Raw genomic sequence first — 71,761 nt, forward strand, 5'->3', positions numbered from 1 at the left:
GCTCACTATATTCTTTTAAACTGCAAAACAAGTTTTGTAGTTTATTTTATATCTGGGAGGCCAAGTCTCCACATGCCCACCTTGTTCTCTTTTCTTGGTTATTTTCTAAATATGAACTTTAAAATGAGCACGTCAAATTCTATTTTTAATTCCATTTGGCAGTTTCATTAAACTGCACTGAATTTACTAATTTTGGAAGATTAACAGCTTTCTAATATTGAGTCTTTTTATCCCCAAATATAGTATGTCTCCATTTAGGTCGGTCTTCCTATATTTATTTCAGCAGGATTTAAAGTTTTCATGAATAAAAAGTCTTGCACACCTCTTGTTGGATTTGCTCCCCACCTCCATCAAATTTTCTAAATGGTTCCTGCCAATGTATAGGGAAAGGACTAAATTGGAAAGAAAATTATTACCTTTTCTGATAAATGAGAGGAGCATATCAGTGAAAACAAAAATTAAGGATGCTGTCATTAACTAAATTATTTTGCAACTACCTCAAAAGAGAACTGGAAATGACCCAATTGGAAATGACCCAGTTCATCAATAAGAAACTGGCTAAAGAAAACATTATTTCCACAAAATGGAACCCTATGCAGCCTTTAATGAGAAAGCTCTCAATGTACTGAGAAGTGGAAAAGCTCCAAGATAGAGTTTAGGTGTACAAAAGATGGTGTATGTAACATGTTATCTTTTAAGAAAGGGAAGGCTAATAAAAATATCTGTATCTACGTTAAGAACCTCTGGGAGGATTCACAAACTAACTAGAGGTTACCTGCAGGGCTAGAGGAAGAAATGGAGTGATGGGATGGGGAGGGAGCCTTCAGTGTTCACTTTTTCATGCGGCTTTGATTTTTAAACTGTTAAGAATGCATTAACCATTAAAAAATAATCCTAGAGAAAACAAAAGAGAAACAAATACACTCACTCACTCTTCAAAGATATGCCCTCCCACTGAAGATTCTCAGCTGTGTGATTCTTAAGCTAGACTAATAACTGAGCCACCTGGGGGGTCCTGTAAGTGAATGTTCTTTGGGCTCCTGCTAGGAGTTTCCCACTCAGGAGGCCACTGTCTGGCAGCAGAGAGGAGAACAGCGCGGGGCCCCTCCACTGCCTGCTGGTCTGGAATGGGGCTCTGGCACATTACAATATTTAAAACTCTGCATGCAATTTTTGGATGATAAGGTATAAATCCTGGATTTTCACTAAAACAATGAACTTTTTCTAGGAACAGAATTTTGACACGATTCTGTTAACCCACAACAAAATACACAGTACAGCATCTTCAGACTGCTGCTGATGCTCATCCAGCATTTCCGAAAGCCCTCGGTCTGACTTCATCTCCCTTGTTCTGGACCCAGGTTCTGCTCCACTTTCTTCCACAGCAGGGACTGTTGCCAGGGATTCCCACAATGTGTACGTCATAATGCAATGCTCCAGAAGCCTGTGTGACTGTTACTTGTAGAATAAAAGGACACAGTCTTCATGGCTACCATAAAATTGATGGCCAATATTACAATAAAGACAAAATATAAATCATAAATCTCTTTTAAAAAGTTGTGCATTTTAAATGGTTGGGCTTCCTGCTCTGTAAGTGGGAGTGTAAATTGGTCAAGTTCTTCAGAGGGCAATGTACCTTTATTGGTATTTAAAGAGTATGCCTTTGATTTAGCAATTTCGCTCCTAAAAGTTTTCTGATACATCCGTATGTGCAGATACACTGAACAAAGGTGTTCACATGGTACAGGACACGGATCAGACTGTGTCACATCCACACTGCCTGCCTCTAGTCATAAGCTGGACCTTGACGGGGAAATGCAAAAAAAGGAAAGCGTGGAACAGTCTTAAAGCATGCTAAGAACACAAATGGGTCAGGTGTCGTGGTTCACGCCTATAATCCCAATACTTTGGGAGGCCGAGGTGGGAGGATTGCTAGAGCCCAGGAATTCAAGACTGGCCTGGGAAGCATAGTGAAATTCCACCTCTACAAAACAAAACATTAGCCAGACATGGCAGTGTGCAACTGTGGTCCCAGCTACTTGGGAGGCTTGAGGTAAGAGGACTGCTTGAGCCCCAGAGGTTGAGGCTGCAGTGAGCTGTGATCGCACTACTGCACTCCAGGCTGGGTGACAGACTGAGATCCTGTCTCAAAAATAAAAACAGAAACCCACAAATGGAAGGACACTCTGCCTCCAGTATTTTCATATGAAAAGGGGTGTTCAGAGAAGTGTGTCTGAGGTCCTCACGCAAGCAGTTCAAGGGGCTAAGGGGTTGGCTGTGGGAGGTGAGCCTGCATCATCTGCAGCTAGGAATTGTACTGTGCACACATGCTTTTGATTTTACTAATGCAAGATGGTCCAAACCAGTTAAGGATGATTATTTTGGTCGTGTGGGGGTGGCTCACGCCTGTAATCCCAGCACTTTGAGAGGCTGAGGTGGGTGGATCACTTGAGGTCAGGAGTTCAAGACCAGCCTGGCCAACATGGTGAAACCCTGTCTCTACTAAAAATACAAAAATTGGCCGGGTGTAGTGGCGGGCACCTGTACTCAGGAGGCTGAGGCAGGAAAATCACTTGAACCCGGGAGGCGGAGGTGGCAGTGAGCCAAGATCACACCACTGCACTCCAGCCTATGCAACAAGAGCAAAACTCCATCTCCAAAAAAAAAAAAAAAAAAAAGAAAGATGACTATTTTGTGAAAATTAACATCGCTATTAGTTAACGTTTTACTGTTCTTAACACTTAGGTATTGACTAATACCTATGACAGCTGCTGCATCCATTTCTGTTTCATTGTTTTAGAGCTTCAGGATTTCAGAAGAACTGGGGAGTTCCTCTGTGTCCAGGTTGCTGTCTGGTCTTTGACGAGAACCTGGGAAGTCTGGACCAAGCACATACATCCTGGCAACAGCCTCCTAGGACAGCCTCTCGTGCTGCCCCATGGACAATGCATGGCAACCCAGCCTGCCCCTGCGTTGCCCTCAGGCCTTGACCTGTGCTCACTTGTGGATACTTACACTCAGCCCCCGTTTGTCATCTGTGCTTTCTACAATGACCACATAGCTAAATGTTTCCTTGAAGCCCAGCTCAAGTATTCCTTTGCTGTGTAGTGTCACCCAGCCATGGAACAAACCAGAGTAAAGTATCATCCCCACAGAAGATCCCTGTGAACAAACACCAGACCCTGTGCCTAAACTTCAGGCCACTAGACGTTTCCTAAAATGTAACTACATATGGTAGAAGTCTGGAGCAACAGGCTAGCATTTAAAGCCAAAATTATTCCTGGAAATAAAAAGAGGAAAAGAGGATAGCCAGTAGTAGAATAATTGCATAGTTACAGATTAAAGAAAAATTCATGAGTGAATAATGAAATTTTTCTTCTACTCTTGCTCAAGGACTAAGTAGAGATGAGTAGCACAGGTGAGGGCTAGCGTGGGTCAATAGTTTATTGGCAGACAGCACAGGAATGCCGCCAGAATGAATACACTAAATGCTGCGGCTAGAAAGGCAGATCCAATCACAAAGTGTGGAGAACAGCCTCCCCACGAAGGCCTCACAGGCACCTTCTCACCTTAACGAGAGGAAGATCTAACCAACACGTCAGTACCAGACTGCCTTAACCGCTGAGAAGTAGACGGTGACAGGCATTCTGAAAGCCAATTGACATGCGTTTTCACTCATGTACTTCCAACCCGTAATACTTTTAATTTACTGAATTCAATTTGCTTGAGGCAGAGTCAAAAAAAGCAAGCTACCAAACTTGCAAGATTTAAAAAAAAAAAAACATGGTTTCACAATGATGATAGAAGCTTACCCCTCACTCCAGATAATTTAGTACTAGCTGGGTGCTGTGGAGCATGCCTGTAATTCCAGCACTTTGGGAGGCTGAGGCAGGAGGATCACTTGAGCCCAGGAGTTTGAGACAAGCCTGGGCAAAATAGTGAGAGCCCATCTCTAAAAAAAAATAATTAGCGGCCAGGTGTGGTGGCTCACGCCTGTAATCCCAGCACTTTGGGAGGCCGAGGCGGGCAGATCATGAGGTCAAGAGTTCGAGACCAGCCTGACCAATATGGTGAAACCCTATCTCTACTAAAAATACAAAAATTAGCCGGGCGTGGTGGCACGTGCCTGTAATCCCAGCTACTCAGGAGGCTAAGGCAGGAAAATCGCTTGGACCTGAGAGGCAGAGGTTGCAGTGAGCCGAGATCACGCCACTGCACTCCAGCCTGGGCTACAGAGTGAGACTCTGTCTCAAAATAAATAAATAAATAAATAAAAATAATTAACTGGGCATGGTGGTGTGCTCCTGTAGTCCCAGCTACTTGAGAGGCTGAGGTGGGAGGACAGCTTGAGGTCAGGAATTCGAGGTTGCAGTGAGCTATGATTGCACCACTGGGCTCCTGCCTGGGTGACACACTGAGATCCTGTCTCAAAAAAAATTTTTTTTAAATGGAAAATACTCCTATACCAATTAAAATCAGAACTGCTTGTAGTTCTTAAAACAAATTTTCATAATACAATGTTGGGGAAAAAAAGATTCCAGTCAACAGAAATCCCAGTTCCTCGTCCACTGTGCCGTGCAGAGGGACCTGCAACCAAGGCTGCTGCCTGCTCCCTGGGTTTGGCCTTGGGCCAGCCCCTTGCCTGGGCGGCTCAGGCCCCTCATTTGTAAGATGGGCCTAATATCTGCTATGACCACTGCAATGGGTTGTTCTGAAGGTTAAATTAAATTCTAAATGTGAGAATACTCTTTAGTTGTAAAATATGCTATGCCCCTTCAAGGTTTTACTATCAGACATTTCAATTGACAGTATTATAAATAGGTTCTTGTTAAAATAAATATTATCTAGCGTTTCTCCGGCACATTATGGTTTTTAAAGAAGAAAAGAAAGGTGGGCATTGAGTCCTATATTTTGACAAGGGACGGGAGATGCAGTGAACAGCAAAAGGAGCCCTCGGCAACCGCAGATCCTCACAGTGGGCTCTCTCCAAGTGCAGGAGTCAAGTTCTCATAGCTCAGATAGGGCTGAAGTTGGAAAATCAGATAGAAACACACATAAAGAACTTAAATAGAATTCAGAATTTAAGTGTCAGGTGAAAAGAGTGAGTCTTAAAATTAGGGTAGGAAAACTATTTGTCATTCCTCTATTCCTTTGAAAAGGCAGCAGAGTTACTAAGTTTCCAAGATCTAATTATAGTTCTGGCCTCTGCTTCAACATGGGGACTTGTCAACTGTAACTTAGAGTGTGTAATTAACAGAAGTGAGAGATTCAACACATTTCACCCCTAATCATTTATGAGGCATCATAAAATACTACAACAGCTGATCATGGCTAGGCCTTAGATCAGAGGTTTATGGACAATTATATCCTCAACTGCATCTGACAACCCTCGAGCTAAAGCTCCCCATTCTTACAATATCGAATTCTGCTAAGATGGAGAACACAGCAGGCATAACTGCTTGTTCACAGGCTGTGCTGTGAGATGTGCCAAGAGTCAAGTAGGAGTGCACAGACAGAATCCCCAACATGTTGTTGTTTACCTGACAACAAAACATGAGGCCTAAATATTGTAAGCTATCAATCCCGGAAGGTCATCAATATTCAAAACCAAAGTGACCTACTGCAGGAAGGAAGGGTTTTAACTGCCTGTTTGGAAATTTTGCAAAGTGGGATCTTGCAGTGGAAAGGCTGCACCAGTGATATGCAGATACCCTGGAAAGACTTAGGGACACAGTTGGCTCTGTGATCATTTTTTCCCACAAGCCCTGGGGTCCCTCCTATGTGCCAGGCATCAGGCACACCAAAGCAGCCCTGTCCCAGGGAGCTCTTAGCCCAGGAGAGAAGACAAACAAGGACAAGGTACAATCAATGAGATCAATAACAAAAAACGAGGTCCGGACAGAGAATCAGGCGAGCTGGGTGTGCTCTGCATATGCTGAGGTCATATGAGAGCATATGGAGCTCTGCATATGCTGAGGTCAGAGAAAGTGCCGCAGCAGAGAAGTTTTGCACACTGCACCCCAAAGAGCAGCAGGCCTTCTGCTCGACTGACTTAGAGGGCTGGCTGAGGAGCATTCCAGGTGAGGAACTCGAGTCCCCACAGAGACTGTGAGAAAGCCAGAGGCGTTCAGAGAGGTGCACGAGTGTCCTACAAAAGCAGCATTTTCTGCTGGAAGTGAGAATAGTACAAGGGCATGGTAGGTACCTTTATGGCCACGCAAACCAATATGATGACTTTTCTGTAAAAGCTAATAATGTGGTAGATTTGCCTAAAATCAATCATATTATAAAATTTCCTATTCAATTTAAAATTATTTGAGGGCTCACACCCAAACATACAGAAATTAGCATTTTTACCATCATGCATCATTACTCGGTCCTTCAATATTTAGTAAACATAATTATTTTCATGACATTTTAGAATGTAAAATACTCAGAAATTAAGCAAGTTTGTTTTCTTCACTCTAGTTTTCTTTAAAATGAAGTTTACACATTGCATCAAGAAGTTAGAGAGTTTTGAGAGCACAGGCTTATCCAGTTTCCATGGAGTTTTCCATAGAAGTTTCATGACAATGCCCTTCAGCATGAAGGAGCACACCGAGATTACCGCAAGTTTAAGAAATGGAGGGCCAGGTGTGGTAGCTCACGCCTATAATCCCAAGGCTTTGGGAGGCCAAGGTGAGAGGAATGCTTTAGGCCAGAAGTTTGAGACCAGCCTAGGAAACATAGAGGCAAAACATAAAAAAAAAAATTAGCCTGGTGCAGTGGTGCATGCCTGTAGTCCCAACTACTCAGGAGGCTGAGGCAGGAGAATTGCTTGAGCCTAGGAGGTTGAGGCTGTGGTGAGCTATGATTGTGCCACTGCACTCCAGCCTGGGTGACAGCAAGACTGTGTCTCTGAAAATTAAAAAAAACAAACAACAACAACAACAAACAAAAAAAGGAATGGCTCAACCCCCCTTCTATACAGTTACATATGGTCCAGACAAGCATGCATCAAAGTTAAATGTTGCCTTTACAGTAAAATACATTCTTCAAATAGAGTAGTTTGAAGATGCGATCTTCAAATTTGTAGAGATGATTTAAAGTAAATATGCCTCATGTTATTACATTGGCAGGAGTGTTTTAAAACCAGTACAACAAGGGGTACCAGCCCTCCAAAGCCATGCTGGCTACGTATAGCAGGCTGATGGTCCTGGTGTCCCTGCTAAAGGTACAACTGCCCCTGGGCCAGGGAACAGCACTTCTGTACAACTGGACACATGCTGGGAAGTCACTGCCTCCAATGCTTCACGAAAGACACATTTTGCTGTTTTAGCACATACCAGAAAACCAACTTTATATGATTGCAAGATATGAAAAACATAAATAGCCTTGGCTTTGTAAGTTCCCAATGGTATGGAAATTTCATAAAATTTTTAGAAAATGCTATCGTCAAAGATGCATACTGACCTACTTTTTTTTTTTTTTTTTTTTTTTTTGAGATGGAGTCTTTCTCTGTTGCCCAGGCTGGAGAACAGTGGCATGATCTCGGCTCACTACAACCTCTCCCTCCCGGGTTCAAGCAATTCTCCCACCTCAGCCTCCCGAGTAGCTGGGACTACAGGCGCCCACCACCACGCCTGGCTAATTTTTGTATTTTTAGTAGAGACGGGGTTATACCATGTTGGCCAGGCTGGTCTCCAACTCCTGACCTCGTGATCCACCCACCTCAGCCTCCCAAAGTGCTGGGATTACAGGCGTGAGCCACTGCGCCCGGCCCTGAGTATTTTTGGGTGAAATGACAGATGCCTTGGATGTTTTCAAGTACTATAGCATGAAAATGCTGGGTAAAGATAAAGAAAACAAGATTGCAAAATGTAGGCAATTGTTAAAGCTGGCTGATATAGTGGTTCATCAGGCTATTTTTCTCTATATTTGAAAATCTCTGTTATAAAAAATTTATAAGTATATAAAGGGAGAATCTGGGGGGGCCAGGCATGGTGGCTCATGCCTGTAATCCCAGCACTTTGGGAGGCTGAGGTGGGAAGATCCCTTGAGGCCTGGAGTTTGAGACCAGCCTGGGCAACACAGTGAGACCCTCCCTGTCTCTACAAAAAATAAAATTAAAAAAAAAGAAAGAAAAAGAAAAAAAATGAAGGGGATATATGAAGGAAAAAAGTACACAAATGCTCTTTTAAAAGAAAAAAACAGATTCCCTAACCACATTATTTTCTATCAGTAGGTAGTAGGTAGTGTTTTCTAACCTTTGAGGCTGGTGACCAACAACTTGGGTCACTTGTCCTACTGAAAGTGGTAAATCTTGTGTTCTCAGATAAATTCCTCTAAAATTCTAAAACAACTCTTTAAAGAAATAAATACAATAGGGAAGTAACCAAGTCAACAAGTGGGACAAACTCAGATTGTATGTACAGGAGGAGTTAGATGGATCAGGAAAGAGGTGCTTCACAAATGGCACCACAAAATATTAAAAATTCACAGGTTTTTTTTAAAGCACCTCTAATGTGCCTCTCCAAAAACATAAAAAGATGACAGAAAATAAGGAAACATCATCTGCTGTGTCACAGTACAAATTACAAATCATTTAGGTTTCTAATTTTAGCATCAGATTCTTTAAATACTATTATTGATCTGCTAGGAATCAATGTTCTTGAATTCAGCCACTCTTATACAAGCCACAAGTAATGTTTTCAACGAAACCATTACAGCTTCCCAAATTGTGATGTTCTCATTTTCACCTAAATGCTGGACTGTAAAAGAATAAATTACAATCTCCAGTTTAAATGGTCTTTATAATCTTTTTCTAGGAAGACTGAATAATTACTTTCCTAGAAATCTAAATTAAGAGCTTCCTGAAAACTTAATGAGTTGCGGGAAATAGAAACATGACATTTATTACTAGCCTGAACAATACCAATTTATCTCCCCTCCTCATTCTCCCTAAAGGCAAAGCCTGATTAAGAACCACCATGGTTTGGTTCTCCAGCAACTTTTATTGGTCAAAGGATGCAGAAGGATATATGGTGTCTGTGGTTTAATTAACAGGATCGTCTATAAAACAACTTTACATTTATCTTATTTTTAAAATTCTTGCTTTTGAATAAGCTGATGTGTTAGAATAGACATGCTCCTATCCCATGCAAAAAGCTGTTCAAAAATGAGCAGCTTGCAAATCTATCATAAATGAGACATTGAATAAAACATTCTTACAGTGAGGTCTAAGAAGTAGTTCAGTCTGAGAATTTGCTTCAGATACTTTTTGAAATAAAATATTCGAGGCATAAAAAAAGCAAAACTCAAAATATCTAAAACAGATACATACTGATATTTTTATCCTAGTCATTTCCCAGAGTTTTTATGTGTCTCTGTGCTCTGCTGATTAAAATAAACAACAAAAGCAGTAGGCATCTTCTAACTAAAAGTTAATTTACTAGTCTTCAACTAAAAAGTCACAGTGGAAGAACATATGTAAGATGAAGAAAGCTTTTTAACCTTTCAGATTTAAATAATACTGCATTTCAACTTTAAAGAAAGGTTCTACCATATATTTTTTGCACTGACATTTTAAAATACAAGAACAAGTCTTTGTAATACAATATATACTTCAATATACCCAATATACCTTATATGAATTAAAAACATGTCAACTTGATAACTGTAGTAAGGCATTTAAGTATTCAGCAGAAGCCATAAAGAAATTTCTTAATGAGTGGTGTCCTTTTAATATTAACTGGATTTAGTAGGTTTCCTTAAAATGAACAGGAAACAAAAGATGTGAAAAACAGGCAGTGATGCCATTATACTGAATTCCAGAAAAAGCACAGTACAAACAATGTGTTTTCTAGCAGGGAGAGCAGCAAACTGGAAATGGATGAGTGGCCCCAGCTTACATGGTCTATTGTATTTTATCAACTGCTGAGAGAAGTATTAGTAGCCCAGTAGGTTTGGGTAAAGGTACCAGAATCCTTAGTGCTAGTCTCACAGCCTAAAACAGAGCAGGTACTCCAGATATACTTCCTGAACTGACCTGGATGAAGAGGCTTTAAAATCAACAGAGCTGGACAGTATAAAGTTCACAGAAAAACTCCATTTTTCATTTTATTTTGGTATATTAGTGAATGTCTACTGATCTAGTATTTCAAGTGTGGATCACGTAAACACCATGTAGAACGTAGTAAACGGAATTAAATAAGAAAACACACTGGCTATCAATGCCAGAGTCTTTGAATATCAGGTCATAAATATAACCAATTGTGCAATATAACCAACATGATGAGAAAAGCACACCTCACAATTGACAATTTTAGTTCATATGATTAAAAAAAATAAAATCTGAAACTGCATTTAGTGCCACATTCTATCATATCATACATCAGATTCCATGCTGTGGAGACACACTGGGCTACAGGACATACAGTACATAGCATGTTTTAAACCGAAAGTGAAAGGGAAAATATGAAACAGAAAATTTTTACATACACATCTAACGGTGTTGTCCATTTAATTCGATTTATATGATTTGCTGTGCCACTTTGACTGGCTTGCAGAACACCCCAAATTCTCTTCTCCCCATAAAGATCTACTTCCATACAGAGTAGAAAAGGATGGTGGTAAAAAAAACTTCAGATTCTTCAGGTTCCAACGATTGTGTCCCAAATGCCACTGTATGAACACCTAAAAAATATTAAGAACAATTTCAAAATCTGCGTATAAATGCAAAAGTAAATACAGCTTAAAGCCTAAAAGAGAATTCGTGAATATCTTGTCTTTTAATACTTGTCTGTGCCTACTACATGATGTCGACTATAAATAAAACGTCCACTGTGGTAAATGGGAAAAAAGAAGAAGCTTTAAAAAGTTAAAGGGAGACATTTGTCAATTTTATAAATGGGCCTCCTGTTTTAGCAAAAGGCACATTCATTTAGACCTCAATCAATCCAGGAAGGGCTCCTCACTGACATAAGGAATCAGGATATCTCACCCTTCCCGTCAACCACCAACTGCCCTTCCTTTCTTTCTGAACAAGAGCATGAGAATTTCCTATAGAGTTTCAATTCTTTCAGTTAGAACATCCAACTTTAACTTATGGGTTCTTCTCCTTCTCTTTTTTTTTTTCTGAGACAGTTCTCACTTTATCGCCCAGGCTGGAGTGCAGTGGTATGATCTTGGCTTACTGCAACCTCCGCCTCCCAGGCTCAAGCAACTCTCCTAAGTTTCATGAGTAGCTGGGACTACAGGTGCATGCCACCACGCCTGGCTAATTTTTTGTATTTTGTAGAGATGGTGTTTCACCATGATGCCTAGGCTGGTCTCGAACTCCTGAACTAAAGCAACTGGCCCACCTCAGCCTCCCAAAGTGCTGGAATTAGAGCCACTGCACCCGGCTGGGATCCTCTCTTTTTCATACTGCAGCTTCCCAAAGCTTTAACAGGCCTCTGCACTTCAGCTTGCCAGGAACTCGGGGCGGGGAGGTGTCCAAACCTACCTGTGTGCTCTCCCTTGGCTCCTAACAACCACACTCCTGAGCGTTCGGGGCCTGTGCACGCCGCGGTGACCTCAGCTGTCTCAAGGCAGCATCTCCGTACTGAATACCTGAGCCCATTCTTTCTGGGTCCAGCTCACCTAAGGACCAAGCAAGTCTTCTTTTAAAAAAGGCTTTATGTTTCTTTGATTCCAAAAATAGATTAAAAAAAAAAAAAAACCAAAGTACAGAACACTGTGTATATATCCCACCATTCTGAATAAAGAGGAAAAAACTATATATATGTTTGCTTGCACTGGCACAAAACATCTCTAGCAGGATACATAAGGAATGGCTGGGGACAGGAGGGGGTGGTAACAGGGGGACTTTTCATTGCATACTCTTTTATACTTCTTGAATTTCAAATTATGTGAATATATTATTTATATAAAATAATTTAAAATTAAATTACAAAGATACAATTTTTCACTTATTAGATGGGCCAAAAGTCCAAGTATGATGATACTACACGCTGTGGACATGGCTTTAGTGAAATAAGCCCATCACTAGGAGAAAATGTGACAGCCTCTACACCAAGATCCCAAATGCTTATGTTCTCTGACCCAGCAATTCCACTTCTGGGCATTCGTCTGACACACAGACTCATGCACATGTAAAAAAAAAAAAAACATATATATATATATATATATAAAATTATTTACTGTAACATTACTTATAATAGCAAAATACTGACAACTACCCAAATGTCCAAAGTAGACTGGCTCATGAATTATGGTAACATATAGGTTGAGCTGTCCTTATCCAAATATAGGTTGAGCGGTCCTTATCCAAAATACTTGAAACCAGAAATATTTTGGATTTTTTCAGATTTTGAAATATTTCCATTATACTTACCAGTTCAGCATCCCTAATCTGAAAATCTGAAATTTGAAGCGCTCCAATGAGCATTTCCTTTGAGTGGCAATGTTGGCAATTAAAAAGTTTCAGATTTTGGAACATTTTGGATTAGGGATACTCAACCCATATTACACATTACACACACACACATTATGTATGACATTATGTGTTATATATATGTACGACATTAGGTGTTATATATATGTACCTTATGTATTTATGTATATACGGAAACTATATGCTGATTTGTAATGATTTGTAGGTTATACAATAGTAAGTAAAAAAGCAAGGCGTGGTAGTCTATCATATGATACATTTTATATAAAAAAAAGGGAAGAAAACAATGGTTTTTGAATGTATTACCCATTAAAAAAATAAAAAGTACTGCTGAAGAATCCTGATTTATACCCTTATATTTTTTTCACCTAGAGGTACTTATGATTTTGATGATCTCAGAAAAAAACACATCTTGGAAGACTGTATATGAGTTGTTCTATCTGATGCATTCAGGGATACAATATTAAAATAGCAAGGTCATGTAAATACAACCTCATGCTGAGCTTAATAATACTCAACAGCAAACCAACTGTAATGATTTAGTAACAGAGTCTTGGTTTTTGTACCAAGCTTAGTAATTTTTTTTTCTTTCTGATAAAAAAAAAAAAATACAAAAAGATGACATGTCCACTTCTGTTGAAACCCAGCCCTTCCACCTGGGCCCGACTCTCCTCCCTCCTACTCCACCTAGCACCCTCCTTCTTCCCTGCTCTCTCCTCACCCATTCTTCTTTCCTTCCCCCTCAGCATTTAAACTGGAATTTCTCCCATCACCCACAACCCTGGCTTTAAATTAACCCTTTGCACCCTACAGTGCCAGCCTGCGCTTCCTCAGGAGAGGAGTGGACACTCTGCTTGCTCACCTCCTACTTCTTCCTGACGGACGGCCATCTTCTACCTTCATAATTCTGCTGAAATTGTTCTTGATCAAAATGATCACTGACTTTCTATTCCCCATCCAAATGTGTGTTTTTCAGCTCAGTCTTAGCTTATGAGGCTTCCCTCTGTTACTATTACATTACATAATGAACACTCCTTTGATTTGCTTATAATTAGGGCTTAAGTGATACCCACATTCCCTTGATTTTCTTCACACATTTCCGACCATTTCCTTTTTCATCTTTTTTGTAGATTCCTCTTCCTCTGCTCATCCTCCAACTCCAGGGTTCTGTTGATCACTGCTCTCCTTCAACATTGTTCTCTGGACGATCACATTGCTTCCACAGTTTTAGCTGTTCCTATATATTGATGGTTCCCAAACTTATACTGCCAGCCAGGAACTCTTCCCCAAGCTTACTAGATAACTCCATGTGCATGTCTCAGTGTTACCGCAAAGGCCGCACATTCGCAACAGAGCCATCTTTATTCCCTCACATTCCCTGCTTCTCCTCTGGCTCCACCCTATCTCTGTCTAGAGACACCAGTGTGATAGCTGTGAGTCATCCTTGGTTCCTCCTCCCCTGCTGGCCCTTCCTCCTCACCTTGTCCCACCTAAGAATCAGCTGTCCTGTCCCACTATTGGGCATATGAGTCGTAAGATGCTACTGCCTAAATATATCTTAGATCCATCTCTCTCTCTCCATCTCTGCTTCCATATCTTTGTTAAAGCATTAATCAGTCATCTCTTACTAGGATTACTCAAAAATGCCTTATAATTGGTATCCTGGCCTCCAGGCCTGTCCTCCCTTCAGTTTGTTTTCAACATAACCCCCTACATACATGACTTATCTCAAGTCACAACCCATCACATCACCCACCTGCTGACAACCCACCACCTACAGCACTGGTTCTCAATCTTGGATGAACATTAGAACCGCATGAGTGAACATTTAAAAACACTGGTGCCTCGACCATACCTCAGCCCAATTAGTTCAGCGTCTCCAGAGGCAGAGCCTGGGATTAGAACTTTTAATGCATCTCAGTGACTCTAGTGCTCATCCAGGGTTGAGAATTGGTAATCCACAAGATAAAGTTCTAGATCCTTGATGAGGACTGGCTGGCTCCTGCCTTTCTTCAACCTTTTCTCCTGCTATTCCCTCTTCCTCATTCCCTTTGCTGGCTCACTCTTCCTTATATTCTGAAAGATTGAGATCATCTAACACCTTCTCCTGAAAGCCCTCCCTGACACCTCCTCCATCCTCTGGCTGGAGCAGGTGCCCTTCTTCATGTTACCCTGAGCCTGTGCATCTCTCAATTACTACATCAGCCTTGTGATATTATAATTATCCTCTGACTGTCTCCCATGAAAGACAGTTTCTTGGGGGCAAGGGGTGTGATTTATTCATTTTTGTATCCCAGCATCTGACAAATAGGCACTCAGATGTTTGAATGAATCAATTAAAAGGTGATGCCCATATATAGTTACTTTAGTAAATGACAACTGCACAGTATTTCGTCAGCTGCCTACATTAGGATTATTTTAAATTATTTTAATAAGCAACAAATACAAAAACGAGGCATTTTATAATTGAGGCATGCTCAGTAAGCTTCAGAAATAAAATTACTCTGGACTCCATAGCTCCACGATGCCCAATCTGCAACAATCGACACTACCATGTACCTATAACTCCCTTACACATGACCACTGGCCCAACAGAATTAGCGTGCCATTGACAGAGTGGACAAAGGCCTATTCTTCCTCCGTTTAGTGAAGGACCAAAGAAAGACTATGGTTCTAAATGCAAACACTTCCTGAAACCTTGACTACCCTTCCACAGCTGAGCTGGTGTGCCCATCCACTTTCATCACCATGGAAACCATCCTGATAAGAACAGGACCTTTGAACTCATATGTGATGATTTTAGGTTGGCAGGTACAGAGAGAATATTCTTTACTAAATCACTCCTGAAACTATTAATTAAAAGGTGATCTACTGAGCTACAGTGTAAAATATGCAGAAGAAAAGTTGATTAATGGAAAGGCTTTTACCTGATTCGATTTTGTTAAGTATTTTTCTTGCACACTGTACAAAAGCCTCTTCTACATTCTCCCCTGTTAGCGCACTTGTTTCCAAAAACATCAGCTCTAAAATGGACATCAAACAAAAGTCATATTTAGAAAATGATCATAATTTTCACTTACAAAAGCCTGTGTAGCATTCTCTTAGAAAAGCAGACAAAATATAATTTATGACCTAAAACCATATATTTCTGTAAATATAAAATCAATATATGTCATTATGTGTTTTTTAAATGTTAGAAGAATTTTAGCCTTTTCTGAAAAGTAACTGCTATCTTGTGCTAGCACTTAACCTTGTGAAGGGGCTGAGCAAGCAACCAGGCTTCCCCAGCCAAATGACAGCCCATCAGGAAGGAGCTGGCTTGCCAAAATGGCCCTGCCATTGATTTCAGGGAAAGTTGCAATGTCCTTCTTCAAACAATCTGAGTGTCACCACAAATATGACCTACCAGTGTTTACACTTTTTAGGGGACTATATTGCAATCTGTCATACAGCCCATGAAGAGACAGTATAGGATAATACTCTTTCTACCCACCAGAGTGGCTGTTCATCTCAGCGGAAGGGCCTGTTCTGCTTGCCCTCTCAGCAAACCATGGCCTCTCTAGCCTCTTGTATCCTCACTTGTAAAAACGGGTTTAGATGACATCTAAATTCCTTTTCATCTTTGTTAACATTCTAAACTTCTGATTTCTAAACAGCTTTTTAAAAACTGTCATGATGGCATATGGATTTCTCTCATGTTTATTTTCTTAGCAAGAAACTAGTCAAGTTACAATACAATTTGGAACCTTAGAGTCCAAATACTGATATTAGGATATTCTAGTCTTTGGTTCTAAAAATTAAAGTTATTTAAAATGTCTGAATTTTTAAAAAATCATTCTCTTATCCATTAATTAAGCAATCATTAATTTTACGTGGCATTTTCATGTATTCGATATGGAAATTCAAAAACGTTTCAAAGTCGCCTATAACCAAATGACTTAAATTTAGCAAATGAAGCCAATGAGCCAAGTATTTCTTCTTCCGCTTCCCTTTCTATTTGGGCTAATATTTCACCAAATTTCCTTCAAAATACATTAAAAAATAATGACATCATTTGGTTAGAGTCTTTAAATATTATTGTTATAAATTTCACTTTAGCCCAAGATCTCTAATATTCAAAGACCTTAGACTGAAAAGTCATTACATAATGTTACTACATTTGCTTTTATCATTATAGTAACTTCTGCAGGCAGAATGCAATATACTAAAAATATGCTAAATAGGTCTAATTTATAGAAAAAAGCAATTGGAAATTCCACATTTCCTAAATCTAATTTAATCTTGAAATTCCAATTTTTTAAATTCAAAGAAATGCTATTATCCTCAAATATGCCATTTGAAAAATAGTAAGAAATAAAAGGTCACTTGCCATTTTCTTGAGCAAATCTGGAGGCTTCTAAGAAGGTAACTTCACGATCTGCATCCAGGTCCTTCTTGTTTCCACAAAGGATGATCACAATGTTCTGACTCGCTAGCATTCGGGCATCTGTTAACCAATTAGTAAGCGCATTGTAGGTTTCTCGGCTGTGTAATATAAGATTGTGAAAATAATACATGTATTTTATAAAACTAGCAACTCTTTCCAGTCATTCTCACTACTCATACCGCTTTTCAACATTTTAGGGTAATGGCACCAACACCTTTAAGATAACTCAGACAACGTGAATGCACCAAGTATATACCATACCCACAGAGTTTGTTTCGTTTTGTTTCCGGTAAAATGAGACAGTAAGTCAGATATTTTGTTATTTTTCGTTTGTCCAGTCATAGGGCAAAAGGAAAGAGATGTTCCTTCATTCATCTGACAAATATCTATTGAGCTCTTAGCATGTGCAAGGCACTAGACTCTGGCAGGCAAGATTTCATAGCTAATTGCTGCCACTTAATGAATCCTTGCAATGTGCCAGCACTTTGTTTTACAGGACTTTATCACATTGATTGTTTATAAGGATTCCATGACACAGACTGCCATTATTCCCCTTTTCTCTGAGAAATCCAAGGCCCAGAGAGATTAATTACGTTGCCCTAGGTCACACAGCAGCCAGTGGCAAAGTCAGGACTTGACCAGCTCTGTCTGACTCCAGGACCAACTCTCAGACTTACTATTTTTGGCCCTCATGTGTCTAAGGATTGAGTTCTTCTCGTGGCCCTTTGCTAGCCTGATTGATGACTTCACACTTTAGCAGGCTGAGCCTTTCACTGCCTGGGCAAGTGCAGGAAGGGCTGGGCCAGAAACTGCCTGCCTCCTCTCAGAACGCCTGGCTCCCGAGACACAGATTGGAAGAGGGAAGCGGCTGAGTGACATCCTCTCACTGGACAGGTTCCTACCCAGAAAGGGCCCCCAGGTGTTGCATTTAGATGACACATTTCTAAGACAGTGCTACTGAGATCAGCGCTGCTGAATGTGATTTCCTCATGGATAGAAATGTTCTATAATCTGTTCTGATATGGTAGTCACCAGCCACATGTAGCTTCTGAGGACCTGAAATGTGGCCAGTGCAATCAAGGAACAGAATTTTTTATTTTATTTCAGCTAAATTGCCATATGTCACAAACAGCTTGTGAAGATCTAAGTGCTTCACATTAACTAATTTAAACCTCCCAATAACCTCCTGAGGATCATGTGATTATTACTACCTCCATCTTACAGACAAGGAAACTAAGGCCCAGGCAGCTGCAGCACCTGGCCTGAGAGGGTCAACCAGCTAGTGACTGCAACTGGGATTTGAACCCAGCAGTCTCAGCCCAGAGTCTGTGTCCTCACCCTCTCTCAACTCACTTCTAATAACTTTCCATACATAAAGCTTTGTGAACCTTAAGGAAAGTGTCCAAGCATCATGTCAAGAAATGTAATGTAATAGCATGGATTGCTTTATCCACCTAAAACCTTACAAACACATTTCTCTGCAGGGGAAAGCAGTGGGAGGGGCTCATTCAAAGACCTCTGAGACCCCAGATGGAAGGGCTAAGGGTCTTCCTGGATGCCAGCCACACCACCATCCCTGGACACACAAAGCACACACTGCACGGAGGGCACCTCGCCAAGACCAGCCTTTGGGCTGCAGGGCACTGAGCACCCTTCTTCACCACGAGGAGCTGGCATTACCTGGTGATATCATAGACAAGGAGAGCCCCGGCCGCGCCTCGGTAATAACTTCTCGTCACGGACCTGGAAGAATTATACTGGTTTTACTTTCAACCAATTGAGACCCTTTACTGTATCCCACCTTCCCAAGAAAAAACACCCATGCTTGCTTTGTAAACCACAACACAGGGACAGACACTGGTTTAAAAGAGAAATGATTCAAAGATATCTGAACATACATGTGAGGGGTTATTCTGCCTGAAATCACATCACTGTGGCAAGTAGGAGATTCCTTCACAGCGGATGCAGTTCTCTGATGGATGTCTCGAGAACTCCTAGCAGGGTGAGCTGTCTGCAGGCGGAAGCCAGCACCACCCCTTAGATGGACACTAAGGGGCTCAGCAATCCACTCACTTCTCTGTGGGCTCCTCATCTACCCCACTCCCCGGCACAACTTTCTCCATCTCTTCCAGTTCTCGCCACCTCTTGGGGCAGTGGAATCCATAGTCACCACAGGAATCCACAGTCACCACGGCCCTGCACCCACCTGCGTCCCTGTCCCATGACTACGGGAAAACTGAGTGTCCCACCACGTCATACCCACTCTCACATTCAAGAAGGCGTCTTTCAGTCATACATGTTTTCCCCTACATTGTCAATCTCTCCTTTTTTGTGAGATTTTTCCCATTAGTGGCCGGATACCTATAATCCCAGCACTTTAGGAGGCCCAGGAGGGAGGACTACTTGAGGCCAGGAGTTTGAGACCAGCCTGGGTAACAGAGAGAGACCCTGTCTCTATAAAAAATTAGCCAGGCATGGCAGTGCACACCTGTAGTCCCAGCTACTCAGGAGGCTGAGACAGAAGGACTGCTTGAGCCCAGGAGTTCGAGGTGACGGTGAGCTATGATCATGCCACTGCACTCCAGCCCGGGCAACAGAAAGAAAAAAAAAAAAAGAAGCCAGGAGTTCAGGATTTTTCCTATTAGCAAAATAAAAATAAATTGGCTCTGGTACCGCCCATCTTAAAACACAAAACAGAAATATGCTGCACAATCTTTTCAGCTACTGCCCCACTGTCTGCTCTTCTCCACATCCAACTTTCTTTTTTGAGACAGAGTTTCGCTCTTGTTACCCAGGCTAGAGTGCAATGGCGCGATCTTGGCTCTCTGCAACCTCCGCCTCCCAGGTTCAAGCAATTCTCCTGCCTCAGCCTCCTGAGTAGCTGCACCCGCCACCACGCCCGGCTAATTTTTGTATTTTTAGTACAGATGGGGTTTCGCCATGTTAGCCAGGCTGGTCTCGAACTCTTGACCTCAGATGATCCACCCGCCTTGGCCTCCCAAAGTGCTGGGATTATAGGCGTGAGCCACCATGCCTGGCCCCACATCCAACTTTCTGAAAGAGCTGTCTTTACCTGCAGCTTCCTCTTCTTTACCCCCAACCTGGTGTTCATCTCTGCTACTCCCCAAAAGCCTGTCAAGGTCCCCACCCTCTGTGCAACCGAAGCTGGCGCGGGCATTTCTGTCCTCACTCACTCGTGCAGCCTCTGCGCCCTGCACTCTGCTAGTCTTCCTCCCGCTCACCAGCCACTTCTCTGGCTCTGGTCATTCTTCTGAATCTGCCCTGCTGGGATTGCGATTCCTCAGAGCTGGGTCCTGGGCTCTCTTAACATTCTACTCGAATTTTGTCTCCAGCTCAGATCCAAGTGCTGCCTCTGTATCTCCATGAGACTGCCTGATAAACATGTCAAACTTAACATCTGCAGAGCAGAACTCTTTTTGGTCCCACGCTCCAGGCCCATCCTGGCCTAGGAAGAGGCAACACCACGCACACTCTGTTTCTAAAGCAAATCAGCTCCACATTCATTCTCAATTCCTGTGCACCTCCACATTCACTCCGCCAGCCTAGTCCAGTCTCCTACACTACACAAATCTTGTGTCTGCCCACGCTGCTGTCCCTGCTGCCATGTGTGGCCCACAGTCCATTCTTCAGAGCAGCCCAACTCATCAAGGCCCACGTCAGGACATCCCCGTCACTGTACCTGGCCCTTTGGCCCCATTCTCTTCCCTGCTGCCAGCCCCTGCCACTCCCGTCTGGGCTCATCACACCACTGGCTTTCCTTGTCCCTTGGGTCTCATTAACACTGTCTCCTCAGCAACGTTCCCCAAGCACTGCCATCCAGTGGACCCCCTCTGTCTATCTCAGCGCACTGTCTCCTCCACTTGGTGGCACCATCCCACTTGGTGGGATGCTCTTTCTGTCTCTGCCTCTGTGTTGGCTGCCTGCCTCCCCTCCACGGGGCAGGGCTCTGCTGTCTCACTCACCAGAGGATCCCAGTGCCTAGCACAGGGCCTGGACCACTGCTAGCTAGACATTCCCAGAACTTAACTGTGGCCTAATTAAATTTAAAAAAAACATATTTGGTCTTCGTCCCAGGTTCCTGGCACAGAGGCCCAAACCCTATGATGTCTTTAGTGATAAAGGTGTCTTTTGTAAGCCAAGGAGATAATCGTGGGAAGAGTAGCAGGCTAGAGAGCCTTGGGATCGGGACTATGGCCGTGGGAGCCCTTGCCGTGTGAGGAGAGTGCTGGAACTTATAGCCTCACCTCAGCCCTCTGGGGAGGAAAGAGGAGCTGGAGATTGTCAATCATCAATGGATAATGTTTTAATCAATCGTGCCTTTGTAATAAAACTTCCACAAAAAAACCAAAAGGATGGGGTTCAGAGAGCTCCTGGGCTGGTGGTGGCATGGAGGTGCTGGGAGGTGGCCCATCCCCATACCTCGTCCTCCTGAGCATCTCCTCCACTGGGCTGTGCCTGAATTGACACCTATCTAACAAACCAGTAAATGCCAGGAAAAATGTTTTTCCTGAGTTGTGTGAATCATTCTAACAAATTCTCCAACCTGACAGGGATGTGAGGGATGGAGGGCGTGGGAACTGCCAGATCTGTAGTTGGCCAAGAAGTGCAGGAAGCCTGGGCACTCCAGTTGTGACTGGTGTCTGAAGCGGGGGTGGCAGTCTAGGAGACTAAGCCCTTAGCCTGGAGGGTCTCCATTAACTCTGGGTAGTGTCAAAAGTGAATTGAAGTGTTGGACACCCAGCTGGTGTCAGAGAATCCGACTGGCTGGTGTGAAGAAAAACCCCATAGACTTGATGTCAGAAAAAAAAAGACACCACAGAAATGAACTATCCTTGGAGAACAAAGAAACCCGTGGAGCTTGCAACAAACAAACAAACAAAATTCCTAATTACTACTTTGCTACTTGGAAAAGAGGAGCTACTTTTAAATGTACTTTTTAGCTCTTAGTCAGGAAGCTTCAAGGTCTTCATGTAGCTTGAAGCTTTTCCTCTCTGCCTTGAGACTGTTACCAAGAGAGGTACACGCTTTAAGGACTGGCGGCAGGTAGAGGTGCAGAGTGGACTGTTTGCTCTTCACCCTCTGCCCTCCTAGGGCAGGGGGAAAGGCCTCGCTTGTTCACATCTATTAAGAGACAGCGCCTTTCTATTCTTGCTCAGCAGGCAACTAGCTTCTAGAGGAAGAGGGAACTACGAGTTCTCTTCAAGACAAGCTGTATCACATCTACTTCTTAAAATTTTACTTTCAAATTTATTTTACTACACTGTCTTTTGACAAATGGTTTCTTATACAAATTACTCAAGTATACAAATTTACACATTTAAGAGTACTACTTTGAGGTGTTAAATTTTCTTACAAAAGTAATTTAACCAATATAATACATGTGGATAGTTTTAAAGTGAAATGTTACGAAAAGTCTCTAAATTAAACACAGCCATCTCCTGCCTCACTCCTCTCTGGGAGCCCTACTCTTCGAAAGCGAGGTGAGTTCTCTCTTTCTGGTAACTGGGTTTCCTTTAATTAAGTCATTAAAAGAGCACATACTGCGCCCCTGTGTGCTAGACACTATTCTGGGCACAGGGGAAACAAACAGAAAACTCAAAAACCCTTACACTCATGGATATTACAGTTTCTTTCTTCTCATTTCTACAAAAGGTTTAGGAAACTGAATTTCAGAGCTGTTTCTTCCCCGCTCTGACAGAGCTGTGAGCTCACTTACAGAGCCCCTCACTTGTTCCCCTGGTCCTCCCGGAAGGGCAGTGCCATCACATACTGACTGCTGTCTTCGTCTTCCCTCACCGTCCCTCTAGACCTGTGCCATTCTGAGCTGGATCTTCCGGCTGGCTTCATTTTCCTCTTTCTGGGTTCATGCCCTTGTCCTGGTGAATTATATCCTCCTAAACTTTCTAAGAAAGTACATTTCTAAGAAGTCTCTAAGAAAGATAATCTTGGCTTCCTCCTCATTCTTGCACATCTGTTACTATTCAGCCTTTACTTGCACACTTAACAGTTTGGCTAAGTTTAGAATTTTAGGTTGGAGAATTATTTCACCCTGAGTTTTGAAGGCAATGCTTCCATTTCTTTTAGCTTCCAATGTTGCTGTGGAAGGGTCCAAAGCAATTCCGTTTTTCACACTTTATATGTGGCTGCTTTTTCCCTCTTGGAACCTTTCTGGTCGTCTTTACTTCATCTGTGGTGTTCTGAAATTTCACATGACACGCTCTGGTCTGGACTTTTTCCTTACTATGTTTGATTTTAGGTGGGCCAATTAATCTGGAATCTCATTCCTTCAGTGAAACATTTTCTTCTATTGTTCCCTCTGCTCTTCTCTCTTCTGGAACTCCTAATAGTCAGGCATTGCATCTTCTGGATTAATTCTGGAGGATTCTTTATGTCATCTCTCCCATTTTTCACCATAAGTTTATTTAACATATTATTCTGATTGCTCTTTTTAAGTATGACTTTGTTTCTATTACATACTTCAATGCAATCTCTGCTCTTCTTCCTAAGGATACTGTGGTTTTAGTGTGTTTTTCTTATTCCCTCAAAGTTCCAGCTTCTTTACTTTGAGCTCTCTCTTTTGCTATAGAAACTTTCTTCAAACTTCTGCCTGATCATTAAGAGCAAGTAATGAAAAAGTCTAAAAGAAGCTCTTTATATGTGGGTGGAGCAGGTGGGCTTGGAGGGTTTTACTTTCAGATGACTGGACAGAGACTGGGCTGTTTGACTGGGAAAGCAAAATGTCAGTCCCTTCAAGCCTTTCCTTTCTGACTATTCATTTTTCTGCAGAGAAGGCTCCTTTCTCCTATGTGGGACATACACACCTGGCTGCCAGCGACCAGGGAAGAGGTAGGGGAGGTGGGTTGGGGCCCAGAGGCTTTCATTTTCACTTAATTTCCCTCTTTTCAGGCCTGACCCCACGCCCTCAGGTGGGCCTTATGACCTTTAGTCTAGACCCCATTTCAATGTAAAAGACTGAGCCTCTTATTTCGGGTGTAAACATGAACCTCTGTAACCTCTACCTCCTGTAGAACCTGATGCTTCCAAATCCTGACCTTTTCTGGGACTCTGGAGGAAGAAATGGCTTCTATTACAGCACTTAAGGTGGAGCTCCTTCTGCTGTCAGAGCACCATCTACCTCCTATCTTTAAGATTTTTTTGGAAATCTCTCAATCATAATTGTGCACTCACTCAATCTTGGCCTTTTTGAGTTAATTCAATTTCAGTTACTTAATAGATATTTCAGTGGGGTTCTGAGAGGGAAGACATAAATGTCTAATTGAATCCACCATGTTTAATCAATGCTTCCAGAAAAATGATGGTGATTAAAGGTGGTTATGGTATTTTTGAAGCAATTATTGAACTTCAATTACTTAATTAATTTTTGAGATGAGTTTTGCTCTTGTTGCCCAGGCTGGAGTACAATGGCGTGATCTCAGCTCACTGCAACCTCCACCTCCCGGGTTCAAGTGATTTTCCTGTCTCAGCCTCCAGAGTAGCTGGGATTACAGGCACCTGCCACCACGCCTGGCTAATTTTTTTATTTTTAGTAGAGAAGGGGTTACATCATGTTGGCCAGGCTGGTCTTGAACTCCTGACCTCAGGTGAGGAGGTCTGCCTCAGCCTCCCAAAGTGCTGGGATTACAGGCATGAGCCACTGTGCCAAGCCAAACTTCAATTATTTAATATACGACATATACTCAACTTCAAGTGAAATGTTTACAAATGGGGTGGATTTTATTTCATTGAATTATAAAACTATGAATATCAGTTCTGACTTTGTGCATCTGTGCAAAAACCACAACTAAAATATTAATCTATTTTCTTGCTTTAGTAGTTACAGAATACTAAACATGTAACCCCATTGCAATGACTGAAGTCATTCTGAGCCTCAGTTATGACCCTATTGTAAAAAAAGTGTGGAGAGAATATTTTGTGGAGTGTGTATCAAACATCAGAACATGCTCTAGTTAATGTAAAACAAAACAAACCCTCACAAGAGGTTTTAAAAAGTTCTTCTTTAAAGGAACACAGAAAAACAAGCTTGTGCTTTGATTTGAATCTAGAAACATACTGTACAATACACAGTGCCACATCCTCCTGAGAATGGGTCAGCCTCCGAGTTATAATGCAGTTGCCCAGAGATCCTCCTGTATTCTTTAGTAATCCATGCTGCAGAGAGCTAATCTGAATTTTAGCTGTCTTGTCAATCAAAGTTTCCAAAAATGAAGTTTCTGAGATTAGGACAAGGAAGGGGTGTGTTGGGGAGGGAGTGAGACCTTATATATTGAGAGAATATCATCAATTATTTTAAATCAAATTTTCAAATATTTTTATTAAGTTAGAGAAAAGCTACCTGAATCGTTCTTGTCCTGCTGTATCCCATATTTGTAACTTTACATATTTACCACCAACATTTATTATCTTTGAACCAAATTCCACTCCTATTGTATGATTTGAGTCATCTTTGACTAAAAAAGAAAAACAAGAACAGCATATTTAATTGTAGAACATTAACAGGCTTATAGATTTAAACAAGTGACACTAAAACCAAGAGTTACATCAATGGGGAATGGACATTACTCTAGCCATTCAATTCTCCAACATTCCACTGAGAAGATGCATTTAGTTTTAAAGATAATACACACAGCCCCTATTCTCAAAGAGACATAAAGATTTTTCTCAAAACCCCCAAACAAATCATACATTTAAAAACCTATGCCTGAAGGTAGCCCTGCCATATCCGAACCACATCCAACTGTGCACTGTTAAGATGCTCACAGATGTTGACTGCTGACATACCAGGGTACCATTCTGAAGGGCATAACGCCCAGTGACAGGTATGGAACTCAGTAAGTAATGAGGTGGAGACAGTTTCAACTACTGTATTTGAATGGTTAAATAGTCTAAAGAAATAACAGTGAGTGGAAGGAAAAGCAGAGGAAAAGGGAAAAGGAGGAAAAAAATTGAACCAAAGAAAAAACACCCTCCAAAAACCCCAAAACAAAGCACCCTCCAAAAAACCCCAAAACACCCTCCAACAAACCCCAAAACAATACACCCTCCAACAAACCCCAAAACAATATAGCCTCCAACAAACCCCAAAACAATACACCCTCCAACAAACCCCAAAACAAAACCCTATGCAAGCTACAGGTGTTTGAGATTTCATTAATCGTAGTGTTCTATGGAAATGATTTGGGATGAATTTGTTGGAGAAATTAGTACTATTTGAATGGGCAGGAGACAGGCAAAATAAGTATTTTGCTAAACCCAGTGGGAATACACTGCTTATGAAAGAACATTTCTGTGATGATAAACAGATAAGCTAAAATTGAATATCATGGCTAGGCTATACAGTCCATTGGCTAGTTTATATTTTGTAACTGCAGAACAAAATTTAATTGTTTCAGAGATCAGGGATGCCACTGGCAACTGGATTTATTATTTACAGGGCAGAGGGTAGATAAATGGTTACAGTGACTATGCTAGTCTGTTTCATGCCCAGACAGTATAGAACTAGTATGGAAATTCCATTAGGAGTAAACTACCAGGAAAAATGCAGAGTAAAATCCTTCAAAAAACAGTAACTAAAGGCCAGGGGCATCCTGGTTACAAAGAGAGACCTTCCGTTCATCACTGTTGTGAGAAGTTGCGGAGAGGACCATGCAGGGGAGTTCTCTGAGGAGGACAGAATGATTATATAAGCTGGGTACTTGGCCCAGAACCCTCTGGGTATTCTTTTCTAAGACTGTACCACACAAAGTCTTGGCAACTTGTAAATAAACTATCCAGTGAATGAATACTTGTTAAATTCAGTAAGGACCGGTTCTGTGACTAAGCCACACTGGGTCCATGTCACTAAACAAACAGGCTCCAACAAGCTCTTGGGTGATGAAAATGGAAGTAGCAGAGTAAATTTCTAGGATTTTATTATTCTTCAAAGCTTTCTGCCAAAACACCCCAAACTGGCTCTTTCTCCTTTTTACCCACCACCTACCATGCCTCACGTATACTTTCTTAAGATAAACTTAATAAGACACTCTGTTTTTGAGCCTTCACCCACCTGCCACTAACTAGACAGGTCTTTCTCCACAATTCTTCCCATTATTATAAAAGCATTTTTTGTTTTAAGGGCCTTTCAAACCTACAGTCTTCTACAGCCTTCCAAGATCTCACATTATTTGAAATAAAAAATTCAACCTCCTTTACCAAAACAGTGAAGATCGATGGTAAAAGATGGGCTGTGTGGTCAAGAGGTCTGTTTCTGGCCTGTAAAACAGAATTGATGACAGCAACTGCCTTAACTACAATACAAGCCCACTATGAGGACCAAATGTTGTTATTTTATCCAAAATGCATGCCTAGAGCTTCTCTGGCTGCTCTGTCAGGAAATGGGATTCCTGCCAGAGAACCCCTCTGCTATCTTCAACATCACTATATGATCTCTCAGCATCTGGAAAATGTACAGTATAAGTAACTGTACATTGAACCACTGTTAAATAGAAATGCTAACTTAATAAAAAATCACATCACCCAAAGTTTAATAACATAACCCTTCAAAATAGTTTCAAACTATTACATTTTCCTCTGAAAAAAGTTTAAGTTTTACTGTAAACAAATCTGAGCGAGAGGGCTCTCAGGAGACATGCACGGAAGAATGACTATTTGATGACACTTACATTTTTTTTCAATAAACTGATGAAGTAAGCAAGATTTGCCAGTTCCTGCATTTCCAATAACCAAGAACTTAAACAAAAAATCTGAAAGATAAAAAGAGACTGTGAAAATAACTTCAAAATGGTGCTGTGAATTTCTTCTTAGATCATGATCATAAAATTTAGTATCTTAGTTGTTAATATAACAGGAAAAAGAGGTAACTGAGTATCTTGTGAAATGACAATATACATGTTGACTTACCTTTTCACATTTAAGGATTTTAGATATTTGGCTGACATGTTAATTCAGTGGTTTTCCAAACTGTGCTCTTTGAATAATTACTTTGCAAGCTGAAAGTCTGAAAACTACTCTTGGAATGAATAAAACTTGTCCCTTTGCTAGCCACTATTCAAAGAAATATGCATATTCAGTTGGCAGCAAACTTAGTTTAGAAATTTCAAGTGTTTTCTGTACAAAAGAATAAATCTGGTAGACTTTGAAGAGTCTACTTCTTTCTTCTTTTTAAAAAGCAGGGGAAAAGGGAAAAGGAAAAAAATAAGTTTTGTCTGCACTTGCAGATTTACGTGGTCTTGCTTCTTTTCCCTCATCTGTAATTTGTAACGGCATAAGCCAAGTTTAGGTCAGCACTTCAAGTGTGAAATTTGTCTGATTCAATGACAAACTGAATAATTTCTTCTTTACACATAGTAATATATTTAATTTGGGATATTATTTTTTACAAAATGGAAATAAAAAGGATTTCCAAATGGAAATTGTTAATTAGCATGATGTAGTATCAGTAACTTCATATTACCCATGTTAATTCACTTTGTTTTTTCTGTTACCAAAGAACTGTAATTCTGCATAGCTTAGGAGCTTAGGAGCTCGGGAGTACCAGAACACCAACTCCCTCCTCTCCGTTTCACTCAGCTGCTAAGTCCACTCCTTACCCTTGCTCCTGACCCACCACTGCTAATCCCCACTGCTGCCTGACTCCTTCTGTGGCCTCAAAGGCTCTGCTCTGTATTCCTGGCTCCTCTATTTGTACCTTTGAAAGTGTCACCTCCACACTCTTTTCCAGATCAGACCAAGCACTCCCTCTTCAATTAAGCTCCAAGATGTGTTGCTTTACTGATGGCCTACCTCTGTCACCAGTTTCTTAAGAACTATGTTAATCACCACTGAGAGATGAAGCCTATTCAACCTCTCATAATATTCACACGGTTATAGGCAATCAAACTAAAAATAATGCTATTAGAATTTTGTTAGCATTAAAAAGTTCCAGGCTGAGCGTGTTGGCTCACAACTGTAATTCTAGCATTTTGGGAGGTTAAGGAGGGAGGATTGTTTGAGCTCAGGAGTTCAAGACCAGCCTGGGCAACATACGAAAATTCTGTTCCTCAAAAAAATAAAACTAAAAAACTTAGCCGGGTGTGGTGGCACACAGCTGTAATCTCAGCTACTCGCGAGGCTGAGGAGGGTGTATCACCTGAGTTCAGGGGTTCAAGGCCGCAGTGAGTTAGAATGGTGCCACCACACCCCAGCTTGGGTGACAGCGCACTCTGTCTGTAAACTAATTAGTCAATGGATAGGTTAAAGAGTAAAATGGACAAAACTGAGGAGAGAATTAGTGAATCACAATAAAACCCGGAGATTACCAGTAGGCAGTACTGAGAGCTGAGGACAGAACATATAAAAGAACTCAAGAGACATGGAGGATTGAAGGAAACGATCTAACATGGGTCTAACAGGAATTTTGAAATTAAAAAAACAAGAGAATGAGGGTAGAGAGCACATATTAAAAGAAATAATGGCTGAGAATTTTATAGAATTAAAATTAAAGGACTGTTCAAATAAAAAATAACTCTGAACCATGAGACGAATAAATAACGATAAATCTACACATAAATACACAATTGTGAAACTGCAGAATACACATGAAGACTGTAAAAGCAATAAGAAAGAAAGGAAAGAAGGCTTATAAAGAAACTAGGTGTCTTGATTCCAAAGGTCCGAAAGCAATGGGGTACTATCCTCACAGGGCTGAGAAGAGGGGCAAAAACAACCCATCATTGTTGCATTTGATGTGCAAAAAAATTACCCTTAAAGCCCAGGTGGACTTCCACTTCCATGACAATGGAGTAGAAGAACTTTTTCCTATTTTTCTCACTAAGAACAACGAAAAACCCTAGAAAAGGATGGGCGTGGTGGCTCATACCTGTAATCCCAGCACTTCGGGAGACTGAGGCGGGTGGATCACCTCAGTCAGGAGTTCGAGACCAGCCCAGCCAACGGCGAACCCCCATCTCTACTAAAAATACAAAAATGAGCCAGGCGTGGTGGTGGGTGCCTGTAATCCCAGCTACTCAGGAGGCTGAGGCAGGAGAACTGCTGGAACCTGGAAGGTGGAGGTTGCAATGGGCCAAGATCGCACCACTGCACTCCAGCCTGGGTGACAGAACAAAACTCAGTCCAAAAAAACAAAAAAACAAAAAAACAAAAACAATAACAACAAAAAAACCACCCTAGAAAAGAAATACCAAACTCTGAGGCCAGGCACAGTGGCTCACGCCTGTAATCCCTGCACTTTGGGAGGCCAAGGTAGGTGGATCATCTTGAGGTCAGGAGTTTGAGACCAGCTTGGCCAACATGATGAAACCTGTCTCTATTAAAAATAATAATAATTAAAAAAATTAGCCAGGCGTGGTGGCGAGCACCTGTAATTCCAGCTACTCGGGAGGCTGAGGCAGGAGAATCGCTTGAACCTGGGAGGAAGAGGTTGCAGTGAAGCAAGATTGTGTCACTGCACTCCAGCCTGGGCAGCAAGAAAGAAACTCCGTCTCAAAAAAAAAAAAAGGACTCTGAAAGAGTGGAGCAAAAGAAGGCCAGTGTACCAGAGATTTCAGTGAACCAGGGATTTCAGGGCCCAAGGAATGATTTGGAAGGGGTTCTTTTTGCCTCTTATATCCTAGGCTTGGAGCAGAACAGGCTGGCAACCCAGAAATGCCAATGGACGCAGACCAAAAAAGTCCTAGCAAAAGCCTGCTCTCTGTAGCCATGGGACCAAAAAAGGGGCAGCCAAGCAAGAGAGAGGAAAACTCTTACACAGTAATGACTCTATTCTAGCCAAGCACCACAGCAAAAACTATAGTCCAACCTGTATCCATGCCAGCAAAGGCCGAATGGGGAGCCTAAACTTCCACCCTTGCAAGGCTACAACCAGGCATATCAATATCCCCACAAAGATGGTGTCAGAGAAGACCAAGTAGGAAGCTAGGGCTTTCATCTCTGCTGGCTGGGTAATGAGCTATCCTGTGCCCCTGCCACAGTGTCAGTGGAGGTCACCAGGGAAAGAGGGACGAGAACATTCTAATCCTTACCCAGCAGTAACAAGATGAATTCCTCTCATGTGTCAATGGAAGCAAGTGGGGAATCTGAACTTCTAGATTCCAGAATCTAGACATGATGGCAGTGATAAGGTAGTGTCCAAGAGAGGAAGACAATTAAAAGATTTAAATAAAGATCTAAGGTCCTATAACATAATATAAAAATATCCAGGTTTCAGTTGAAAACTCCTCATCATAACAAGAACCAGGAAGACCTCAAACTGAAAGAAAAAAGATAATAGACATATTCCTATGTCAAGATGACAAATGTTAGAATTATCTGACGAAGATTTTAAAGCAGTCATCATATCCAACAAGTAACACAAGCATGCTTGAAACAAACAAAAAAATTAGAAATCGTCAGCAAAGAACTAGAAATCTCAGCAAAGAACTAGAAGATACACAGAAGAACCAAATAGAAATTTTAAAACTGAAAAATAAAACTACCAAAATAAAAGTTCAGTGGATGGGCTTGACAGCAGAATGGAAGTGACAGGAAAGAATCAGTGAACTAGATGACAAAATGATAAAGTATCCAATCTGAACAACAAAGAATAAAAGGTTGAAATGAATAAACAGAGCCTCAAGGACCTGGGGACAATGAAAAAGATCTAACATTCATGTCACTGGAGTCCTGGAAGGAGAGGTCAAAGAGAAAGTGGTTGAAAAAAGCACTCTAAGAAATAGCACTGAAAACAAATTTGGTGAGAGACATAAATCTACAGATTTGGAAAGCTGAATGAACCCAAACAGGATAAACTCAAAGAAGTCCATGACAAGATACATCATAATCAAACTTCTGTAAACTGCACACCAATAAAAAGTCTTAAAGGTAGCCAGGGAAAAATGATACCATATCTACAAGGCAAATACAATTCGAATAACAGCAGATTTCTCATCTGAAGCCAGAGAGGCCATAAGAGAGTGACTGTACTTTTCAAGTGCTCAAAGAAAGAAAACCTTTCAACCCAGAACCTTATGTCCTGTGAAACTATTTTTCTGGAATAAAGAGTAAATGAAGACATTCTCTGATTTAAAAAAAAATTAACAGAATTTATCACCAGGAAATCTACCTGCAAAAGAATAGCTACAGGAATTTCTCTAAACAAGAAGAAAATGATAAAAGAAGGAATCTTGGAACATCAGAGTGGAAGAAAGAACATGGAAAGCAAAAACATGGGCAAATACAATAGGCTTTCCTTCTTGAGTTTTCTTCATTATGTTTAACTGTTTAAGAAAAATAGTATTATCTATATGATTCTAAAATATGTAAAGGTAATACTTAAGACAATTAAAACAAGACAGGATAAAAAGATGACAACAGTAAACTATGATATATATATATAACTATGATAAGTTATGTATATATAAAGTAAGACATAGAGTGACCACTGAAAAAGCTATGAGCAGAGATATATTCCAAAGCACTCTTGGTAAATCAAACAGAATTCTTTAAAATGGCCAGTCAAGGCAGGCTGGAAAAGAAAACTGAGAAATAAAATGGCAAACCTGAGTCATACAATATCAATAATTACAATAATGTAAATGGAATAAATACATCAATTAAATGACAAAGATTGGAAGATTGACTTAAAAAGCATGACCTAATCATACGCCGTCTACAAGAAACTCACTTCAGTTATAATGACACGGGCTGCTGAAAGAATGGAAAAGGATGTATCATACAAACATTAATCAAAGAAAAACAGGGCTGGCTGTATTAATATCAGATAAAATAGACTTCAGAACAAAGAAAATAACCAGAGACAGAAAGGGCCATTACATAACTATTAATACAAGGGTAAACCCACCAATAAGATATAGGTATCTTGAACGTGTATATGCCAAACAGCTGTAAAATACGTCAAGCAAAAACTAACACAATTAAAAGGCCAAACAGACAAACCCACCATTATAGCTCGAGATTTTAACATTAAGTAAAATGTTAACAGTATGGTTGGCAGTTTCTTATAAAACTAAACATTTAACTACCATATGACTCAGAAACTGCACTCCTAGACATTCATCTCGGAGAAATGAAGGTTTGAGTCATATAAAACCCTGTATATGAATGTTTATGGCAGTTGTATTGGTATAGCCCAAAATTAGAAACAACCCAGATGTTCTTTAACAGGTAAACTGTTAGACAATCTTTGGTACACACATAACAAGAAATGCTACTCAGCAATAACAAGGATTAAACTGTCAATAGATGCAATAACCTGGATGTATCTCCAGAGAATTATACTGAGTGAAAAAGTCAATCCCCAAAAATTGCAACTGCAAGATTCCATTTATATAATATTCTTAAAATGACAAAATCATAGAAATGGAGAATAGTGGTTGCCAAAGGCTAAGGATAATGTGGTGATAGGAAGGAAGTCTGTGCCTATAAAAGGGCAACAGGAGAGATCTTTGTGGTGACCGAAGTGTCCTGTATCTGTGTCAACATCAATATCCTAGTTGTGATATTCTGCAATAATTTTGTAAGTTTTTCCCATTGGAGAAAACTAGGAAAAAGGTGCATGAGAACTCTGTATTTTTTCTTAAAACTATATGAATCTGCAATGATCTCAAAATAGAAAGCTTAACGGAAAAAAAAATACGTGATATCATCAGACAATGACTCTGTAAGTTTACTATGCACAGTCCCCAAACTGGAAGAACTAGCAAAGGATTCAAGAAGGAAACAATACTAGAAGGAAGGAGCAGCAGATAAGCAGCTGAGCTGTCCATCAATTCTTTTTCTGTGTGGTGATACATGTATTTAGATAACATAGATAAAACTATAAGGAGACAATGAATTATTCCTTGGTAGATGATGAGAATCCAACTTCATGAGGAGTTTCAGTTAGTGCTGAATTACCTGGATCTCACAGAAATCATTCTGGCAGGAATGCATCATGTTCTCTCAGAGTGTTCAATGTTTGCTGGTTTGCAGCAATGATGATCTCACTCATCATGACTCCATATCAGAATATGGCAGAATCTGTACTAGTTTTATGGGTTTATTTTGTATTTTTAATCTGTGGTTTTTTCTTTTTCCTTGCTTAACAGTGGATGACATATATATAGCATACCATGTGTATGTTTTATATGTTAAGTGTATAGTGCTTAACAACTACAGAAAGGCTTAACAGGAACAGGTGAATAGCCATATTACAGAGTAATTAATGAAGGGAAAATGCCTATGTAGGTTATATAAGATAACTAAGTGTGAACTCGTTAAATAATTGTGCCCACTTAAATTAGATTTGGTGTTTATTATAGTGAACGTTAACTTGGCTCAAATTCACAATAAATTTTTCTCATTCAGTTTATGATAATTACATTCACCTGATAACGGTTTCCTCCAGAGTGAATTAAGATTGAAGGGAAAGACCACACCCCAAAACAGAAAATCTAAAACAGATACATCCTTCTAATGTACTTTTAGCTTTTCGTATGAGAAATGTCAAATGAGATAATAGGAAAAGTATCAAATAATTAGAATTCAATCTTGGACAAATGTCAGCCATTCAGGAACACAGACAAAATAAAGACCAGGAAAAAAAAGGCCTCCTAGCCACTGAAATAGCAAACATAAAGCCAAAAAAGATTAACTCTACAGGAGACACCTCATTTGGAATTGACTGACTTGTTTTACATTCACTTCAAGCAGGCTGTATTACCTAATGCCTCAAACCGCAGCAGATCAAAGGTATATACTAAAGTAGGACTGTGAACTACAGGCACAAAGGCAGATGGGGACAGCAGGGGATGAGCTAGAAAGTGGCCGTAATAGCACAGCACATTCTGTGCAGCAGTCGATAGTCAATGATGACCTTGAGTGTTCAAGAAAATTAAGCCATATTCGGCAGACACGATGACCTCTGCCTTTCTAGTTTTTTCCCCAAGCAATGGCCTTGCTTTCAAGATTTCCAAATGTCAGAAAGGAAGCACAGATGTATGGCCTCTGACTGTATGATGCATTTCATGTGTCTTACTTCCTGGCAGAAGAGGCTAAGTGCTGTGGTATATAGCACTAGAATTTGGGTAGAATGGAGTCATTTAAAGAAGGTTTCCTTCTTTAGGAATTAAAGGCTTAGGGTCTGTGATTACAAAAACTGAAGTAAGAGATGCTGAAGGTTCTGAGAAGGAATAGGCTTTAAGGCAAAATAATAAGTTGCCAATTCAGAGATTAAGTTGAAAATACCCGAAGCCAACACAGTGGAGATTTGGGGAAGCAGTTCTTATAAGGGCCGAATATGAAAAGAGAAGCTAAGTAAGATAAAGGCTGCCAAGTGTCCACTGACTGATCATCAGCATCTCTGGTGAAACCAACATCACTTCAGGTAGGGGCAAAATCCTAATTACAGTCAGTTGAAGAATGAAGGAAGTAAGACACTGTTGACAAAAAGTACTGACAGCTCTTATAAGCAGCTTAGCTGTGAGGGAAAGGAGACAGAGGTGGTTAAAGGAGGAAGGCGCAAAGTCAGGAAGCTACCAGTGGAAAGGGAAAGGAGGGGAACAGATATGATGGGTGAAGGGGACCTGAAGCTTTAGAGATGGGGTCCAAAGTAGAAGGCTGGGGTTAGTTTTAGACAAGAGAGACCTTCTTCCGAGACAACATGGAAAGGGTTAAGGATGAGGTAAGCAAGTTTGCATACATGGCATCTTTTCCTTGCATCTACTGGTGGTCATCTACTAGGAGTGAGAGAATGGGCTTGAGGAGATGTGTGAAGGTTTAAAATAGCTGATGTGGAGAGACAGGTGGCCAGGATAAGAAAAATGATTGCTAAATATTACTGAGTACCCAGCTGGAAGCAGAGACCATACATCTGCAATGATCTCAATCTAAAAGGAGCTCTGTCTGCACAGCAGGCAAGGCAGATGGCTGGGTAGCCAGGGCTGGAGCTGTGCAAAGTGTGTGTAGTTGAAAGAAAAAGAAGGACGAGGTGGAAGGAAAAGCCATGAGTGTCTTATCTGAAGAGAGAGCAGCTCATTGCCTGAAAAGAAGAAAGGGGCCAGGCACGGTGGATCATGCCTGTAATCCCAGCACTTTGGGAGGCCAAGGTGGGTGGATCACTTGAGGTCAGGAGATTGAGACCAGCCTGGCCAACATGGTGAAACCCCATCTCTACTAAAAATACAAAAATGAGCCAGGCGTGGTGGCGCACACTTTTAATCCCAGCAACTCAGGAGGCTGAGGCACGAGAATCACTTGAACCTAGCAGGTGGAGGTTGCAGTGAGATGAGATAGTGCCACTGCACTCCAGACTGGGCAACAGAGTGAGACTGTCACAGAAAAAAAAAGAAGAAAGGGAGGAGATGGACCAGCAGCCTGAAGCTCTTACAGTGAAGACTGGATGGAGTTGGAGTGGTCAGAATGGGATAGGTGACAAAGTCCAGGGAGCAGTTAGGGAAGTGAGTACCTGAAGAGGTGGTAGAAGAGACCTGACTTCATCTTGACTAAACTCAAGGAATTGTGGAGCAGAGTTGTTGACTGACCTCTGCAAGGACACTGCAGTGACCTAGGATCAGTCAGGAGTTGGAGCAAAGAGCAAGACCATAGGATAGATGACCTTGTTGAAAAAAGACTATCCCCAGGGTCATCAGATAACAGCAACAGGAGCTGGCAGAGGACAGAATATAAGATGACATGTACTTTAAAGGACAAAAAGTTTTGGTACAATGGTCAGGGAGGAACTGAACAGTGGGAACCTTGATGAAATGCTGATTAGGAGAGGTGGAACGTTTGGGCAGCAGAGGAGCACACGACCTGTAGAGGAACAGGAAGAATAAGAAGTAAAGGAGGTGGAACAGGCAGCAAAAGCTAATCATGGGACTCTGCAGTGTGCCTGTAGGAGCCGCGGTTTACCTAAGCCTGAATTAAACGTTGTTGGCACGGCGGAATCCTGACCCTTGTAAATTTAACATTTGCAGCACAGACTCCCCAACAATTGCTCCAGGTTCGTGATTGGGTCTTTGATTTTCCTGACACATTTGTTGGGATCACACGCACTGAGGAGGCTGACGTGAGGAAGCCAGTTACTTAGCAGGCCAACTCTTTGTTACTTTCCACTGATATAATAATAATTTATATAATATAAATATAAATAATAATTATATATAAATTGTAAATAATTTATATATAAACTATATATATATTATATATCTATATTATATATAGATATATAGTTCTTCTAAAGTGGAAAACTACTCCCATCCTCGCCCAGGAGGCTCTCGTATCCTCATGAACCCAGGTTCCAGGTGCTGTGGAAGCTGCCTAGGGACAGTGGTGCAGATGCTGTGTGGCAAGCTGTAAGATAGTCAGCACAGCTGCTCAAGTCACTGCGACGAAGAACTTTGGAATGAAACCCAATTTTCTTACCTTTTAATCGTGTAAACTGGCCCTAATTTAACTTTTCTTTGCATCTTTCAGGGTAAACAGTAACTTAAACCATGTTAAGAAGTCAGCTCAAAAGACTGAAACCAAATAGATCCAGGAGGTAAGGAGGGGGAAGAATTAAAAATGGACTCTAACTTTATCTTCTAGGCAAACACAGGAAAAATAGAAGATGGGGTATAGGCGTGAGTAATTTGTTGGGTTTGGGACGTATTGCATTCAGATGCCTGTAGTCCACCCAGGTGTAGTTAGGTAGCTGAAAACAAGATCTGTAGTTTGAGTGAAGGATGTGACTAGAAATATAGATGTTACAGTCATCAGAGCATCAGCAGTAAAGTCACAGGCATGGATTGGAATACTTTACAGTTCAAATGACCATGAGAAAAAATAATATTTTGTTTTTTCAAAAAACCATGTTTTCAAAGTTCTCAAGAGTGGAGTCATTACATGCCTCCCTGGACCAACAGCACCTGTGCGGCCTGGGAGCTGGTCAGATGCAGATCTCCCTCACCCCCCAAGTCAGGATCTACATTTTAATACACCAGGGGACTCGTGTGCACATTAGTTTGATAAGCACTGGTGAAATGTTTCCCAAACTTTGGTACTTGAAATGTTCACCAGCTTTCAGTGAATGAGAACAAGAAAATGACAAACATGTATAATCATATATTTATTCAACTTGAAGAAATGTCCTTTGTTTTGGTGTTACAGGATTCCTTTGTTGACATGTTTACCTGTTCCATCTTTCATGAAATTAAGGTAAAGAGCAATTGGGGTGATTTCCCTAACAGCAAGTTATTTCATACTTTATTGGAACCAGGTGACTTTGAAATGCTATTTACAGATGGGCACGGGTGGCTCACGCCTATAAACCCAGCACTTTGGGAGGCTGAGAAGGGCGGATCATGAGGTCAGGAGTTTGGAGGCCAGCCTGACCAACATAGTGAAACCCCGTCTCCACTAAAAATACAAAAAAAAATTAGCTAGGTGTGGTGGTGGGAGCCTGTAGTCCCAGTTACTTGGGAGGCTGAGGCAGGAGAATCGCTTGAACCCGGGAGGTGGAGGTTGCAGTGAGCCGAGATTGCGCCACTGCACTCCAGCCTGGGCAACAGCGCGAGACTCTATCTCAAAGAAAAAAAAAGGAAAAGAAATGCTATTTCCTTTACCAAGGATATCTTCTTCACTCCATCTTGCCTTGTCATCCTAAATTTCTCCATGAATCGTATTTTGATGAGCAAAGCCTATATTTTAGTTTCTTAGGGCTGTCATCACAAAGAACCACAAACTCAGAAGCTTAAAACAGCAGAAGTTTATTGTCTCACAGTTCTGGAGGCCAGGCATTCAAATTCAGAGTGCTGGCAGGGTCAAGCTCTCTCTGAAGGCTCAAGGGAAGGATCCCTCCTTGCCTCTCTCTAGCTTCTGGTGGTTGCCAGCCATCCCTTGGCACTCCTTGGCTGGTAGATGCATCCCTCCAATCTTGGCCTCCATCCTCACATCTTTTTCTCTCTGAATGCATTTGTGTCTAAGTTTCCCTCATCTTATAAGGACACCAGTCACTGAATTAGGGCTCACCATAATTCAGTATGATGACCTCATCTTAACTTGATTACATCTGCAAAGACCTTATTTCCAAATGCGGTCACATTCACAGGTACTAGGGGTTAGGACTTAAACAGATATTTTGGGGAACACAATTCAACCCAAACAGCCTACAATGATACATTTTTAAGAAAAATATTCTGATAATTCTCAAAATTATATGGCAAATACTGTAATACTGTGCTGTTTTCAAAATGAAGCACAAAATAAAAACATTACGAGTATATTTTAATAAAAATGAGCATAGAACCAGCAATTTGAGTTGTATTCTTCTGTTTCATATGTTATTCCCATTGTAGACGGCATAAACTCAAAATATGTAGAGATTTTGTGTTAGATTTTTCCTCACTCTCGAACTGCCCCAGCACTTAATTTTAAAAGAAATTCCTGGCATTTTCCCACTACATACACTTTTTAGCTCCTTTCTGAACATCGCTGCTTAGCATCAAAATTACTTTCAGCCAATTTGTAATCTCCCAGGTCTCAGATGGCTGAAGCAGAGTTCCTTGGGAAGTCCCAAGCCATACTAACTGGCCAGGGCTTTAAGAATGTAGTGTATCTAATGGCATTTAGTAGAATTTTGTTTCATATTCAGATTAAGGGTTTCATCCAAAACCTAAGATTTCAATTTGTTTCACGATATTACATAAAGTACAGTATTCATGTGGTGACTTCAAAGCAACAAAAATGTTCAACACTACTTAGTCTATGGAAGGTGAAATACTGTTTTAATATGTTAAAAAGCATATTAAATGAACACATTAATGAGAGGTAGCTCATTAACAGTACATTTCAGCAGGGCAAGTGGCTCATGCCTGTGATCTCAACACTTTGGGAGGTGGAGGCACGAGGATCACTTGAGCCCAGGAGTTCTAGATGAGACTGAGCAACAGAGAGAGACCCCGTCTCTACAAAAAAAATTAAAAAAAAAAAAAACTAGCCAGGTGTGGTGGCATGCACCTGTGGTCCCAGCTACCCAGGAGGCTGAAGTGGGAGGATCACTTGAGATGGGGAGGTGGAGGCGGCAGTGAGCCGTGATTGTGTCACTGCACTCCAGCCTGGGTGACAGAGTGAGGTCCTGTCTCAAACAAAAAAAAAAAAAAAAAAAAAAGGAAACAAAAACCCAGTACATTTCATGCACTGGCCCTTGATTTTTCCTCATCTCTCTGTCAAGCTACACAGAGCCTCCTTTTACAGAAGAGCAAATGAGCACAGAGTACAAAGGAGTTTAAAGGTTAGGCAAACATTCCTTCACCAGCTCAGAGGCAAATGTCCAGCACAGAGCCTGACTGTTTCACTTTTAAGGAACAATGCTGTATAAATATGGCCACTGATACGTCAAAGTGACAGCCTAGGACTTGGTTCTAGGTGACTTTTACTTCAGCTTGGCAAACTTCAACTGTCCTGCTAGCTCCTTCTAAAACTCATTTTCTTTTTTTGAGACAGAGTCTCACTCTGTTGCCCAGGATGGAGTGCAGTGGCACAATCTTGGCTCACTGCAAACTTTGCCTCCTGGGTTCAAGCAATTCTCATGCCTCAGCCTCCCAAGTAGCTGGGACTACAAGCGTACCACCATGCCCAGGTAATTTTTTGTATTTTTAATAGGGTTGGGGTTTCGCTATGTTGGCCAGGCTGGTATTGAACTCCTGAGCTCAAGTGATCCGCCCACCTCGGCCTTCCAAAGTGCTGGGATTACAGGCGTGAGCCATCACCTCTGGCCTCATTTTCTATTTATCAGTTTCTACTAGTTTTCGATTAATTTCCTCTATTAGAAGAAAAGATTCAATTCAGAGTTGCAAAGTAAAAACATACTTGGAAGTTACCATGAAATAAGAATACTAATGGTCAAAGCCTTATGATCAGAATGTAATCAATCTGTGAAGCTCAAAAGTTCAGTTAACTGTGTCTGAAGTGGAGATGCCAAAGATATGCTCTATTTTATCAGTTGTTATCATTGCGTATACGAAAAATGAAACATAAAAGCTCTATCTCCTGAACTCTTCCAATCCTTTCTTAAGATTCATGACCCCCACTTGCTTTTCTTATTCGGACATTCCACCCTTCCCCTAGTGCTCCGTGCTCCTTACTCAGGTTAAAGAAACTAAGCCTGGGCTAAAGAGCCCTTGAAAATAAAGAGGTGTAAAGATGTAACCAAAAATTGCTAAAGAGCATGTTTTCCTTACAACATTTCTGACTGTGGTTCTCTACAGGAAGAACCAGACCACTGCCATTTCCAGAAGCATTTGCAAACACTTGTCCTGATGAAGGCATCGACTTACTGGAGGATTTCCTAAGCCTTCTAGGAACAGATGTCATGCCCCTCTGTCACCAAGAACAGGGCAGTACCAGTCACAGGAGTCACTCACTGAAGGTGGACCAAACGCACTGTGACCCCAGCATGGAAGCCCTTCCAAAAGTTCCCATTGTTTCTTACAAGACAAACTGACGCCTTCCTCAAGACCCTCTCCTCTCTGCCTCCTCATCCATCTCTCCAGTGTGGTGCTCAAAACACACCCTTCTTGAGTTACCCTTCCCACAGGCCTGAGATGTTCTGCGTGCTGCCTGGTTAATGCCTCCCTGACACCCCTATCTGGGTCATCTTTCTTTCTAACACACTTTCACGGACCACACTCCTTCAGAACTCTTGCCTGGTTTTTAATTATTCACTCATTAGTATCACAATTGGATTAATACTGCATTCCCTCAATAGACTACGCTCCATGAGACCAGAGCCGTGTCTGCTGTATTTCTGCAGGACTTACAGCCCTCCCAGCACGGTGCCCGCTTCCCTAATGTCATTCCACAGTATTTGTTGCAGAGAAGGAAGCAGCATGCCAGGACAGATGGAGACAGGACTAATTTGGCTTGAGGTACGTAATTTTGAACTTGAGCCTCTCTCTGGGACTGTAAAACTCCAAATCAAAGTCTTAACCTGAGAATACATACATCTGAAAGAGTGATTAGGGACTGGTAAACATCTATTAATATTCAACTCTGATACAAAGTACAAGTTGTTTATTCTTACCACGCAAGGCCAAAAAAGGGGAGAAAAAAAAAGCACACAGTATATGCACTGGGAAAGCTTTCGCTTATTCAAAACAGTATTTGTCAAGCACCTGCAGGTCTGGGTGCTGCAGGGGAAACAAAGATTAAACAGCCAGGGCTTTGCTTCCAAGGTGCTTACGGACTTAAGAAAGAGACAAGACACGTTTATAAATAGCCAAAATGCAACCCAGAAAAGGCTAAAAAACACTGAGAGGGAGGGAGAAATAAACGAAACAAGAGGTCTCCGGAGGAAGAGATGAATTAGTCTATCAATAACTCCTCACTGTAATCCCAACGTAAAGCAAGGAATTCCAAACCAGGAAAGGTCAAACTGAAGTATTTGAGGAACACAAGCGTCGCCCTAAACCCTTCACAGGCTCGCTGGGGATAATATCGCAGCTGAAACGGAACATCAAGCTGGCTTTCCAAACCTTCAGTTATTTACATTAGACTGAGAGGGGAAAAGCGCTAAGAGTGTAAGAGCAGAGAAAGAGCAAGAGGAAACTTGAAAAGGCGGATCACGCCAATGCGCTGTGCACAGCACCCCCGCGCCCCGCGCACCCGCTACCCCACCCGAGTCCCCAGCGTCCCGCGTCCCTCATCCCGGTCCCAAGCCCAGACACCTCCAAGATCCGTCCCCCGGCTCCGGCCGGCGCCACCGCCACCCTCAAGACCCCCGCAGCCCAGGCCCGGCCCCGCGCCGCCGACGCCCCCCGCGGCCCAACCCGCGCGTCCCGCCAGCCCGGGCCTCGTACCGTAGGTTTCGGACATGGCCGTCTGCGACATCTTGGGAGCGGCGCCGCCTCTCGCCGGGTCACCGGTTGCACTCGCCCGCGGTCCGCCGGCGCGTCTCGGTGGGGAAGGACCTGGGGCGGGGGACCAGAGGAGGGAGGGGCCCGACCGGTCCCCACGGCAACCGCCGGTCTCCCAGCGGCTGCGGCCCAGCCGGACTCCAGCTCCGCGCAGGCGCAGGGCCCTCCACCCGCCGTCCGGCCGCGACCGCCAGGAGGAAGAGGAGATGGGCTACGCGAGGCCCGGCCCCCGCCGCGTTCGCGCGTGCGCACGGGGAGGCCAGGGCGGGGCGCATGGGGACCTCGGCGCGCGCCGGAAGCACGTGCGCGGGCTGGGCCCTCTGGCGGTGCGCGCCGTGGTGGGCAGAGCGGCAGGTGGGGGCGTTGGGGGCTGAGTCCCGATTTCCCTGAGGGAGGGTCGGGTAGAGGCGGGCGGTGGGCAGGTTTGGGGGTGACAGAGGGCTGGGGACAGTGGGGTCCAGTTGCCGGACAGAGGAGGAAGGTGCCCGCACTGGGGAGGAAAGCAGTCCATTTGCCAAATTGGCCCGTCTCAGTTAAGACGTTGTCTTCGGTCATCATCTGTGGCTGTCAGCCAGGAAAAAACTTCCCTGACGCTGTTACGATCGAGGCCAGAACTTGGTTAATGTGTAACAAGGAGGCAGTAGGCCCCAGGTGTCCAGCCAGAGGCCGCCCTGTGAATGGGAGGCAGGTTCATTTACCCGTTGGGAAGCTAAGCTTTCACTCCAAACTGCCGGGCCCTCTTGGATGGAGCTGAGCGGGTGTGGGCGGAATGACAGAAGCGCAAGATGCCCAGGGGCTGAAGGGTCATCGCAAGACTACAGACAGCAGCCTCTCCACATCCCGTTTTAGAGGGTTCTGGATTACGGTTGAGAAGTATCTCCTGGCCCTCAGCTGGGGATGTGTTTCCAAATTTAGGAGTTTTTTTTATTTTTATATTTTAACAGGGTCTGGCACTGTCAGCCCAGCCCAACCGATTCTCCCGCCTCAGCCTCCTGAGTAGCTGGGACTAGGGGCACACACCACCACACCGCGCCAGTTTTTAAATTTTTTGTAGAGGTGGGGTCTCGTTATGTTGCCCAGGCTGGTCTTGAACTCCTGAGTTCAAGCATCTTCCCTCCTTGGCCTCCCAAATTGCTGAGATTACAGGCGTGAGTCATCTCACCTGGCTTTGGATAGTTTGGTTTCAGAAGCAAAACTGAGTTAGAATCCCCTTCTGTGGGAAATGTAGAGATAAACATTTATGGGAAAGAGAATTTTGGTTGAGGATTTGGCACATCTGAGCTTGATCAGGGCCACATAGCGCCTCATAGTTCCCAACCTTGTTCACAATAGGTAGTCGAATGCTCAAAATATCCTTGGCTAAGCTCCCAAGTGACCTGGACTGTGTGGAAAATGCCAGTACATACTTTTTTTTGTGTGTGTGAGTCAATTTGGCTCCATCCTCCACGTAAATTGACCTCAGAGCTTCCCTCCTCCCCAGTGGCTATTTGGGTCAGTATTTTTCTCTTGTCTCCGATCCTAATAACAAATAAATGCAGTTTATTCTAAATCACAGAGAAGGCCCCATGGTGAAAAGTTGTGAGAGCTGTAATTCCTAAAATTGTTTTGTATATATTTCTCGTTCAATGGCTCAGATCATTTGTTGCTTTCTTGTTTGTCTCTCTGCATGTCGTTTTTGATTTAGGCCCTGAGTATAACAGATTGGTTCTGATTAAAACCATTTCAGAGGAAAGACAGTGATCCCAGGAAGCGGGAAGAAAACAGCATCACCTGAAGTTATTCCTATTCGTTAGATTTGTTTTCTTCCTGCGAAAAACCGCTATGTACAAGAAAGAAGTCAGTGAGCTGCAGTGATAGTTAGCGTTATTGACTGAAACTGGACCAGAGATCCCTGAAACCTGGACAAGGTGGTAGAAATACAAATTATGCTGCCATTTCAAAGCTGTGGGCAGTTTTCTACTTTGTGGAAAATGAAGACTTAGGTAGGCCTTTGGGAAAGATGATTTGTTTTGGAAAAACCACCCAAAGGGATCCATTGGTTTGCAAATGTAACTGCAGTATCACAACTGGAAGAAGAAATATGCAAGGGCGAAGTTTGAAGGAGCCACTCAGTATCCTTGGATGATACTGTGGAAGATTCTTTGCATCTCAGTAACTTTGGATCTTTGAAAGAAAATACATTTCTTCAAAATATTTTTAGAGACTGCTTTGATTCTGAGGCACTGCTGATTATATGGAAGAAAAAAATAGTGCAAAATTAATTTGTGGTTTTCTCCAGTTATTGTCTCCCTTCTCTTTGGGGGAGGTTTATGACACAGTAAAAACAGATATACAATAGCCTAGGCATGTTGGAGATTTGCCTACGGGAAATGTAATTATGAAGAAGGATTTTTTCAAGCTGAAACTAGATCCCACTTTTTTCCAGGTCAGTGGGTCCTTCAAGTATCTGGTACTTTCCTTCCTGCTTCCTGACAATGCTAAAGAATGTGGCATGACCTTACATTTAATGCCCATCGTGACGAGCCCTGGGGCTTGATGCATGAGATTCTTGGAGCTAGGCCTGGTGGAGGGCACTGGTCACAGCCTTGGTGGAATGGTGACTTTCTTTGGTAACTGGAATTGAAGAAAATGAGTGGACTTGTGTCTGAGCGCTTGGGAACTCAGCAATCCCTGGGTGTTACCTTGAGAAGGAGCCAAATTCCGGACATACAAGTGGAGACTTGAAAATGGAAGCTCAATTCCACACCCAAGCTGGTGGAGACTATGACATATAACTCACATCTTCAAGAAAGTAGAGACCTCAGAGGTTACTGGGCCACTTTACCTTCCACTGTCAAAACTATGTCCATGATCAGATACCTCTGTTGCTAGGGAATATTCAGTCAGAATGGGCTAGATTAACTGCAGTAATGCAGATCTCTCAACCCATTTATGACTTACACAGCAAAGTTCCTCACTCAGACTACCTGTCCACTCCCACTAGCAGAGACTTGCTCATGGGCCCTCCTAGACCCAGGCTGACCGAGTGTGTTTTATCTAAATGCATCTCCACAATCACTCAGGTAGGAGTGGCTATGCATTAGGACCGATTGTGCGTTAGCTAGAGAAGCACTTACCAGGAATTGCTATAAGAACTTGTATTTACATTTCATGGGCCAAAGCAAGTCATGTGGCAACACTTAATTTCAAAGAGGACAGGAAATGCAATATTATTATGTCCCTGAAAGAATGCAGAAGAGAAAGTCTGTGGAAAGACATTATGACTACCACTGGAATTTTCACCGGTCCAGGTAGCTCATTGTGCTTTTATTTGAAACAATTTTATTGAAGTATGATAGGCATAACTGCACATATGTATGTATGTATTTATTTTATTTTCTTTTATTTTTTGAGATGGAGTCTTGCTTTGTTGCACAGGCTGGAATGCAGTGGCGTGATCTCAGCTCATTATGACCTCTGCCTCCCAGGTTCAAGTGATTCTCCTGCCTCAGACTTCTGAGTAGCTGGGATTACAGCCACGCGCCACCACACCTGGCTAATTTTTGTATTTTTAGTAGAGACGGGGTTTCGCCATGTTGGCTGTACTGGTCTCAAACTCCTGACCTCAGGTGATCCGCCTGCCTCAGCCTCCCAAAATGCTGGGATTACAGGCGTGAGCCACCGCGCCTGGCCTGCACGTATTTAAAGTGTACATTTTGATAATTTTTGATATATGTGTACGCTTGTGCTTGCTGCTCCAGGGGACTGCTATTTCTAGGCCTTTTCAGTGGACGGAGGCATTTTTGTGATTGTTTTATCTCATTTGTTGCTTAGGAAGAATAACTTCTTGTGAGGTTTAGTGGTGGTTTTGGGGTTGATAGTATAGGGCTTCATCACAGTCCACCTCCAGGTGATAATACACTACTTTATACAGAGTATAGGAAACTCACAACCATTTGCTTCCATCCTCCCTCAGCATCTGTGCTGAGGATGTTGTACTTCTACATATGTTGTACGCCCACATACATTGTTATTGTTTCTACTTAATAAGCTACTAATTCTGTGTCTCTCTTTTCCTTTTAATTGTGGTAAAATAGACGTAAAATGTACCATCTCAACCATCTTGAAATGTACAGTGGCATTAAATATATTCCCATTGTTGTGCAACCATCACCACCATCCATCTCCAGAACACTTCATGTTGCAAACCTGAAACTCTGTACCTGTTTAACAACAACTCCCCATTTACTTCTCCCCACGGTGCCTGGCAACCACCATTCTACTTCCTGTCTAGGAATTGGCTTCTCTAGGTACAGTACCTCATATAAATGGAGTCATACAGTATTTGTCTTTTCCTCACTGTCATATTTCACTTAGCATAATGTCCTCAAGATTCATCTGTAACATTGTAGAATGTGTCAGAATTTCCTTCCTGTTGAAGACTGAATAATATTCAATACTTTGTACATATATACAGCATTTTCGGCGAATTCTTTTCAATAGATTTAAACAATAAGAAAAAAGTGTTTTATATTTACTCACATAGTTACCATATCTAGGACTCCTTATTCTCTTGTGTAGATTAGATTTCCATGGTCTCATTTCCCTTTTGCCTGAAGGGCTTTCCTTGACAGATCTTGAAGTGTAGATCTGCTGGTGACTAATTCTTTCAGCTTTTATAGATCCAAAAAAGTCTTTATTTCACTTCTGTGTTTGAAGCTATTTTTGCTCAATTTCGATTTTTAGGGTTTTCAATTTTTTTTTCCTAACATGAAGATACCATTTCAGTGTTTTCTGGCTTATTTTGTTTCTGATAAGGAGTCAGCTGCCATTCTTATCTCTATTTCTTTTATGCAACGTGTCTTTTATCTCTGGTTTTAAGATTTCATCTGTATCACTGGTCTGAAGCAATTTGATTATGATGTGCCTTGGTGTTGATTTTCTTTAAAGTTTTTGTCCTTGAGTTTCACTGAACTTCTCTAGTCTTTGAGTTTATAGTTGCTATCAGATTTGGAATTTTTTCAGCCATTATTTCTTCAAATATTTTTTGTGCCCATGCCTCTCCTTTCCTTTGGCGATTCTACTACACAAATATTAGATCACTTGAATTTGTCTCACAGCTAACTCAGGCTTTGTTCATTGTTTGTCAGTCTTTTTTCTTTCTGTTTTTCATTTTTGTGTAATTTCCATTGCTGTGTCTTTAAATTCACTCATCTTTCCTATAGTATCTAATCTGCTGTCAATTCCATCCAGCGTATTTTTCCTCTCAGGCATTGCCATTTCACCTGCAGAAGTTTCACTCGGTGTCTGGACCTGCATCTGGGTCCTCTGGTTTCCATGTTTAGTGCTCAAGCATATGGAACATGTGTCATTTCTACTAACTTTATCACCTAAGTAATTTCTGAGATTGTTTATATTGATTGGCTTTTCTCTTCATTGTAGGTAATATTTTCCTACTTTACAAGCCAGATAATTTTTTATTGAATGCCAGACATTGAGAAGTTTACTTTGAGATACATATAATGTTTATTTTTATAAATATTTTTGAGCTTTGTTCTGGGGTGCAGGTAAGTTCCTTGGAAAGAGCTTGATGCTTCAGGTCATGTTTTTACACTTTTTTTTAGGGGGTGGGCCCTGAGCAGCATTCTACTCAACAAGTCCTTGAGTTATGAAGGTTTTCACCATGGTTGGTGGAATTAGGAGTTCCTCTGGGCCATGTGTGAGTGCTGGGGATTGTTTTCTCTAATATTTGCAGGTGATGCTTTATCTAGCATGGGGTAGGAGTGCCTACCACAATAGGGAATTGAAATGCAGTTATTTCTTCACTTGCCTGCACTGCTCAGTAGAAGACTTGAAGGGAACCCTCTGCAAACCTCTGGCTCTCTCTCTCTCTCTGTACAACTCTGCACAACCCCCAGCTCAGGGAGTGCTGCTTCTTCCTCCTGTCTGAGTCCAGAGCTCAGTCTGTGGCACTCTTTCTCTGCAGTCACTTACTTGCTCATTCATTTCATCCGGTCTTAAGGCTTTCAATATGATCTAAAGCTGATGATTCCTTAACTTCTAGCTTGCCTAGGCTTCTATGTACAATTGCTTACTTGATACGTCCACTTGAATGAATGCCTATTAGGTTTCTTAATACTAACGAAATAAAAACCAAGGCCGGGCACGGTGGCTCACGGCTGTAATCCCAGCACTTTGGGAGGCCAAGGTGGGTGAATCACAAGGTCAGGAGTTCAAGACCAGGCTGGACAATATGGTGAAACCCCGTCTCTACTAAAAAAAACAAAAAATTAGCCAAGCGTGGTGGCGCGCACATGTAGTCTCATCTACTCAGGAGGCTGAGGCAGGAGAATCGCTGGAACCTGGGAGGCAGAGGTTGCAGTGAGCCGAGATCATGCCACTGCACTCCAGCCTGGGCGACAGAGTGAGATTCCGTCTCGAAATAAATAAACAAACAAACCAAACATCCAGATTTCTTGACCAAACCAGTGCCTTCTGCAATCTTTTGTATCTCAGTAAATGGCCGTTTGCCAGGTGTATTAGTCAGGGTCGGGGTTCTCTAGAGAGACAGAACTAATAGGATACATGTATATATGAAAGGGAGTTTATTGAGGAGAATTGACTCACACGATCACAAGGTGAAGTCCCGTGATTGGCTATCTGCAAGCTGAGGAGCAAGGAAGCCAGTGGTGGATCAGTCCAAGTCCTAAAACCTCAAAAATAGGGAAGCTGACAGTGTTGCCTTCCATCTGTGGGCAAAGGCCCAAGAGGCCCTGGCAAACCACGGGTGTAAGTCTAAGAGTCCGAAAGCTGAAGAACTTGGAGGCTGATGTTCGAGGGCAGAAAGCATCCAGCACGGCAGAAAGATAAAGGCCAGAAGACTCAGCAAGTCTGCTTTATGCTAGCCGCTCTGGTAGCCGATTAGGTGGGACCCACCCAGATTGAATGTGGGTCAGCCTCTCCCAGTCCACTGACTCAAATGTTAATCTCCTTTGGGAACACCCTGACGGACACACCTAGGAACAATACTGTGAATCCTTCAATCAAGTTGACACTTAATATTAAACATCACACCAGGGCCAAACCTTGGAGTCCTGTCTGACTTCTCACGCCCATATTTGATCCATCAGCAAGGCCTACAATCTCTACTGTCAGAGCATCCAGAATCTGCTTTTGCTACTCACACTGCCCCACCCCCCAACCCCAACCACCTCCTGCACCAGCCTGCCTCACCTCTCTCCTGCCTTTTGCAGCTACCTCCCCTTCCTGCTTCTATGCTTCTCCCTGTGTGGTCTTTTCTCAACACAGCTGCTAGAGCAATCCTATTAAAATGTAAATAAACAAAACCAAAAATAAATAACAATTGTCCTTTAAAACAGCCAGTGTTGCCTGTAATCCCAGGACTTTGGGAGGCCAAGGTGGGTGGATCATTTGAGGTCATGAGTTCGAGACCAGTCTGGCCAATATGGTGTAACCCCCACCTCTACTAAAAATACAAAAATTAGCCGGGCGTGGTGGTGGGTGCCTGTAGTTCCAGCTACCTGGGAGGCTAAGGCGGGAGAATCTCTTGAACCCGGGAGACGGAGGTTGCAGTGACCCGAGATCACGTCACTGCACTCCAGCCTGGGCGACAGAGCGAGACTCTTTCTCAAACAAAACAAAACAAAACAAAACAAAACAGCAACAAAAAAACAGCCAGTGTCAGGGGCAGGAGGGTACTATAGGTCCCATCAGGCCACCCTCTGCTCAAAGCCTCATCTCACAATGGCCTGTAAAGTCATCCATGGTCCACTCCCCCAAACCCCTCATTCTCTTGACTCTGATCCTACAGGCCTTCTTGCTGGTTCTTGTACACATCAAGCAGCCTTTGACCTCAGGGCCTTTGCATGTGCTTTTTCCCTCTTCCTGGAATGCTCTTGTCCCAGATGTCTACATGGCCCTCACAGCCCCCATGTGTTCTGCTCACAGGGCACCTCATGAAGGGGTGCTTTTCTTTTCTTATATGAAATAGCGACCCCTCTCCATTTCATCCCCCCAGCACTTCATTTGCCCTCTACTTCGTTCTGTGCCCCACTCCATAGCATTTAACATCACTTAAAATACATATCCTTTATTAGTTTATTGTGTGCTCCCTCTCTAGATTATAAGCTCTATAAGGGCAGGAAATGCTTTGGCCTTGTTCCCTGCTCCATCCCCATGCCTAAAATAGTATTTGGCACATAGTAAACCCTCAATCACTCGGAAGATGTTGAATGAGTGAATTAATGAAAGAAAACTCAGCAGCTCTCTATGGATTTAATGTAACGAACTTAACTGTAAATATGTTGATTTATGGGAAATTTAAAAGTGGGGGTCTCTGGCCGGGCTCTGTGCTCATACCTATAATCCCAGCACTTTGGGAGGCCGAGGCAGGCGGATCACTTGAGGTCAGGAATTTGAGACCAGCCTGGTCAACATAGTAAAACCCTGTCTCTATTAAAACTACAAAAATTAGCTGGATGTGGTGGTGCACGCCTGTAATCCCAGCTACTTGGGAGGCTGAGGCAGGAGAATCTTTTGACTCCGGAGGTAGAGGCTGCAATGAGCCAAGACCACACCACTGTACTCCAGCCTGGGTGACAGAGAGAGATTCCATCTCAAAAAAAAAAAAAAAAAAAAAAAAAATTGTGGATCTCTTATATGCCACCAAGTGATTGTGGGAAGGCTATAATAAAACTAAAGTATCATCTAATACTAGTATAATTTATTGAGTACTTGATAAACACTAGGTATAGTGCTAAGTGCTTTACATGTATTATAAAACCTAATTCTTACAACAGATTTATAAGGGAGGTATTATCCCATTCTACAGATGAAGAAACAAAGGCCCAAATGGATTACATATTTTGTCCAGTTTCCATAGCTAATATGTATCAATGTTGGAATTGCTATCTCAAACCAAAACAAACTGACACCTCTCCTTTTAAAAATGCAGTATAAAAAGCCCAAAACACAGAGCTATGATTTCAAAAGGCATTGAATTATTTAATGCCTAAGGAAAACAGCGCTCTGTTGAGCCAGGCCCTGTTCTGGGTGCTTTATGTCACTTTCCTTGATCCTTACACCACCTGACAAGGTTGCTTTTCTTATCTTTATATTATAGTCAAGGGTAACATCCAAACCAGGGCTCTTTATTGCACTGTGACGCCAAATAAGTATGGAGACACAGATGAGAAAGGGTTTGTGGTAGAAAACATTCCCAGAGCACTTCTAGAAATTCAGCATAAGCTCACGTTAGCTTTAAGATAGAAAATAGTCCTGAAGTTAACATCCAGTTCTCTAGTATTAAACTCAGATCTTTGAGTTTGTCATCCTCCAAAGCATACAGATTTTGTTTATCTCACAGGAATGTGCTACAAATGCTTGATGTAACAGTCTACAACATTAAGCCAAGGCTAGAGTTGTGGATAGAATTCTTGAGTTCAGTGATACGATCATTTCTTACCTTCACCTTCTCATTTGAAAGTTACCAGCAAATCTTCCATCAGTTCTAATGTGATGCCTCTCTGCTTATTTCTGCATTTAACAGCATTGATACCCAGGGATTATTCATTCGAGTCATTTAAATTCTTGTTTTGTATTCAGAAAAAGAGGATTTTCTGGTTCCTCTTTTCTTTTTAATTATATTTATGTGTTTCCTCCATATTCTGATAAAAGTACCATAGAATTATCTTTTATTTACTTATTTATTTTTGATACTGTGTTTCAAATTAAATGGCCTGTTTCAGCCTGGTTTCTTATTTAAAAGATAGTTTTCACAACAACTGCTTAAAAAAAAAATTCTCTGTGGCTCACGCCTGTAATCCCAGCACTTTGAGAGGCCGAGGCAGGCGGATCACGAGGTCAGGAGTTCGAGACCAGCCTGGCTAACATAATGAAACCCCGTCTCAACTAAAACTACAAAAATTAGCTGGGCATGGTGGCAGATGCCTATGATCCCAGCTACTCGGGAGGCTGAGGCAGGGGAATCACTTGAACCCAGGAGGCGGAGGTTGCGATGAGCCAAGATCGTGCCACTGCACTCCAGCCTAAGGAACAGAGTGAGACACCGTCTCAAAAATAAAACAAAATAAAATAAAATTGCCCCTGAACACCACCAACTGAAATTTTCTTTTATGGTTAATTTTAACATTTTAATCAGCTTTACTGGGGTATAATTTACATACAACAAAATTCACCAATTTTAAGTGTACAATGAGTTTTGACAAATGTACACGGTCATGCGACAACTTCAACCTCGTCCCAGTATGGAACTTTTCTGTCACCCCCAAGAGTTCTTTTATACCTTTTTGCAGCCCTTTCTGGGCTGATTTTGAGAAGTTTTGATAACAAATTATTGGCTTTCACATGGGAAAATGTAACCAGGAAACTAGGGTGGGGGTTTCCCCACTGCACAGACCACCCACCATACGCTCCACCTCTAGATCTCTCAGCAGCCTGTCTTTCTTGCCCTTTCAAACATCTTCATTTGTGTTCCACCAGCTTCTTATTAGGGCTCAGACAGTAGCCAATACCATTTCCATCTATCAGCTTGGTGAAATGTGCCCTTTAATGGAAGACTAATGAGACCTAATAGAAAAAGCTTCCTGAGTTTATTGATGTTCCCTGTGACTTTACAGGAGAGAGAGAGATTTAGGTCAGAGTCATTAAACTTTCTCTTCCTTTCCCTGAAATTGTGTGGACTAGCAGCCAGGCCAGCAGGCATGCAATCAGACTCTGTTGTGTTGCACTATGTCACCTTCCTGGATTAGATGACTGGGGCCGCTGTAACAAAGTACCACAGACTGAGTGGCTTGGACAACAGAAATTTATTGTCTCACAGTTCTGGAGGCCAGAAGTCCGAGGTCAAGGTGTCAGCGGGTTGCTTCCCTCCGAGAGCTGAGGGAAAATCTGCTCCAGGCCTCTCTCCTGGCTTCTGGTGCCTTACTGGCCATTTTTGGTGTTCCCAGCAAGCATTGCTCCTATCTCTGCCTTCATTTTTTTTTTTTAATTATTTCTTTTTTTGAAATGGAGTCTTGCTCTGTTACCCAAGCTGAAGTGCAGTGGCACGATCTCAGCTCACTGCGATCTCTGTCTCCTGGGTTCAAGTGATTCTCCCGCCTCAGCCTCCTGAGTAGCTGGGATTACAGGCGCGTACCACCATGCCAGGCTAATTTTTGTATTTTTAGTAGAGGTGGGGTTTCACCATGTTGGCCAGGCTGGTCTCGAACTCCTGACCTCAGGTGATCCACCCCCTCCACCTCGGCCTCCCAAAGTGCTGGGATTACAGCCATGAGTGCTGCGCCCGGCCGACCCCAGGTATTTCTAATGCAGGTGGTCCCACATTTGGAGAAATCCTGCTGGGGGTTGAGGAATGGTTTTGTTCCTAAAGGCACTGCCACTTGTGGAAAATGGAACAGGGAACAGCAGAGATTGAATACAGCATTAAATGCAGTGAGTGAGAAAATCCTTATGTCTGAGCAGTGAGGACATGTTGCTCGGAGATATTTTTCAGTTAGAAATATCTATGGGTTAGAAACATACTATGGGCTAAATGAGAGCTGGTAGAAAGGTTGGTTGTCAACTCCCCCTGCTCTTTCCTGAGTCTCACTCTCCTTCTTGCATTCTCCCTCCTTTCTTTCCTTCTTTTTTTTTTTTTTTTGAGTTGGAGTCTTGCTCTGTTGCCCAGGCTGGAGTGCAGTGGTGCGATCTCGGCTCACTGCAACCTCAGTCTCCTGGCTTCAAGCAATTCTCCTACCTCAGCCTCCCGAGTAGCTGGGATTATAGGCACCCACCACCACGCCCAGCTAATTTTTACATGTTTAGTAGAGACAGGGTTTCACCACGTTGACCAGGCTGGTCTCCAACTCCTGACCTCAGGCGATCCTCCCATCTCAGCCTCCCAAAGTGCTGGGATTACAGGTGTGAGCCACTGCACCCGGCCCTCTCCCTCCTTTCTTAGGGAGGATCTTGACTCAGAACTTTTCCTCGATCATCTCTGTTGAGATGGTTGATTTCCTCCTTAAAACATTATCTGTTCAGTTGCTTTTAAAAATTTACTCCCCCTGCCCCCATTCTGTAGGAATTGTTGGGTATTGGCTGGGTAAGGAGTTTGGAGCCCTCTGAGCTGATAATGTAAAATCTTTGAGGGGAGAGACTTGAGCTTTCTTTTTTTTTTCTCCTGTAGCATCTGCCCCAGTGTCAGGCACATTTTAGGTGCCCAACAAACATCTGTGGAATGAATGAATGAGTGCTGGCACCACCTATAAGCACACAGTAGGGATGACCTGGAGAGAATATGCCAAGCCTTTAATCAGCCCAGAAGAGCGCCGTCTGTGTTAAGGCGAAATGCCAGAATCCCAAGGAACAGATTCACCACACAGGAGCGGGACTCAGGGACTGCTGATACTGAGGCTGCCCTGTGGGTTTTCCTTCCAGATCCCTTCTTGATTTGCCCAAAAGAATTTCACATTTTGTTTCAGTTAAGGAGAGGCCTTTCCTTACTGCTGACTTTAAGGAAACTGGAAATTGTGCTTGTGGGGGAAGTGGCTTTGGAACTTGGGACCTCTTTGGGACCTGGTAGGCAGTGGGGTTTCGGGGCAAGTTTGTGGGACATGTGTCCAAACAGGAAGGGAGGAGTAGTGGGGCCAGCTAGGAGGCAGCAGCAGAATGCAGATTTCTCTTCTCGTGCAGCTTTGCTTAGAGTTGAACACCTCCCAGAGACAGATTGACCCCAATCCTGCAGAGATTGGCTATCCTGCTCTTCAACTTATTTTTAGATATATAATCTCACTTGAATCTCAAATCCAATGAGGAGTTCCTGACCCCTCAATTTAGCTCCACTTGGCATTCCAGAGCAATTCAAGGATCTGGTAGGGCTACTAGCAATCCACTGCTACATATAGGGGAACAATGAGTTTTAAAGCTGCTCGGAAATCTGTGATTCGAGTATCAGGAAATCCTTGACTCTTTATCAAATGTGAAGTTGCTGATTTAAGAAGTAAAGTTAAGAAACAATATTCATTAACAGAATGGAATTTAATGGAACCGCTGGTGTTTTGAGGTTATTTTCTGGTCACGTAGTGCCCCCTGGTGGGTTCACTGACATACTCTTCCAGAATGCTCCTTTCCCAGGCTGTGCTTTGTGACAAGGCCAGCACCAGCAGGGTGATTTCAAGAATTTGCAGTTTAGGCACAGTCCAACGATACTCTAAAGATTGTCTGCTAAGGGAAAATATGAGTTGTGAAAATGCTGTGGGTTGTATTGTATCTCCCACCAAAAGATATGTTAAAGTCCTAAGCCCCAGTACCTGTGAATGCAAACTTATTTGGAAAAAGGGTCTTTGCAGATGTAACTATGAAGTTAAGGTGAGGTCATTAGGGCAAGCCCTTAATCCAGTATGACTGTGTTCTTATAAGAGGAGGAGAGGCTGGGTGCAGTGGCTCACACCTGTAATCCCAGCGATTTGGGAGGCTGAGGCGGGAGGATCGCTTGAGCCCAGGAGTTTGAGACTACCCTGGGCAACATATCGAGACCCCATCTCTACTAAAAATTTAAAAATTAGCCAGGCATGGTGGCATGCAGCTGTAGTCTCAGCTACTTGGAAGGCTAGGTGGGAGGATGGCTTGAGCCCAGGAGTCCGAGGCTGCGGTGAGCTATGATCATATCAATGCACTCCAGTCTGGGTAACAAGGGAGACCCTGACTAAAACAAAACAAAACAAAAAAAGAGGAGGAGAGAGACACACAAGGAGAGAATGCCATGTGACAATGGAGACAGACACTGGACTGATGCACCTGCAGACCGAGGAATGCACAAGGATTGCCAGCATCCCCCAGAAGCCAGGAGCGGGGCATGGAATAGAGTCTCTCTCAACCCCTCAGAAGGTTCTAACCCTGCTGATGCCTTGATCTTGGACTTCAGCTTCCAGAACTGTGAGATGAGATATGTTTGTTGTTTAAGTCTCCCGGTTTATGCTGCTTTGTGATGGCAGCCCAAGCAGACGAATACAGAAAGAACTGGGGATTTGAGTCGGAAAACCTGCTTTGAGTCCTAGCTACCACTTAGTACCTCAATGACCTTGGGCAAAGAAGTTCAATTTTTCTGAACCTCAGTTTTATAAACTGCAAAATGGAGAAATACAAAAGTAACTGTTCTCCTGCCTCACGATCCCTGTGAGGATGAAGTGTGACTATGTGTATAAAAACATTTTGTTTATTGTACAGCACTGTGTACTGCAATCTTATTACATAAAGAAAGGAAGGTGGGAGGTAGTAGAGCGGAGTGATTACGAGCTAGGCTCTGGATGGGCACGGTGGCTCATGCCTGTAATCCCAGCACTTTGGGAGGCCGAGGTGGGTGGATCACCTGAGGTCAGGGGTCAGGAGTTTGACCTGGCCAACATGGTGAGACCTTGTCTCTACTAGAAATACAAAAAGAAAAAAAAAATTAGCCAGGTGTGGTGGTGGGTGCCTGTAATCCTAGCTTCTTGGGTGGCTGAAGCAGAAGAATCACTTGAACCTGGGAGGCAGAGGTTACAGTGAGCCAAGATCGCGCCACTGCACTCCAGCCTGGGCAACAGAGCAAGACTCCGTCTCAAAAAAAAAAAAAAAAAAAAAAAATCTAGACTCTGAAGTCAGTTTGCCAGGTCTGTGAGTGGAAATGTTACAAAGAAGCTTCTCATGAAAACTTGACTCTCAAATGAGCCAAAGGCAGTAATGCCCAGGAATGGAGTCCTGGTAACACTTAAAGGAATGTATCAGTCGTCTATTGCTCTATAATGAACCCCAAAACTTAGTAGCTTCAAATGATGACCTTATTCTTTCACACCGTCTCCATGGATCAGGAATCGAGAGCAACTTAATTGGGTGCTTCTCACTTGGAGTCTCTTGTGAGACTACAGTCACCTGAGGTTTAGACTGGGGCTGGAGGACCCACTTCCCAGATGGCTCACCCACCGTGGCTGTTGGCAGGAGGCTGCAGTTCCTCTCCATGTGGTCGTCTCCACAGGTCTGGTGAGTATTTTTACAATATGGCACCTCCTTATTCTTTCTACCTCCCCTTCCTGCCTATCTCACCATGCCCAACGAGTTTTTTCTCTTGTCAGTGATTCTCAACCTGTATGGAGTCACAGGCTCACTGTGACCTAATGAAAACTAGGGACTCTTCCTGAGTAAAGTACACATATGCATTTACACAGAATATTCTAGATAGAATTTCAAGGGGCTCCAAGGTTAAGTACCAATTGGGTCCACAGAGAGCTCTGTCAAACGTGAATCGAATTGTGTAATTCCCTGTTTAAATCCTTCCGTGACCCCCACTGCCCATAGGATAAAAAACCTCTTTAGCACACCATGATCTGACTCCAACTTACTTTTAATAACAATAACCTTATCATCACATGGAATGTCTTCTACATGGCAGACACTTTTCACACTCTCTTTCTAATTCTTAGAAGAACTCTAAGAATTTTATGGTTCCATTTTAGAGATAAGGAGAAGCTCAGAGCTGAAATCTTGCTGATTCAGCACCTGCCTCATCTCCCCCACACCCCCAAATGAATGGTTGAGTTTAGGGGAGCCCGAATTCTTCTGACTCTGAAGCTGACATCCCTCCAGGCCTGGCCACCCCACTCTCTGCTCCTTCTTGTCTACTGCCAGGCACACTCCTGCTCTGGCGCTTCAAAACCACTCATCATTTCCAGACATGCTGTGGGTTTTGTGCAGGAAGCTTTTTCTACCTTAAAGGTCCTTTCTTCCCATTTTGTCCTCCTTCTCCAACCTTCTCTAATCATTGTACTCTGATATCCTATTCCTTCTTCAAGACTCAGGGTGTCATTTCTTCCATGATCTTTTCCTGAACTATGACTTTCCAGTGCTCCTTTACATATTCCATGGCAACCGCCAGGCTGTGTCATAATTTCTCATGTACTCACCTATATACTTACTACCCCTAGACTGTTTCTTGAAGGTAAATATCAGTCATGCCTTTCTACCGTTTTTATAAATCTAGCTTTTCATAGGATGGGTGTTCACTGTATATTTGTTGAGTGAGTGAATGAATGAATGAATAAATGGCATTTTCTGTAAGAATTCCCCCTAGCATGTAAATTATCCAGCTGTTGAATAAATGTAGCTAGGATCTAGGGCTTCTTGAGGCTTCAGTCTTTCTAGGACATCTCTAAGGAGCCTAGGGGTGGCAGTGTGATGCCACACCTGAAAATCCTCTGCCGTTTTCAAAGCTTTAACATTTTGGCACCCAAGGGGAGAAGCCACAGAGTTTATCTGTGCCTAGCTTTTGTAGTTACCTGGCTCATTTTAACAGGCAGGTAAATTGACATGCTGAGAATGAAAGTATTTCTACCCAAGGTCCTGTCATTTAATGTTGTGCTGAATAGGGACCAGGAGCTGGATGTCCCGAGCTGCGTGTCGAGTTCTTCTCCCTACAGACAATGTTGAAGACTTGTAAAGGTTCTACCTCTTTGAAATCTTTTTTTTTTTTTTTTTTTTTTAAGATGGAGTCTCACTCTGTTGCCCAGGCTAGAGTGCAGTGGCGCTATCTTGGCTCACTGCAACTTCCACCTCCTGGGTTCAAGCCATTTTCCTGCCTCAGTTTACCAAATAGCTGGGATTACAGGCATATGCCACCACGCCTGGCTAATTTTTGTATTTTTAGTAGAGACAGGGTTTCACCATGTTGGCTAGGCTGGTCTCGAACTCCTGACCTCAGGTGATCTGCCCATCTCAGCCTCCCAAAGTGCTGGGAATACAGGTGTGAGCCACCACGCCTGGCCTATCTTTGAAATCTTAAAGGGCAAAGCTGACTTCAAACAGACTTCAAGCAGTTGTTTTGGTATGGCTCCATTTTAATAAGAAAAAATATAAATGTGTAGATGGATACACTGACAAAATGGTAAAAGAATATGCATCAAGTAATAATTGTTATCTCTGGGATTAGATTAAATTAAACTTATTTATTTATTTATTTATTTATTTCGAGATGGAGTCTTGCTCTGTCGCCCAAGCTAGAGTGCAGTGGCGCATTCTTGGCTCACTGCAATCTCCGCCTCTGGAGTTCAAGAGATTCTCGTGCCTCAGCCTTCCAAGTAGCTGGGACGACAGGCGTGTGGCACCATGCCTGGTTAATTTTTGTATTTTTAGTAGAGATGGGGTTTCACCATGTTGGCCAGGCTGGTCTCGAACTCCTGGCCCCAAGTGCCTGCCTCAGCCTCCCAAAGTGCTGAGATTATAGGCGTGAGCCACTGCACCGAGCCTCTGGGATTTTAAATTATTTTTATTTACTTTTTAATATATGTTTTAAAATCTTTCTGTAAGGTATATAAATTACATATTTGATTTTTAAAGTCTTCTAGTTGTTAAAAGAAAAATGCCCTGTGCATAAGATAAGCTATCACTGTGATTTAATTTTCTGACTTTTCTTTCTGAACACAGATAAAATCATGCCTATTTTGCACTTAACACAGGAAGTGGTTTCTAGAGTAGCAGAAAGTCTCAGTGACTTGGAGGTACACAATTCTACCTCTAAGGCAGCGTCATCAAGATTATATTTACATGTGTTTAGTTCAGTGAAGTAGTTGTCTCAGGTGCTTGTTTAGATCTAACATCTTCAAGGAATGTCAGGAAGCCTAGAGGCTGAAGAAAGATGCAGAGTATTTTCTAAATGTCTGGCAGTGAGGAAAACCCCTCAGTATTTTCCTTGTGATTAACTTGTTGATGGATTTTCTTTTAAAGAAGTCAAGTAAAGAGAAACTATCCTAAGGGAGCGGGAACAAAGGCGGGACTATTCTGACTCACTCACCTCTGTGTTGATGGTGCCCTTTGGCGTCAGTTTCAAAGTAATTCATTCACATCTGCTCAGCAAGTACACATTGCATGCTCATTAATTCCAGGTGCTGTTATGGTTCCTGGGGATGCAGCAGTAAAGAAAGCAGAGTTCCTGACCTCATGGAGCAATACTTGCGTGTGGGAGGAGACAGATGTGGCAAATAAGTAAATATATAGCACATCAGGGGTGATAAGTAAGTGAAAAAAATGAATGGTGAGGGGGTCGGGCCTGCCTGGAGGGTGAGAGGGTGGGGGAAGCCATAGTTCTGCTTTCAGTAGGGTGCCTGCAGGATTCTTCCATAAGGAGACATTTGTACCCAGACCGAAGGGGAGGGGAGGGAGCAAAGGCTGTGGTATCTGGGGAAAGAGACCTCCAGAAGACAAAGACCCTGAGATGGGAGCATACTGGTGGGGCCTGCAGGGACAGCAGCCCGGGCAGAGAGATCAATGGCATGGGGAGTGAACCAGGCTGTGTAGGGCAGAATATGGGGTCTTGTAGGCCACTGAAAGCATTTTTCTATTTTTAAATTCTGAGTGAGACCTGATGCGATTAAGGGACAGGGCACAAGACAATTACTAACAAGAGGCACTAGGATGCTAAAGACTCATGGAGACTAGGCTGTAAGGGACAAAGTCCAGACATGGGGAGCTGTTAGGGGCTGTTGCCCATCCTGAAAGATGATAGAGGCTTGGGGGGATGGGGAGGGAGGTGACAGGAAATGGCTGGATTCTGGATATAATTGAAGGCAGAATCCACTGGATTTGCTGGGAGATGAAGAGTGGGGTTTTTCCTGAGCAATGGAGTAGATAATGGCTCTATTATCAGAGCAGGTTTCGGCAGATGCGTTTCAGTTATCTTCTGCTGAGTGACAAACAAACAAACCATCCTGCACTTAGTGGCATGAAACATCAGCAATCATTTGATTTGCTCGCCAATTGCAGCCTGGGCAGGGTTCGATGGGGATGGCTGCAGGTGGGATTAGTTAGGGCAGCTCAAAGGCTGGCTGGAGCCATCTGAGGCTTGTTACTTACACGTCTGGCTGTGGATGCTGGCTGTCAGCTGGGCCCTCAGCTGCGATGTCAGCCAGAACTCCTGCACCTCCTCATGTTGGGGTTCACTCCCTCATGGCATGGCGGCTGGGCTCCAAAAGTGGCCTCCCAAGAAAACAAGATATGAAGCATGTGATATTTTCATGCCTTTGCCTCAGAAGTCCTAGTCTCTTTTCTGCTGTCCTTTGTTGCTTGAAGGAGTCACGAAGATTGGTCTGAGTTCAAAGGAAGGAGACACGGACCCTGGCACTGGATGGAAGGGTGTCGATGTCACATTGTAGAAGAAAATGTGGGATAGGAGGTATTGTGCCCATCTTTGGTCAATATCGTCTGCCACATAAAGGATGCAGAAATCAAGATTTGTAGAGCATAAGCTGCTTGTTAACTATCACACAGGGATGTTGAGTTGGCAGATGGATGTATAAGTCAAGAGAGGTCAAGGTTGGGGAAATACATGTTGGAGGCTTTATTATACAGTTGGTATTTAAAGCCACCTGGAATGAGGAGAGACGTGGTGGTGGGAGGAGGAGGAGGAGAGGAAGGAGGATCAGGATAAGAGAGAGTTTATTAAGCATTGCATTTTTTTTTTTTTTTGAGATGGAGTCTCGCGCTGTCACCCAGGCTGGAGTGCAATGGCGCCATCTTGGCTCACTGCAATGTCCGCCTCCCGGGTTCAAGCGATTCTCCTGCCTCAGCCTCCCCAGTAGCTGGGATTATAAGCACATGCTGCCATGCACAGCTAATTTTTTCTATTTTAGTAGAGACGAGGTTTCACCGTGTTGCCCAGGCTGGTCTCGAACTCCTGAGCTCAGGCAATCCACCTGCCTCAGCCTCCCAAAGTGCTAGGACTACAGCTGTGAGCCACCATGCCCAGCCACATTGCATAGTTTTTATTGAGTAGCTCTATACTTAGCACTGTGGGAGGTACTTTGCACAGCTTAGAGCAAGATGAAGGCCTCCCTGCCCCAGTCCACAGTGAAGCAGGCCTCACTCTGTACTGCCATAGAACTCAGCTCAGTTTCTGACTCTGTATTTTTTTCTTGCTCCCTGTGCCCCTGGTGCTGGAGCACTTAATTAGATCTAACAAGGTCTCTTTTGTCCTTGTGCTTTGGAGTATCTTCAGGCTTTCCCTGGATAATGATAGCCAAAAGTATTCAGAGTTTTAGAAAACCTAAAACCTAAAACCTTCAAAAGGGCAATGTTGAGAAATAAAGAAATGAATTATTCCATTGTTAAGCAACTCATGTCTGAGTAAGAGAAAACTTGAATTTATGGTGGTTAAAGTATATGTGAGATATTAAAAACAAAAGAGAGAAAGAAAAAAAACCCAGAAAGCCATTTTTTGATCCTCAAGAGATCAGGTGAAGTTTCTATGTGAAGCATTGAGAGATCTTTATTTTATGATAAGGCTAAATGCCAGATTGTCAAAAAAAGGGTCAGATATAAACTTCTTTGCATAATACATAAATCCATTCATAATCTGACCCTTTCCTTTCCAATCTCCTCTATTAGCAACCTCCAGTATATTCTGGTTACCCTGCTCCAAAAATGCTCTAAACATGCCATGCCTGTGTACTACTTCCCCATGGTTTATTCCCCCTCTCCATTTCTGGCCAACTCCTACTAATCCTTTAAAGCTCAGCTTGAATGTCATCTCTTCTACAAAGCAGGTGGTTGTAGTCACCTCTATCAGTGTTCCCATCTTTTGTATATACTTCCTATGATTCTGATCACATTCTGCTTAATATCTTGTCACATCCTGTCATGTATATGCTCATCTCCTCGAGCAGACAGTCAGTTTTTTAAGGGCAGTAAACCTGGGTGCTTTTTTGTTTTTTGCAGTCCCAGTCCCAGCAGTGCTGAGCAACAGAAGAGATAAACACTACAGTTTTTAGGATGTTCAGTTGCATAAGAGATGACAGTAGAGGCCCCTGCATGTCTATTGCAGACAATTACTTACGGGCTCACAAAAAAATATTTTCTGGTTTTGCCCATTGGGATGCACTGTCCTACAAAGGCTGAAGATTTTGGGGAGGCAACAGACACACCAAACAGACTTCCTTTTCTGTATCTTTCAGTTGCTGACACTATTAAGAAATAGAGACTGGGCATGGTGGCTCACACGTGTAATCCCAACACTTTGGGAGGCCGAGGTGGAGGATTGCTTATGACCAGGAGTTTGAGACCAGCTGGGCAACATAGTGAGACCCCATCTCTACCACACACACACACACACACACACACACACACACACACACAAATTAACTGGGTGTGGTGGAAAGCCCCTGTAGTCCCAGCTACTCAGGAGGCTGAGGTGGGAGGATCACTTGAGCCTGGGATGTTGAGGCTGCAGTGAATCATGATTGCACCATCGCATTCTAGCCTGGGAGACAGAGCAAGACCTTGTCTCAGGAAGGAAGGAAGGAAGGAAGGAGAGAGAGAGAGAGAAAGAAAGAAGGAAAGAAAGGAAGAAAGAAAGAGAAAGAGAGAGGAAGGAAAGAAAGAAAGAAAAGGAAGTAGAGAAAGGAAGGCAGGCAGGCAGGAAGGAGGAATTCCCTTCTAATTTGGTAGGAATTAGAAGATTCCTCTACTCCGTCATTGTCATGTAAAACATCTCTAGAGTAATTGTTTGAGGCACACAAACTCCTTTCCAACACGACATTACAATACCCAGATTTCTGGTGTCAAGCCGCATGACAGTATGAACGATCCTGCACAGATGACGTGTTCAACCTTCATAGTTGTCTCTACCTTCCATTCCAGCCTGCTCCGCCTCCTGGATTTTCCAGAAACCTGTGGATTCTCCCTTCTTCCTCAGGGGTGTGTGGCTCTCTGGTGGGGAATTATCAACCAACATAATGCGAGATGCTGAAGCCCGAGCGGTGAGCAAAGTGAACACAGAGCACTGGGAAGCTGAGGTGCAGATGCACGCAGGGAAGAAGGTGGGGAGAAGCTGGAGGGAAGGAGTGAAGGAAATAGGATGATGGAGCCAAAACCGGGACTAGGGAGGCCAGACCTGGGGAGAGAAGGTGGGAGCTGAAGTGGGGATCCTGAGGATGTTAACTGAAAAACCACGAGATCTATAAAGCAACTGTTTAACCGAAAGGAGAGACTGCTGGTAGAAGTTTACCTGTTGGGGATGACTCAGGCAGAGCTAAGCTAGCCCTGCAATGACTCCAAATGATCCTGCAAGGTGGAGGCAGACACAGGAGAGGAAAACAGCCCCATCCTGGCCTGCTGGTCAAAGCATACACGTGTGCTCTCTTCTCTCCCTCCCTCTCCGCTCTGTCTGTCTCTCCCTCCTTTTCTCTCTGTTTCTGTCTTTCTCTCTCTGTACCTTGGCAGCTAACCTGGCATTCTGAACTCCACTCTCGAGCCTGTCAGTGCCTCTTTTGACCCTGAGCAGCTCTTTTCTCTCTTTCCCTACTTCCTACTTCTTACTACTGCCTGGAGAGTTTATTCTTTGCCACTTGCTGAACAGTTACTTGTTTCATTTAAACAACAAAAAAGAAACAAAACCTGCCTAATGTGGCAGTAGACTTGAATTTAAAGAAAATGTATTTCAAACTGGGAAGAGAAAATTTTTTTCTTAAATACAACTTATTTTCATTGATTCTGAAAGCAATACATATTTATTGTAGAGAGAAATTGGATTGTACAGAGAAGCACAAAGAATAAAATTATAATTATCCATTATTCCATGGTCAGAGATAACTAGAATTAACATAAGGATATTGCTTTGGCTTGAATGTTTGTGTCTTTTCCAAAATTCATGCTGAGGCCGGGCGCAGTGGCTCACACCTGTACTCCCAGCACTTTGGGAGTCCGAGGCAGGTGGATTGCCTGAGCTCAGGGGTTCTAGACCAGCCTGGCCAACATGGTGAAACCCCAACTCTACTAAAAATACAAAAAATTAGCCAGGCGTGGTGGTGGTTGCCTGTAATCCCAGCTACTCAGGAGGCTGAGACACGAGAATCATTTGAACCTGGGAGGCAGAGGTTGCAGTGAGCTGAGATTGTACCACTGCACTCCAGCCTGGGTGACAGAACGAGACTCTGTCACAAACAAACAAACAAAACCAAAATTCGAGTTGAAAAATAATTCCCAATGTAACAGTATTAAGAAAGAGGCGAGGTCTTTAGGAGGTGATTAGACCGTGAGGACTCTGCTCGCATGATTGGATTAGTGCCTCATAAAAGGACTTGAGGGAGCCAGTTCAGCCCTTTCTTCTCTTCCACCAAGTGAAGACTCAGGGTTTGTCTTCTCCCTCAGCAACAAGGTGCCATTACAGAAGCAGAGAGCAGCCCTCAGCAGACATCAGACATGCTGGTGCCTTGATCTTGGGCTTCCCGGTCTCCACAACTGTGACAAATACATTTCTATTGTTGATAAATTACCCAGTCTGTGATATTGTGTTACAGCAGCACAGACTAAAACAGAAATATATGCTTTTTAGCCTTCTACACACATACATGCACACACACACACACACACACACATTATTGGGATATAGTGTATGTATTGTTTCATAATCTACTTCTTTCACATGAACATTTTATGGTGAATGTTTTTCCATGCCAATACTTTTTCCATAAAGATATTTTAAATCATGACATAGTATTCTATTTGAACATATCAAAACATTTAATCTGCTATTATTGGACATTTAAGATATTTCAAAAAAAATTTTCTTTTTGCTACTAGCAATAGATTTCTCTTTTTTTTTTTTTTTCTTGAGACAGGGTCTCACTGTCACCCAGGCTGGAGTGCAGTGGTGTGATTTTGGCTTACTGCAACCTCCACTTCTGGGGTTCAAGTGATTCTCCCCCCTCAGCCTCATGAGTAACAGGGACTACAGGCACACACCGCCACACTCAACTAAGTTTTGTATTATTATTATTTTAGTTGAGACAGGGTTTCACCATGTTGCCCAGGCTGGTCTCAAACTCCTGGGCTCAAGCAATCCACCCACCTCAGCCTTCCAAAGTGCTGGGATTACAGGCACGAGCCACCATGCCTGGCCACTAGCTTTGTCTTGAACAATCTGGTACTGAAATCTTTACCCACATCCATGGCTATTTTCTTAGCATAAATGTCTAGACATAGAATAGCTGGATTAGAGGGATGTGCATCTTAAGTTCCTGGTACATAGAGCCAAATTAGCCTTCAGAAAGCTTATGCTAATTTTCCTGTCAGCAATGCTATTTCTCCAAATTCTAGATAACCCTGGCTAGTATCAATTTTTTTTCCTGTTATTAATTTTCTTTGGTTTTGAGACAGAGTCTTGCTCTGTTGCCCACGCTGGAGCGCAATGGCACGATCTCAGCTCACTGCAACCTCTGCCTCCTGGGTTCAAGTGATTCTCATACCTCAGCCTCCTGAATAGCTGGGACTACTAAAAAAAGTACAAAAATTAGCCAGGCACATCTCTACTAAAAAAAAAAAATACAAAAATTAGCCAGGCATGTACCATCATCCCTGGCTAATTTCTCTGTTTTTTTAGGAGAGGCAGGGTTTTGCTATGTCAAACTCTTGGCCTCATGCAATCCACCCGCCTCAGGCTCCCAAAGTGCTGAGATTACAGGAGTGAACCACCACGTCTGGCCTATTAATTTTTAATTTAATTCTATTGAGGTGAGAAAATATACTTTGTATGAATTTAATCATTTTAAATTTATTGAGATCTAGTTTACAGGCCAGAATGTAGTCTATTTTGGTGAATGTTCCATGAGGACTTGAAAATAATTTGCATTTTGCCTTGTTGGATGAAGTGTTCTGTATATGTCAGTTAGGTTAAGTTGGTTGAATGTTGTTGAAATCTTCTCTATCCTTTCTGATTTTCTGTGTACTTATTCTATCAATTAATAAGAGAGAGATGTTGGAATCTCCCATTATAATTTTGAATTTGTCTATTTTCTCTTTCTACTAGTTTTTCCTTCCTGTGTTTTAATGCTCTGTTATCAGGGGCACACACATTTAATCGTGCTATGTCTTCTTGAAGAATTGACCTGCTTGTCATAATAGGATCTTCATCTTTATCCCTGGTAATATTCTCTGTCCTGAATACTACTCTGTCTGCTATAAATATAGCTTCTTTAGCTTTTTTCAATTAGTGTGTGTTTGGCATATCTTTTCCCAGCCTTTCACTTTTAAACTATTTATGTCTTTATATTTAAAGTGGGTTTCTTATAGACAGCATAGACTGAGTCTTGCTTTTTTGTTTTTTGACGCTAACCTGACAATTTCTGCTTTTTACTTTTATTTTTCATTTTTTTTTTTTTTGACAGAGTCTCACTCTGTCACCTAGGCTGGAGTGCAGTGGTGTGGTAATAGCTCACTGCAGCCTCAAACTCCTGGGCTCAGTGGCTCCTCCTGCCTTAGCCTCCTGAGTATTTGGGACTACAGGTACATGCCTCTGTGCCCAGCTAATTGTTGCTTTTTAATTGGAATGTTTAGACCATTTATTTGATGTAATTCTTGATACAACTGGGTTCCATCTACTATCCTGCATTTGTCCCCCACCCCCATGTTTGTCCCATCTGTCCTTTGTTTCTTCTTTCTTTTTTCCTGCCTTCTTTTGGAATAATTGAGTATTTTTTCTAATTATACTTTATTTTGGCTCTTAGCTTATTAGCTATGCCTCTTTGTTCTATTACTATTTTTTACTGGTTACTGTAGGGTCTACATATACATCTTTAACTCACCCCAGTCTTCCTTCCTGTATAGCATAAGAACTGTGCAGTGGTATACCTCCATTTCTGCTTTTCTTCTTTGTGCTGTTGTCATACGTCTACATGCATTATAAATCCCACAATACATTAATTTTTTATTTTATTTTTTTGAGATGGAGTCTCACTCTGTCGCACAGGCTGGAGTACAGTGGTACAAGCTCAGCTCACTGCAACCTCTGCCTCCCAGGTTCAAGCAATTTTCCTGCCTCAGCCTCCTGAGTAGCTGAGATTACAGGCATGCGCCACTATGCCCAGCTAATTTTTGTATTTTTAGTAGAGACGGGGTTTTACCATGTTGGCCAGGCTGGTCTCGAATTCCTAACCTCAGGTGATCCACCCACCTCGGCCTCTGAGAAAGTGCTGGGACTACAGGCATGCGCCACCACGCCCAGCTAATTTTTGTATTTTTAGTAGAGACGGGGTTTCACCATGTTGGCCAGGCTGGTCTCGAATTCCTAACCTCAGGCAATCCACACACCTCTGCCTCCCAGAGTGTTGGCATTACAGGCATGAGCCACCACACCCGGCCCCCACAATACATTTAGACCAGAGACTGGCAAACTTTCTGAGCTGGATAGTAAATATTTTTCACTCTATACAGTCTCTATTGCAACTACTTAATCTTGCTCTTATAGCACAAAAGCAGCCATAGATAAGATGGAAATAAGTGAGCATGGCTGTGTTCCAAAATATTTTTATTTACAAAAATAGGCAGCAGGCAGTATTTATCCTGTGGGCTGTAGTTTATGATCCCTGCTTTAGGTAACAAAAAATTATATCTGAAAGAACACGATGTTGTCTTTTATTTATTTTTATTTTTTAATTTTTTTTACATTTACCTATGTATTTATCACATTGGGCATTCTTTTTCTTCCTTTTGTCTTCTTTTTGAGATCCCACATTCTACTTGGTGTCATTTTTCTTCTCCCTGAAGAACTTTATTGAACATTTCTGTAGAGCATGACAGCAATACATTATCTCAGCTTTTGATTGTTAGAAAAACTCTTTATTTTGCCTTCATTTTTGAAAGACATTTTTGCTTGGTATATAATTTTAGGTTGACAGGATTTTTTCTTACAGTCCTGTAAAGCTCTCTCTCCATTGCCTACTGGTTTCCATGATTTCTGCCAATAAGTCAACTATAATTATTATCCCTTTTTACCCTACATAAGTAATTTTTTTTCTGGCTTCCTGGAAGATTTCTCTTTATCTTTGAGTTCTCAGCACTTTGACTCTAATGTTCAGGTGTATTTTTCTTTGTGTTGATCTTACTTAGGGTTTTCTGAACTAGGACCTGTGGTTTTGTCGTTTTTGTCTAATCTTAGAAAATTCTTGAGTACCATGTCTCAGATATTTCTTCTGCCCTATTTCTTTTTTCTCCCCCTGGAATTACTGAGCTTCAACCTATTCTTCGTTTTTTATTTTTCCTGGGACTCCAACTGCATGTATGTTAGACTTTTTGAAATTGTTTTATGGTGCTTGGATTTTATCACCACTACTGCTGCCAATACAATTACGACCATCGCCTTCACCACTTTCATTACCACCATCACCACCTCCCCTCTGCCTTAACCACCACCTTTACTACCACCACCATCATCATCATATCCACTTATACGATGGTTACAGCAGGGCGGGTATTATTCTACGCACCCTATATATGTTAACTCTTTAAATCATCGCATAAACACTGTAATATAATTACACACATATTATGTTATTCTAATTTTACAGGACTTGGGAGAGGGATCTGGACTGAAGTGGAGGAATCCAGTACAAGTATTGGAGCCCTCTGAAATCTTGGTTTGTGTCTACAAATGCTATTCCAATATTTGAGCTAATAAGTCCATTTAAGTTTGCTTCAGGGAAATACATTCAATCAATCATTCATTCATCCAACATTTATGAGCTGTCTCCTATATGACAGAAAGTTGAATAGCCAACAAAGGCTAATGACAACCCTCCCCTCCTGTCTCCCTCCTTCCTCTCTCTGCCAAAGCATGAGAAGTATTTGAATAATCAATTTCCACTATTCCACCTTTTCATGGAAGAACACAGGCTTTGAGATCTGGGCCTGGGTTCCCAGTTTAGGCCAGATTCTCTGTGGCTTTCAGAGCACCTTTGGCTATAGGTATTGCTTCCCACCTCCCTTCCCTTTCCTCCTCAGAACTCTTCCTGCTTTGGTCCTAATGACAAGTTGATAAGCTAATAGCTTTGAGGCCCCAGGACTAGAGGTGGGCAGCTCAGCTGCTTCCTAGAATTCTGAGCTTGTGAAGTTTCTTTTTTTCTTTTTCTTTTTAGAGATGGGGTCTTGCTCTGTCGCCCACGCTGGAGTGCAGTGGCACAATCATAGCTCACTGCAGCCTCAAGACTCCTAACTCAAGCAGTTCTCTTGCCTCAGCCTACCAAATAGCTGGGACTACAGGTGCATGCCACCATGCCTGGCTAGGCTTGTGAAATTTCTATACAACAACCTCATTTCTCTGTTTTTTACATTCTAAACTCCCAAGAAGTAAGTTTGTGGATATTTGACTTGCTGAAAATCATATAAATGAACTTTCCTAATTCTATTTTCTCTGTGGAACACAGATTATTAAAGTGAGAATTAATGTGTGCCTGGGACAGTTTTGGCTTACACCTGTTGTCCAAGTGTAATTATTAATTGCACCCTCCCCTATTTGCTCACAAAAGGAGCACCGGTTATTAGATGAAAAATCATATGGTCATCTGAAGTTAAGAAACCTCAAATCCAATTTTGTTGTAGTTTAACCTGTTTTCTCATCTGTTAAATGAGAACAGTTCTCATAAATTTTATAAAAGTAGATGAGAGATTAGAAGGAAAGGCTTTGAACTTACTAGAAGAAAAGACCTATAGAAATCCAAGGTGACTTACTATTGTTATTCTAATTTTTATATGCCTGTTGGCCTGTCACAGATGTATTCTGATTTAAGCATTAGCTAAAACTTTATGTTAGAATAGTAATTTTTTATATCTAATTATATATGCTTATAAATTTATGCATTTTTTGAGATGCTTTCTCTCTTTCTTTTCTTTTCATTCTTGTTGTTGTCATCTTACCCTTGTTGTCATCTTACCCCTCTCTTTTTCTGAAGACTTTAAATTGCCTTCATCTCTGTCTCATTTGTTCCTCCAATAAGTCCCCCTCCCCCACATTCCTAACCTCTCCATACCTCTCCTCAAAAAGCAGCAGACAGCTTTGGTGATGTGAATGTTAGGGAAACTACTGGGGCCTACATCCGGGCAACAGATAGGCTCCAGCAGCCTGCCGCTGTCCAGAGCAAGGATTGGTGACCTTTGTCTGTAAAGAGCAAGATAGAAAATATTTTTACCTTTTGTATTAGTCTGTTC

At 42.4% G+C, this 71,761-nt stretch overlaps 2 protein-coding genes across 6 annotated transcripts; one reads left to right on the forward strand and one right to left on the reverse strand.

The window, feature by feature from the left end:
- Window positions 1–8,973: 8,973 nt before the first annotated feature.
- RAB4A (RAB4A, member RAS oncogene family) lies at window positions 8,974–42,952 on the reverse strand. 4 transcript variants are annotated; one of them, XM_002809329.5, is made up of 8 exons: window positions 42,713–42,952; window positions 27,563–27,643; window positions 25,237–25,351; window positions 18,543–18,605; window positions 16,806–16,960; window positions 15,364–15,459; window positions 11,486–11,622; window positions 8,974–10,674 (listed from the first exon to the last, which is right to left on the reverse strand). In XM_002809329.5, the coding sequence occupies exons 1-7, from the start codon at window positions 42,741–42,743 to the stop codon at window positions 11,507–11,509; spliced, it is 657 nt and encodes a 218-aa protein (XP_002809375.1). In that variant the 5' UTR covers window positions 42,744–42,952; the 3' UTR covers window positions 8,974–10,674; window positions 11,486–11,506. The 4 variants fall into 4 exon arrangements, with proteins under 4 accessions (XP_002809375.1, XP_009233455.1, XP_009233480.1 ...); XM_009235180.4 differs by lacking the exon at window positions 42,713–42,952 and having other exon boundaries at window positions 16,806–16,922; XM_009235205.3 differs by lacking the exons at window positions 25,237–25,351; window positions 27,563–27,643 and having other exon boundaries at window positions 16,806–16,922; window positions 42,713–42,836.
- LOC129047479 (putative HTLV-1-related endogenous sequence) lies at window positions 42,721–57,171 on the forward strand. 2 transcript variants are annotated; one of them, XM_063724772.1, is made up of 3 exons: window positions 42,721–43,107; window positions 44,454–46,123; window positions 54,954–57,171. In XM_063724772.1, exons 1-2 carry the CDS (start codon window positions 42,727–42,729, stop codon window positions 44,478–44,480), a joined length of 408 nt encoding a protein of 135 aa, XP_063580842.1. In that variant the 5' UTR covers window positions 42,721–42,726; the 3' UTR covers window positions 44,481–46,123; window positions 54,954–57,171. The 2 variants fall into 2 exon arrangements, with proteins under 2 accessions (XP_063580842.1, XP_063580841.1); XM_063724771.1 differs by lacking the exon at window positions 44,454–46,123.
- The last annotated feature ends 14,590 nt before the right edge of the window (window positions 57,172–71,761 follow it).

The sequence above is a fragment of the Pongo abelii genome, chromosome 1, assembly GCF_028885655.2.
Source record: "Pongo abelii isolate AG06213 chromosome 1, NHGRI_mPonAbe1-v2.0_pri, whole genome shotgun sequence".
NCBI lineage: Eukaryota > Metazoa > Chordata > Mammalia > Primates > Hominidae > Pongo > Pongo abelii.

What these genes read in the sequence shown, in the direction of transcription:
- LOC129047479 (XM_063724771.1), top strand. Translation starts at nt 42,727, where the DNA reads ATGGCCGTCTGCGACATCTTGGGAGCGGCGCCGCCTCTCGCCGGGTCA. An exon ending in CTCTGGCGGTGCGCGCCGTG is followed by an intron (nt 43,108 to 54,953) that starts GTGGGCAGAGCG and finishes TTTCTCCTGTAG; the next exon opens with CATCTGCCCCAGTGTCAGGC.
- RAB4A (XM_002809329.5), bottom strand. Translation starts at nt 42,743, where the DNA reads ATGTCGCAGACGGCCATGTCCGAAACCTACG. An exon ending in GGCCATGTCCGAAACCTACG is followed by an intron (nt 27,644 to 42,712) that starts GTACGAGGCCCG and finishes TTTATCTTTCAG; the next exon opens with ATTTTTTGTTTAAGTTCTTG. An exon ending in GCAGGACAAGAACGATTCAG is followed by an intron (nt 18,606 to 25,236) that starts GTAGCTTTTCTC and finishes TAATTCTTCCAG; the next exon opens with GTCCGTGACGAGAAGTTATT.